Below are 69396 nucleotides of genomic sequence, written 5' to 3'. Positions count from 1 at the left end.
CCATTGTAAGCTCAGGGCTCAGGGTCGGGGGTCTCAGTGGACCTCCTTGATTTTCATGCACACCTGCTCTTGGGTGGCCAGGCTGGCAGCTCTCCTGCCCTAGACGGCCACTTTCCTGTGCCTAGTGCAGAGATCGTGGATGAGGTCCACGATGTCCGCACTAGCCCAGGAAGGTGCCCGCCTCTTGCGGTCCAGGGCAAGCTCCCGGGAGCCGCCTGCCTGGTCCCGGGAAGAGGGGGTGGGCTGGGGGACATCGGGTGGGTGGCTCTGTGCCGTGCCAGGTGCAGGGTCTGCTGGCTGGGTGCTGGCAGGCTTGTACCTGGCATGGGCACCGTAGCCAGCCCGTGCCCCTTTAAGGGGTCCGGGGCCGGGAGGGGGGCATAGAGTTTCCCTGGTGTTGGCCAGAGTGGCCACCAGGGAAACCTGGGGAGGGCTAGCCTCCCACTAGTTCGAACTAGGCTTAATCCTCGTAAAATGAGGTTTACCTAGTTCGAACTAAGCGCTCCGCTAGTTCGATTCAAATTCGAACTAGCGGAGCGCTAGTGTAGCGCCTATTAAAGTTAGTTCGAACTTACGTCTGTTAGTTCGAACTAACTTTGTAGTGTAGACATACCCTAGCTCTTTTTGAGCCTTGTTAAAAACCTGGTCTTCACAGCATCCTGTAGCAAGGAGTTCCACAGGTTGAGTGTGCACTGTGTGAAGAACTCCCATTGTGATGACCTTCTGCCCTCCTTCACACCCATCGCGCCCCACTGAAGGCAGAAAGGTGTCACTCCCGAAAGCACTGGGCAATTGGCGCATAAATAAGGGAATCCAGAAGGGAATCCAGCTGAGCTCTCTGGGCTGAGCTAGCATCAGGAGCAAAGCCCAGGGAAAGTCTGGCTGTTTTCACTGCAGCCAGAAGCTCTGACTCTCAGTGGGGTGGGTCTGCCAAGTAACACAAGGCACATTTCCTGAGTCACTTTGGAGAGAGGGCTTTCTGGGGAAGGAAGAGTCAGGAGCAGGGATAGCATGAGTGGTCATACTAAGGGCCATGGTAAGAAAGGAGATTTAGGGGCTGTAGTGGGGCCCTGGGCTGCAGCGCCTAATGCCCCGTGCTCCTGGCCAGCCCTTCCTGGCAGGGAGGGAGGAGGGGGCTCAACGCACTGACATTCCTCCACACACACTGGAGCTGCATTGCCATGAGCACTGGGAAACTCTGCCCTCACCTGGGGGCTCCGCCCCATAGCTCCCATTGGTCAGGAATCACAGCCAATGGGAGCTGCAGGGGGCGGTGCCTGCAGGCGAGCGCGGGGCAGCATGGAGCCACCTGATCCACCATCACCAAACGGGAGCTACACCATGTAAGTGTCCTACACCCTAAACCCCTGCCCCAGCCCTGCGCCCCCTCCCAAGCCCTAAGTCCCTAAGGCCACGTCTCCACTTACCCTCCGGCAATCGATCCTCTGGGGTTCAGTGTAGCGGGTCTAGTAAAGTCCTGCTAAATCAAATGCTGAGGGCATCCCCATCGACCACGGGACTCTTCACCACACGGGAGAGTTTCTCCCATCGGCCTCCCACTGTGGGGCCACCCAGAAAATCGATGCAAAGTACGTCTCAACTCCAGCTACACAGCTGGGGCCGAAGTGCCAGCTGCCAGGCGCCGGGAGCTGCATGGCCAATGACGTTCCCCCAAAGATCGGGCGACCTGCTAGTTAAAACCTGATATGAAGAGTGTGTGTGAAACTCCATCCTTCTGGAGCATCTTCTGCAAGGCCTCGCTGAGAACGCCCGGGGAGGCGGGCAGAGCAGGTGCCAGTTTATGCCTCAGGCTTCAGTGAGCCTCACAGCAGCCAGTGCAGCCCCCCACTACCGCTAGTGCAGCGAAAACAGAGAGCAGTGTTTGTAACAAGGGGATTCGTGCTTAGATTTTGTGGGATGCACCGTGAGTTAATCCTACTTCTGATAACTGTATCCTGCAGTGCAAAGTTCCATTCCCTGCCTGCACTGGAGCTCTCTGGAACCGTGTAGTTCACCACACAGGGAAAGACGCATTCATTAAGGTAAAGTGCTTGTCCTAAGAACATATGAACGGCCAGACTGGGTCAGACCAAAGGTCCCTCCAGCCCGGTGTCCTGTCTGCCCACACAATGGCCAATGTGGGAATGAACAAAACAGGGAATCATCAAGTGGCCTGCCACCCATTCCCAACCCTGACAACCTAGAAACCCCATCCCTGCCCATCCTACTAGTAGCCATTGATGGACCTGTCCTCCAGGAACGTATCCAGCTCTCTTTTTGAACCCTGTGAAAGTCTTAGCCTTCCCAACTGTGACGGACCGGGCCGTGTCTGGGCACCGCTGAGGGCGTCCGCTCAGGGCGAATTGCTCAAATCCGGGGCTCCTTACAGCCCCCGACTGGCGACCTCTCCACACAGGCCACAAACCAGTCCCACAGAGCGCTTCAGCTGCCTGCCTGAAGCCTCACGAGCAAAACCCCTCCGACACCCCAGCAATATCCGTGCCCCAGATGGCCCCGGGCCTATACACAGGTGGGGGGTCCTAACACCCAATCCCACCTACCCCGAACAAGTCCTGTCCGGTTCCAAGAAACCAGCCACAGATCCCTGGTCAATTTACCCTCTGGACCTTACCCACAAATCACGCTGGGCCAATCCTTTAGAATCTATATCTAAAGGTTTATTATCACAAGAAAGAAAAGCATGAGAGTAAGGTTATTAAAGTACAGTACGTTACATGCACCGAATCTCAGTACGTTACATTTCACGAGGCATACCTGTGCCGATCAAGAAAGGCTTCTTTGTCGACGCGGCGCGTCCAGACTGCCCTGATCTGCCGACAAACAGCTGATCGGCAGAGCGGGGCAGCCATTTAAATTTAAATGAAGCAGCGATTATTTTAATCGCGGCTTCATTTCCCTCTGCCGATCTGTCTAATCTACATGCCTCCGTCGACGGAGGCATGTAGTTTAGACGTACCCTAAATGTTAACACAATTCAACAGCTAAAATTAATGAAATTGTACTACATAGCTGAGCATAAACTGAACTAAGTAACTAGATTAAACCAACTAAAATTCAACTTGATAGAAAAGCTTTTAAACTTTTTTCATTCTCAATTGTTAAAGAACAATTGAGAATGAAACTAGGGAGGACAATCGAATTGAAATTAGTCCATTTAAAAAAGGGAGAGGAAAACCCCATTATTACTTTTCATTCATGGCTTCAGAAAATAGCATGCTGAAACTTAGCATGAGTCTGAATGCCACCTCATATGACATATTGCAGTCGTATGACCGCCATAGCTAAACGTAAGCAGCCCTAAGCGACACATGCCTTGCTGAAGTGTGTTACTATAACAACGTGGCAAGCAAATAGCAACATGTGCTGTGAGTGTGAAGGCAGCGTGAATAGGCTAAAGTTTGGGGATTGTGAAAGACAGCGACTGTTTAAGCAGATAATTTCTAAGATCACAGCTTGAATTCTAGGTAAGGTGAACAGTGTAGAAAAATTGAGTCAGATCTGGGGAAGTGCTTTTGTCTTCCAGCGAACTTGCAGAAGAGAATTTTTAGAGTTATCTGGTCCCAGACAAATACAGCTGTAGAAAGAATAACTCGAGCACAATTCCTATAACGGAGCACAATGCTCTTACTAACTGGAATAACAAAGCAAAGCGGTAATGATTTCAGTTGTCTCACACAATAAGGGAAGTGAGGCTGTTTTGTGGTCATAATAGATCATTCTGAAGCTAAAACACACCCTACAGAGTCAACATAAAGGTTTTCAGAAGTTAGCTTTTCTCGTGTGCACACATAATGTTACAAGGGAGGACTGTCTGGGGGCACGCCTTTCAAAGTCAGGTCATGCTCAAAATGTGGATTGACCCAAGTTGCTAGTTCTCAACAGCACTTAAAGTTAGGAACTGAGGGGCAACAAGACAGAAGAATAAAAATGATCCATCAAACAATGTTTCCACAAAGACAGGAGAATACCCTAAGGTACGTCTAGACTGGCAAGATTTTGCGCAAAAGCAAAAAACTTGCCAGCTGTCTACACTGGCTGCTTGAATTTGCACAAGAGCACTGACTTTGTAATGTACAAAATCAGTGCTTCTTGCGCAAATACTTTCACGCTCCCGCTCAGGGATAAGCCCTCTTGCGCAAGAATACTTGTGCAAGAGGGCCAGTGTAGACAGGCACCTTAATTTTTTGTGCAAGAAAGCCCGATGGCTAAAATGGCCATCGGAGCTTTCTTGCGCAAAAGCGCGTCTAGATTGGCACGGATGCTTTTGCACAAAAGCACTTTTTGCGCAAAAGCATCCTTGCCAATCTAGACGCTCTTTTGCAGAAATACTTTTAACGGAAAAACTTTTCCGTTAAAAGTATTTCCACAAAATCCTGCCAGTCTAGACGCAGTCTTGGTGTAACAGCCCACATCACAGCAAAGATTCAGTTATGTTCCATTTCTTTCCTACGTCTAGTATGAGTCTCCTGTTTCATAGAAGGTGTTTCTTTGGATTCAGGATTTCTTCAAAGCAGCTTTGGACACTAAGCTGATTAATTTGGAATTTCCAGTCAAGAGTTCAGAACATGGTCTGTGTTTCTGGAACATGAATCATAGAATCATAGAACCATAGAACTGGAAGAGACCTCAGGAGTCAAGTCCAGCCCCCTGCTCTAGGTAGGACCAATCCCAACTAAATCAACACAGCCAGGACTTTGTCAAGCTGAGACTTGAACACCTCTAGGGATAGAGACTCTACTACTTCCCTAAGGAACCCATCCCAGTTTTTCACCACCCTCCTAGTGAAATAGTTTTTCCTAATATCCAACCTGGATCTCTCCCACCACAACTTGAGCCCATTGCTCCTTGTTCTGCCATCTGTCACTACTGAGAACAGCCTCTCTCCAGCCTCTTTGGAACCTCCCTTCAGGAAGTTGCAGGCTGCTATCAAATCCCCCCTCACTCTTCGTTTCTGCAGACTAAACAGACCCAACTCCCTCAGCCTCTCCTCATAAGTCATATGCTCCAGCCCCCTAATCATTTTGGTTGCCTTCCACTGGACCCCCTCCAATGCGTCCACATCCTTTTTGTAGTGGGAGGCCCAGAACTGGACACAATACTCCAGATGTGGCCTCACCAAAGCCAAATAAAGGGGAATAATGACATCTCTGGATCTGCTGGCAATGCTCCTCTTAATGCATCCTAATATGCCATTAGCCTTCTTGGCTACAAGGGCCCCCTGTTGACTCATATCCAGCTTCTCATCCACTGTAACCCCCAGGTCCTTGTCTGCAGAACTACTACTTAACTGGTTGGTCCCCAACCTATAACAATGCTTGGGATTCTTCCATCCCAAGTGCAGGACTCTGCACTTGTCCTTGTTGAACCTCATCAGATTTCTTAGGGTACGTCTACACTAGCCCCCTAGTTTGAACTAGGGTGGCTAATGTAGGCATTCGAAGTTGCAAATTTATTTACATCTTCCCATCCGGGCACCATTTTAAAATCCCCCTAGTGCGAACTAACTGCCCGCGGCTACACGCGGCAGTCAAACGGTAACTCGAACTAAGTCCTTGGTTCGGATTAACTGTTACACCTCATTGCAGGAGGAGTAACAGTTAATCCGAACTAAGAATTTAGTTCGGATTAACTTCTGACTGCCACGTGTAGTCGCGGGCAGTGAGTTCGAACTAAGGGGATTTAAAAATGGCGCCCGCCCAGGAACATGCAAATGAAGCCCGGGATATTTAAATCCCAGGCTTCATTTGCAAGTTCAAATGCCGACATTAGCCACCCTAGTTCAAACTAGGGGGCTAGTGTAGACATACCCTCAGGAAGTTAGGGATGTAAGGACGGAGATTCCCTAGAGGTTTTGAAGTCCCGTCTTGACACAGCCCAATTGAGTTGGGTTGGTCCTGCTTTGGGCAGGGGGCTGGACTCGATGATTCCTGAGGGCTCTGCCAGCCCCGGGGTTCTAGGATTCTTCGCAGAATCCTGGGCTTGCTTCTTTGGCCTTGTTTACTAAAGTAAGTGCTCACAGAATTGCTTCACTCGGTTGGCTCAATTTCTGCTGTCATGTCCCTCGAGCTGTTTCACAAGACACAGGTTTCCTCAGGCTTTGTTGTTGTAACTCCATGACTAACTTCAAGAAGCTTTTTTTCTCCTTACTTATATCTTTAGTTGGAGGAGAGCGTTCCTCGTATTTCTCCTAAGAGTAGAAGCTTCTCCCTGCCAAATGAAGACGTTAACCCCAAACGGGTGGATATTCCGACACCGGTGAGAGGTGGTTTCTTTTCTTGGCCAGTGGCTGTGGATGGAGGGGGCAAGTTTTAAGCCTCACAGAGCTCTCCCTTGGGCCGGGGAAGTGCTCTGTGGGTACCAGAACTTCTCCCTTCCATCAGCAGACACTGATCCCCTCCTCCCTGGAGTCTCTGACATCCGGCTGGGACCGACTCAGCCACAACACTGCAAAGACTCTTCTAGGTTATTTTAAGCCTTTTCTTCCTCCTCCTTCCCATCAGATGTAGGGTCCGTCCTGAATCCTCTGCCTCTAACCCAGTGCTCACCAACCAGAAGGTCGGGATCTACTGGGAGATCTTGGAGCCTTTGACAGGTGATGCTGACAGGTTTGACCAGGAGGCTGTCAAATGCCGGCACTTCATCTGCCCCTCTCAGCACTGCCGTGTTCCCCCTGCCCTCTGCCTTGGAGCTGCCCCCAGCCCCGGGAGCCTCTTGCTTGCTGTGCAAGAGGGGTTGCTGATGTCAGGGTGCCCCTCCTTCCACCCTGCACCCCATCTCCACAGAGCGGGGGGGCGGGATGAAGAGAGTGTGATGGCTGCTTTTGGGAGTGGTGAGGGTCAGTGCAGGGGTGAGCCTGCATCACCCGGCAGCCACCTGTGGTAAGTGGTGCCCATCTGGAGCCCGCATTCCAACCCCATCCCAAGTACTGAACTCCTCTTACACCCCAACTCTCTGCCCTAGTCCTGAGTCCCCTGCACCCAAACTCCCTCCCAGAGCCAGCACCCTGAACCCCCTCCTGCACCTCAACTCCCTGCCCCAGGCTCAGCTCAGAACCCTGCCCACACTCCAAATCCCTTAGCCCAAGATCAGAGTCCACATCCCCCTCCCCTGCACCCTGGCTCTCTGGCCCCAGTCTGCTAAAAGTGAGTGAGGATGGAGTGAGCAGGGGAGGGCCCTCGGAGACAGGGCGGGAAGGAGGCGGATGAAGGGTGTTTGGGTTTGAACTAGACCCTGGATTGCATTTCAATTCAGAAAGGGTGTGTCTACACTAGCTCGTTAATTCGAGCTAGGTCGGCAAATGAGGCGACTGGAGTTGCAAACGAAGCCTGGGATTTCATGAGGAGTAATGGTAGTTCGAACTAGGAAGCCTAGTTCGAACTACCTAGTTCGTGCCCTGTGTACCCGCGCTGCACGGGGTTCGAACCAGCGGGGTTTTAAAAATGGCAGCTCCCCGCTTATGCAAATGAAGCTCGGGAAATTCAAATCCCGGGCTTCATTTGCAAGTGCGGTATGCCTACATTACCCTCCTAGTTCGAACTAGGAGGGTAGTATAGACATACCCTAAGTCCAGTAGCCTCAGAGCGGGGGCGTGAGTTAAGCACACACCTCAGTGGATCCAGAAGTGCGCAGCGAGGCGGCCGCAGAGACACTGCAACCGGCTGCTAAATGTGCCCTGCTACAATAAACGAGGGGCAAGCAGCAATGTCTCTGCATACAGACGTTCCGAGCTGCGCGCAGGCCCTGCGGGGCTGCAGACTTTTGGAAGAACGCCCCAACGTGTGGCTCAGAGGTATGAGCATTCCCGCACACGTCGGGCTGTAAGAAGAATGCCATTAAATGCGGTGTGGCCTTCAGGCTTCGTTGTTCCCTCCAACACCTTTCAAACATCGGGGCTGTGTCTAGATTGGCCAGTTTTTCCAGAAAATCAGCCGCTTTTCCGGAAAAACTTGCCAGCTGTCTACACTGGCCACTTGAATTTCCGCAAAAGCACTGACTTCCTACTGTAAGAAATCAGTGCTTCTTGCAGAAATACTATGCTGCTCCCGTACAGGCAAAAGTCCTTTTGCGCAAAACTTTTGCACAAAAGGGCCAGTGTAGACAGCTCAGATTTGTTTTGTGCAATAAAGCCCCGATCGCGAAAAAGCACGTTTAGATTGGCACGGATGCTTTTCCACAAAAAGTGCTTCTGCGGAAAAGCATCTGTGCCAATCTAGACGCTCTGTTCCGAAAATGCTTTTCACGGAAAACTTTTCCGTGAAAAGCATTTCCGGAAAATCCTGCCAATCTAGATGCAGCCCAGGTGTTTCTGTTTCTTCCTCTCTGAACTGGGCCGTTCTGTGAAGCTGAGCAGTCGGCGCGCTCGTGCGATTGCAATCGGAAGCACTGGCCTGTATTTTGAGGGACAAGGTGTGTAAGCTCAGATCTTTTATTGGACAGACCTCTGCTGGTGAAAGTCCAGTTTATGTAGGGCTGGGGAAGGTAGCTGGCCTGTGAGCACGGAAGGCGGAGTGAAGCGGCTCGCAAGGCATGGGGCGTGAGCGTGTGTGGCAAGCGGTGCAGCGGGAGCGGGTGTGGGGCAAAGGATGGCGAATGGGTCACAGATTGCTGGAATGTGCCAGGAATCCAGGGTCTTTGCTGAGTCCCTGATGCTCAGTGGCTGGTAGAGTTGTGCATCTGAGCTCCGAGGCTCAGCTTTTGAGAGTGCTGGGCAGGTTTCCTTTGAGGACAAGGAGGCCGGGTACGGAGTGATCTTGTGTGGGCAGTGCTCACTCAGGGGCAATGTGGTGCTTTGCCCTGCACAGCAGCTCTCTGCCTTCACCCACCCAGGAGGGAGGGGGCATTCAGTGCATTGGGTGAGGCTCACTGCATGTTGTGACACGCATGGGTAGGACCCGAGGATCTTTCAGACAAATACATTTTGAGACCCGATGGCGTGTTGCAGTTTATTTCTAACCTTATCGGTGCTTTAGTTTAATACAGGCCTGTTGCAAGTGTTGGGCGGGAATCCAGCGGGAGGGACGGGGGAAGGCAGGTCCGTCTTTTCGAGTCTGGAATGCGCAGAGAAATGAAAAGGTCCGGGGCGTTCCCTTCCCTTCCAGGCATATCGCTCTCACAAGACGACAAGAGAACGTTCACAGAGTTAGAACGGTCGCGTTCGCTCAGGACTCAGGGCAAAGGGGCAGGAAAACAATGCAAAGTATCTCAGGGTGCAATTATAGCATCCAGGCCCTTAACATCAGACCTTTTGGTGGGTATGAAGGTAAAAGAACATCAAAATTGCTCATACACGGGTCAAAACCAAACCCCTTAAGCACCAGACATGCAGAGCTACTGGGTGCCAGGAAGCAGGGCTGCAGGAAGGATCTAAGGAGCACAGACTGAAAAGGAGCCCAAAAGGTCATCTCGTCCTGTCCCCTGCACTCCAGGCAGGAGTACAACCGACCCTGACTGGTGTTTGTCCAACCAGCTCTTAAATGTCTCCAGTCACAGAGACGCCGCAGCTTCCCATTTATTCCAGTGCCTAACCACCCTGCCCAGGAGGAAGTTTTTCATAATGTTCAACCTCAGGCAACGTTGCTGCAACTTAAGCCCATTGCTTCTTGCCCTGTCCTGAGAGGTTCGGGAAATTAACTTTTCTCCCTCCTGCTACCAGCCTGTTATGTACTGGAAAGCTGCTCTCGTGTCCATTCTCAGCGTTCCTTCTCCAGACTAAACGTTTTAAAACTAAACAGTTTTTAAACTTCCCTCGTGGTTTCCAGACTTTATGATCAGTTTTGTTGCCCTTCTCTAGACGTTCTCCCGTTTGTCCACATCTCTCCTGAACTGGACGCAATATTCCAGCTGAGGCCGTATTGGCACCGAGCAGAGCAGGAGAATTACTTCTCATGTCTTGCTTACAACACTCTGCGAACACATCCGTGCTTTTCTTGCAACAGCGTTACACTATTGATGCATATCACCTGTTACGCATGTTTTCCTCTGCTCCGTTCTTTCACCACACGCCTGTCACTAGAGCTGGGTAAACAATAGCTGTTTTGGTTCAATGTCAATTCCAAAAAAACAAAAAACCCAACCCAAGGAAGTTGTTTTCAGGTCAAAGCTGACATGGATTTAATGGTTTTTTGAGTTTTTTTAATACAAAACTGGACTAAAATGTCAAGGGGGTCAAATTGAAACATTTCATTTCAGCCTGAAGCTGCTTTGTACTGAGTTGGGGCGTTTCGCCGAACGCAAGAGGACTGGATTCCTAGGCTGAGCGCAGGCCCTGCCTGCCGGTCCAGCGGGTCACACGCTCACCCTGCGGTGGGAAGGCAGGGTCAGGTCCCTTCTCTGGCTGAGGTGGAGAAAGCATTGGAACCTGACGTCTTCCAGGAGTAGAAGCAAGTGCCCTAGTCACTGGTCTGCAGGATAATCTCCCCTCGTCCCTCAAGCTCTGCGGCGGAAACTAACCGACTGTAGAGGCTACACAGTGATTGCAGAAGTGCCTGGAATCTCGCACAGTGCCGGGGAATGGCCCACCCAGTAAGCTACCGCCGGCCTTACTCCCAGGCCATGCCCCAGCGACCCTCCCTCCTCAGTCCCAGCAGCAATCTGCAGCCATTTGAGCAGCCTAGTGCCCTGGCAGATCTGGCTTGACAGTCCCTGAGGCCCGGCATCTGGCGCAGCGGGGCTCGGACCCCAGTGCACGCCTTGCAGTGCTGCTGGAATCCAAGAAATTAATGATCAGAAGGGACTCCAGAGGACTGGCCTCTCTCGGCCACCTCGCCTGCTCCTCGGGTCGCCGCTGCGGACCAGAGGGGCTCCAAGAAGCCTTTACTGCTCTTTATTTGGCCTGTGCAAGAGGCATCTGAACATAAGAACATCAGAGCGGCCGGCTGCGTCAGCCCAAAGGTCCATCCAGCCAGGTGGCCTATCTCCCCACAGCGGCCAATACCGGGTGCCCCAGAGGGAGGGAACAGAACAGGGAATTTTCAAGCGATTCCTCCCCCCCGTGACTCATTCCCAGCCTCTGACAGAAGCCAGGGACACCATTCCTGCCCATCCTGGCTATTAAGTATCGATGGACCTGTCCTTCATGAATGTATCGAGTTCTTTTTTGAACCCTGTTAAAGTCCTGGCCTTCACAACATCCTCTGGCAAGGAGTTCCACAGGTCGACTGCACCAAGTGAAAAAAAACATCCTTTTTGTTTGTTTTAAACCTGCTACTTATTAATTTTATTCTGTGACCCTTAGTTTTAAGGTGATAGGAACAAGTAAATAACTTTTCTTTATGTGCTTTCTCTGTACCGGTCATGATTTTATAGACCTCCATCATATCCCCCATTAGTCTCCTCTTTTCTAAGCTGAAAAGTTTCAGTTTTATTAATCTCTCCTCATATGGGACCCGTTCCAAATCCCTCCTCATTTTTGTTCCCCTTTCTGAACTTTCCCAATGCCAAGAGATCTTTATGAGATGAAATGGGCTTAAACTGCAGCAAGAGAGGCTTAGGTTGGACATTAGGAAAAAGTTCCTGCCTGTCAGGGTGGTTAAACACTGGAATAAATTGCCCAGGGAGGTTGTGGAATCTCCATCTCTGGAGACATTGAAGAGCAGGTTAGATAAATGTCTATCAGGGATGGTCTAGACAGCACTGGGTCCTGCCGTGGGGGCAGGGGACTGCACTCAATGACCTCTCGAGGTCCCTTCCAGTCCTAGTGTTCTATGATTCTATGATTCTGGGGCACCAGCTGCAGACTGGCTGACCAAGCTCCAGTGCAGATCCCTGGGGAGACAACGGCCAATAACTAGGCTGCTGGTGCCAAGCTGGAGGGCAAGATGCCGGAATGACACCTAGCTCTGAGGGGGACTTTCCGGGGCCAGCCATGCCACGAGCTGTCTTTTCGCTTGTGCACTGAGTGCAGTGACTCCGGCACCGGCCCGGGCCAGAACTGGGAGGGTATTTCGGCACCTAGCTCATTGCAATCCATCCAAATCTGCAGCTGGCCCCAGGACCAAACCGGGAAACCCGGACGCTAGTCTCCCAGATCCGATCAAAGCTGCAAACCACGATTTGTATTGCAAGTCACCTGGATGAAACTCCTTTGCCAGAGAGGCCCAAAGGTCAAACTCAGACAGACAAGTTGGTAGAGCTTCCCCAGACCCAGGGCCAGGGGCTCTCCATCCGGAGCAAACATCTATGCGCCAGATCATGCTGCAGCCCTGTATTACAGAAGTGCTCATTCCTCCTGCCCCAGCTGGGTGCCACACCCCAGCTCCACCTGCCGGCTGCTCTCTGCACACACCCCGGGCACCTCCGAGAGGCAACGCTTCCCCCCTCACAAGCACAGAGTCTGAGCGTAGAAAAGAAACTTTGAATGAAAGAGGGAGAGCAGTCACATGGCATTAGCTTGGGAAAATACCACAACCAGAGTTAGCAGCACAGGGAGTCACCTCCCACCGCTAACACCCCGAGCCAGGGCCTCAAAACCCACCCTGCTCACTTCACAAGCATGACACTTTTACAGCAGACCGGAGCCCCGTCTGCTCACATCTGGGCTTGCAGCCGGCTGGGGTTGCCCTGCTCACTTCTGCTCTGCAAGCAGGAGGGAGAAGCCTCCAACCCCTGAGAGACCCGTGGAAAAAAACCATGACTGAAAACTGACAAAACGTTTCCTGTGACTCCTCAGTTGTGGTCTGAGACATTTGCTGTGTCTGCATCCCCCTTTGTGGTCGGTCGGAAACCAGTCAGTGAATGCAAGTCCGGCAGGATTCCCCGAGGCAGCAGCACATTTGAAGCAGTTAGTGCTAGATCCCAAGTTTCCCCCTGCTGGTAGCTCTGTCTCTCTTAGGCACCCGTGTGGCTCCTTCACTGGGCTTCCAGGCTTGCCGCGTGTTAGCCTCCTCGCCGAGCCGCGCGCAGACCCCCGTTGCGCCTGCCTCGTGCCTGTCAGGAGCGCTCTGACCACTGGCTGCCCCCTACAGAAGGCCTCCCTGGCCAGTTATAGCCCAGAGCTAACAAGAGCCCCACTCCAGGCTGAGAGAGGCAGGCCGAGTCCCCCCAGCTGAGGAGGAAGCAGGAGGGGGAACAGAAGTGCTGCGCTATGGGACGCTCTGACACGGCCTCTCAAGGTCTCCTGTGGGGGTTAGAACATCAGAGCGGCCACACCAGGTCAGCCCAAAGGTCCGTCCCGCCCAGTGTCCTGGCTGCCCACAGTGACCAGTGCCAGGTGCCCCAGAGGGAGGGAACAGAGCAGGGAATCCTCATGTGATTCCTCCCCTGTCGCCCATTCCCCGCCTCTGACACACAGAGACCAGAGACCCCTCCCTGCCCGTCCTGGCTAATAAATGTAACCCTTCTGCCAGGTAGCGCCAGCAGCAGCCGGGGCCGGGTTCAATATCTAGGGGTTCCTTTTCATCCATCTCACACACAACCAGCTTGAGCCCCCACCCAGTAGCCTGAGAAATTCACACACCCCTGGGTGCCTCCGAGAGACAACGCTTCCCCCCTCGCAAGCACAGAGTCTGAGCGTAGAAAAGAAACTTTGAATGAAAGAGGGAGAGCAGTCACATGGCATTAGCTTGGGAAAATACCACAACCAGAGTTCATAACCCCCATGAGTAACCATCCCAGCTCAAATGGATTGAGCAATGTCCTTTGCCCCTCCGACTCACTAGTCCAACAATGTAATGGTCCCATTCACCTACCAAACTTTCCCTGTACCCCACTTCAAACGCCCCACTTACAGCTCTGTCCAGTCAGTGCGGATCCAGACACAGCACCCTGATGACTCCACTCATGGGCCTGAGACCATACCACCTTTGTGCTGCTCCTGTGGTCTGCTTGCTCCTGCCAGCCACCCTGCTGACCGCCCGCCAGTCACTCCCGTCAGCCGCCCACTCCTGCCAGCCACCCTGCTGGGTCTGGTTCCAGGCCAAACTAGTGACTTCAGCTCTTAGTGATTTCAGCTCTTAGCCACCATCTAGGCTGGCCTAAAGATTCCAGCTTTTACTGGGATAACAAAGAGACTCCTTATGGAGTCTGCTTTAGGTCTATCCTTAGAACGGGGGGAAAGGAAACAGGTTGAACTAGGCTTACAGCTCATGCCTGGCAAGCATGAAGCTGGCTGGCTCCAGCTCCTTCCCCCCAACTCAGTCCACTCCAATCTGGAAGGGGGAGGCTTGTTCATCTTAGACCCCTTACAATGACAGTGTCTCTCCTGCAAGCACTGGTGTCATATTTTACAGTTCCTACATTTAGGGGTAGCATGGTTTGTGACGGAAGGAAAAGCAGTGCAAGAGGCTGTCCAGTTTGTATACTTGGGGAGTGTTGTCAGCAAGAATGGGGGAACTGAAGAGGACATCAGTGTGGGAATATGAAAGATGCAACAAGCCTCTGTGACGTCGTGTCGGGGTTACCCCGACGCTGCAGCCCCGTAGCAGCAAGAACAGACTCTGCCAGCCAGTAGAATAGGGGGGTTTATTGCTTCTCCAGGGTACAGCACAGCCTAGACGTGACGTGGCTACAGGAGACAGGGCCAGGATGCTTCAGACCCCTTGGGTTAGAGGGTCCATCACCCCTAGCCCCTCAGCCCTCAGCTCAGGCTGTTCCCTTCATGTTTCCCAGCCAGCAACTGACCCTTCCCCCAACACTCACTTCTGTTGTTCCATCCCTTCCCTTAATCAGTAGAACCGGTTCGGTCACTGTCATGGGAGCCCTCCAGACGCCCCCTCGCTGGGCCGTGCTCACAGACAGAGGCCAGTAGGGGTCATCCACAGCCCACAGCCCGAGCACAGCAACCAGCTTGGTACTGACACTACATCCCACCTTTGCCATACTACAACCAGTCTGGGGTACAAGAGCCATTTCAATAAGAACCAAGCTACGCCTTTTCACTTCCAATGTGAAATCCATGTGGCTGTATGGCTCGGAGGCGTGGCGCATTGTCCAGAGCAACACTAAGAGAATTCAGGCGTTTGTCAATAAATGCCTTAGGGTACGTCTACACTGCATCCCTAGTGCGGACTAGGGATGCAAATGGAGACGACCGAAGTAGTTAATGAAGCAGGGATTTCAATATCCCGCGCTTCATTAACACGATCTCGCCGGCGCGCTAGTTCGAATCACAGCTGATTCGAACCAGGAAGTGCGCGCCGGGACGCGTTAGTTCAGACTAAACTAAGGGCTTTAGTCCAAACTAACATGGCCTGGTGCACACTTCCTGGTTCGAATCAGCTGGGATTCGAACTAGCGCGCCAGCGAGATCATGTTAATGAAGCGCGGGATATTGAAATCCCTGCTTCATTAACTACTTCGGTCGTCTCCATTTGCATTCCTAGTCCGCACTAGGGATGTAGTGTAGACGTACCCTAGGATATTCTCTGCCATATTCTCTGTTCCTTTGTTAATGACTCCTGTTTGCTCTTCTGACTGCCGGTGCGCACTGCGTGGCTGTTTCAGAGAACTCTCCACAATGACTCCAAGATCTCTCTCTTGAGCGGTAACAGCTATCTTAGCCCCTAAATTGTTTCCCTCCAGTTACGTAATTGAGCCCAACATGAGACTGACTCAGAGGTGAACTAGCGGGGCTCCAACGGCTGGGGGACCTAAGCCGTGGTTCTGAGGGACGCACCCGCACCCACCGTACTCTGTGGAGCCAGGCAGGTACCTAACTCCTTTTCCGAGGCCCCTGCGGCCAGGCCTCGGGGACTTCTCCCAGGTCACCCAGCCGGAGTGTGTCATGGACCTCGCTGTTCTCCTACCTCCAGGGCAAGCAACGGGGGGGAATGGAGACGAGCAAAGGGGCGGAGCCTTGGGGAGATGAGGTAGAGTATGGACGGGGCCTGTGGAGGAAGCAGACCACAGGCGGAGCAGAGCAGGGTAAGGGGCTGAGCTCTGGTGTGTCCCCCCCTCACACACTTGTAGGGAGCTTCCTGCAGCATACCCACTCTGCGGGGCAACAGTGCCAGGCAACCCAGGTCCCAGGGCAGCACAAAGCCACCGGACAGTCCCAGTCCAAACGTACCCGCCCCCGAACCCTGGGGGTGCTCTGGACTGAAATGTGGATGCTCTGCACCCTGCGCTGTCCAAGCCATTTACACCCAGCACCTGCTCCCCTTCCGGGGCTGCGCAGGGGCCAGGGACCAAAGCAGCCGATTGAAGGAGCTCGCGTCTTCCCGCCTTCTCGGTGAGCCGCAGTCCAAGAATCATGCGTCAAATAGTGACACAAGGGGGGGCCCATCTGTCCCATGACATTCTGGGTGTGTCTAGACTACACGGCCCTGTCGACGGAGCCATGTAGATGAGTTTACTAGACATAGCAAAATGAAGTGGAGATTTAAATAATCGCCGCTTCATTTACATCAAAATGGCCGCCGCGCTGTGCCGGTCAGCTGATTGTCGGCTCAGCGCGGCAGTCTAGACGGGGATCAGCCGACCCCAGCACCCTTTGTTGTCAGATCCCCATTTCACGAGGCATAAAGGATCTGACAACAAAGGGTGCTGGGGTCGGCTGATCCCCGTCTAGACTGCCGCCCTGTGCCGACAATCAGCTGACCGGCACAGCGCGGCGGCCATTTTGATGTAAATGAAGCGGCGATTATTTAAATCACCACTTCATTTTGCTATGTGTAGTAAACTCATCTACATGGCTCCGTCGACAGGGCCGTGTAGTCTAGACACACCTCCTGTGAGGGGAAATGAATTGCCTAGGGGATGGTGTCAATTCAGCAAGCTAGTCCTTATGCTCTGAGTGGCGCCGTCAGGATTTCAGCGGGACATTAGCGCCTGGGCTAAGTGTGATGCCGGAGAGGGATAGTGAGCAGTGTGTCATTCAAGCTAAGCAAGTGCACCAAGCGCTTTCTCCAGGCTCGGCTCAATTCTCTGTCCCTCAGCTCGCATCGCCCGATGGGGCATGAGGCATTAGCTGGCGCCTAGGTCTGGCGGAATGCAGGATATGCTGCCAGGGGGACTAGTCAGGTCACTGGACAAGGTATTCGTGGGATAAAGCCATTACAGAGCTGGAGGTGCTGCACAGGGCCATGGGCAGAGCATGTGTAATAGGCCACTGCACGGGCATTGGAATCACTTGTCTGTCTAACCGTCTGTGCAACGACCGGGATCTTGGGCAATTGGGCAGCTCAAAGGAGCCTTTTCTTTCCAACGTCCGGGAAGAGCAGGAAAGCTCCTGGCGCATGAAGGGAGGGATTTCTCATAAACAGTGTCCAGTGCCGCTCAGAAGGGACAATTGAGCCAATAAAAGCACCTAGGTTACATAGACATCCCTGCAAGAACACACGAGATGGGATTTCTGCAAATATTCTGTATTATGTATTAGTATTATTACCAATAGAATCCCAGCTTGCTATTTTGATCCTATTGGATACCCATAGGACTCAAAGCACTTTACAAAGCAAGTCAGCATCATTATCTCCATTGTAAGCTGGGGAAACTGAGGCACGGAGAGGGGCTCTAATTGCCCAAGGTCCCCCAGCAGCCTCAGACATGGCTCTCCAATTTTTATTTTTTTATAATTGTGGTTGGCAATAGCAGAGTTTTGTTTTGTCTTTTTAAAAAACAATTTAAAGGTTCGCAGGTGTGAAAAATGTGGGGAGGGAGAGCACAGACACTCGAGAAGTTACAGCTTAAGCCACAGTTAAAACACAAATTGTCAATGTCACGTGTCGAACCAGAGAAAAGCACCATCCTTAAATCAAATGCAGCATTTTCCTTCTTTTGCCTCCCTGTCAGTTTCAGTGATCAATGGAAACTGTCTCTGTCAGGGCGCAGTGAAATCGACACTGACTGACATTTGAATGACACACTCTTCCTCCCAAGCGCACCCTTTTACCCAGCTGCACAATGTGCTTTGTATTTGCTGCTTCCTCCAAGAATCCCGCCAGGCCGTTCATTCATTAAGATTTGCAGACAGCGACCGCAAAAGGGGGATGCAGACTCTGACAGAGCATGTGTTTAAAACCACAAAAGAGCCATGACAGGAACTGATTTCCCCTTGTGACAGGGCAGTAGCCTGGAAAAACCTGACGGACTGAAGTGTTGCTTTGGTATCCATTCTATTAAAAGCACAATGTGCGCATCATTGTGGGAGTGTATGTGACTTCTCCGAGGGGCAGGTGTGAGCGGTAGGAACCCTGGGAAGTGCTGGGTTTTAAACAATGTGCTGCACGAGAATTACTTTTGAGGACAAACTCCAGTGGGCTTCGTAAGAAATAGCTGGGGGGAGGATAGCTGGGGGCTGCAAAAATCCACCTCCAATTATGAAAGACCCAAACTTTTGCAGCTCTGCCCAGAGGAGAGAAGCACTGTCTGCATGTTACCCAGCCCCAGACTCTGCAGATCAGCCCCCCAGGCATATGAGGGGGAGGCCAAACTTATTCCCGGTTGTTCTGCACAAACACTGTTGTGGATGTGTAAGCAAGGAAAACGCCAGGGCTGACCCCTCCCAGGCCAGGCTGGACCTGTGTGGATCCCTGAGACCCTGGTTAGCACACATGCTGGCTACGTCTAGACTGGCATGATTTTCCACAAATGCTTTTAACGGAAAAGCTTTTCCGTTAAAAGCATTTGCGGAAAAGAGCATCTAGATTGGCACGGACGCTTTTCTGCAAAAGCACTTTTTGTGGAAAAGTGCCTGTGCCAATCTAGATGCTGTTTTGCGCAAGAAAGCCCCGATCGCCATTTTTGCCACTGGGGCTTTTTTGCGCAAAACAGTTTTTAGCTGTCTACACTGGCCCTCTTGTGCAAAAATATTTCCGGAAAAGGGCTTTTGCCCGAACGGGAACGTCAAAGCATTTGCACAAGAAGCACTGATTTCGGACAGTAGAACGTCAGTGCTCTTGTACAAAATCAAGCAGCCAGTGTAGACAGCTGGCGAGTTTTTGCGCAAAAGTGGCCAGTCTAGACGCAGCCGCTCTGTGCTGCAGAAACACCAGTTCGACACCTGGGTCTTCCCTGAGCAGCTCGCAGCATAAAACCCAGGAAGGGAGGGTCTGAGATCAGCGGAGTCTGGGGAACAGACACGCGGGTGGAGATTTGAGCACTTAGCAGTTCCCCGTGTAGGAGCTGTTTGCAGGAGCCTTTCCCGAGCGCCCCCTGCGGGCTGCTCTGGGCAGTAGCCAAGGTCTTTGTAAGAGTCCAACCAGTCCTGGAGCAGTAGCCGCTCTAGCTGGAGGGGCGACAGCTGGAGCGAACCTGCCACGCTCAGCCGGCCACATGGCCACGTGCGGCTAGTGGCTCACGCGTGGCCATGCCCCCAGCACGAGTCTGGCTTAAAAACAAACCGACAAAATGGGGGGGATGCACTTGCTGGTGTCGCAGTGTCCAGCTGCTCTCCACATCCTAGAGCATCAGGAACTCCCCAGAGAGAGAGAGAGGAACCCGGAGCTTTAAGAAAAAGCCCCCAGGAGACTTGTTACCACGGAGCTGGGGTGATGTCACAGCCCTGGGCGGTGGTGGCTGGGATCAGCGTGGGACCCGGGAGCGCAGTGCAGCAGACTGTCCTACAGGCGCTCAGGGGTGTCTCGGCCCAGGCTGTAGCACACGGGTCACCGACCAGGGGATCGGGATCTGCCAGTGGATCCCGGAGCCTCTGACAGGGGATCCTGACTGGCTTGGCCAAGAGGCTCTCAAGGACTGGCACTTTAGCGGCTCCCCCCACTGCTGCCCATCTCATAGAATCATGGGGTGTGTCGATGGAGCCATGTAAAGTCGTTTACTCAACATAGTCAAAGAAGCGGGGATTTAAATAATCCCCCTTCATTAAAATAACAATGGCCGCCGTGCTGTGCCAACAATTAGCTGATTGGCTGAAGGAGTTTATTTAAATCCCCGCTTCTTTGACTATGTCGAGTAAATTACTTTACATGGCTCCGTCGACAGAGCCCTGTCGTCTAGACGCACCCTCAGACTCATAGAGCTGGACGAGACCTCAGGAGTCATCCAGTCCAGCCCCCTGCCCAAGGCAGGACCAACCCAACTCAATCAGCCCAGCCAGGGCTTTGTCAAGCCGAGACTGAAACACCCCTAGGGTATGTCTACACTAGCTCATTAATTCAAGCTAGGTAGGCAAATCAGGCAATCAGAGTCGCAAATGAAGCCCAGGATTTAAATATCCCTGGCTTTATTTGTATGTTCCCGTCTGGCCACCATTTTTAAATCCCCCTTAGTTCGAATGAACTGCCCGCAGCTACACGCGGCAGTTTAAAGTTAATCCGAACTAAGTCCTTAGTTTGGATTAACTGTTACTCCTTGTGGAATGAGGTATAACCGTTAATCCAAACTAAGGATTTAGTTCAGATTAATTTTAAACTGCCGCGTGTAGCCGCGGGCAGTTCATTTGAACTACGGGGGATTTAAAAATGGTGGCCGGATGGGAACATGCAAATAAAGCCCAAGATATTTAAATCCTGGGCTTCATTTGCAACTCCGATTGCCTGATTTATTTGATTTATTTGCCTGAATTAATGAGCTAGTGCAGATATACCCCTATGGATGGAAATTCCACCCCTCCCTAGGGAACCCAGCCCAGAGCTTCCCCACCCACTTAGGGAAAGAGCTTTTCCTAATATCCAACCTAGACCTCCCCCACTGCAACTTGAGCCCATTGCTCCTTTTTCTGCCATCTGCAGCCACTGAGAACAGCCTCTCGCCAGCCTCTTTGGAACCTCCCTTCAGGAAGCTGAAGGCTGCTATCAAATCCCCCCTCACTCTTCTCTTCTGCAGACTAAACAGACCCAAATCCCTCAGTCTCTCCTCATAGGTCATATGCTCCAGCCCCCTAATTATTTTGGTTGCCCTCTGCTGGACCCTCTCCAACCTTTCTACATCCTTTCTATAGTGTGAGGTCGGACACAATACTCCAGGTGTGGCCTCCCCAGAGCTGAATAAAGGGGAATAATGATTTCTCTAGATCTGCTGGCAGTGCTCCTCCTAATGCAACCTAATATACCATTTTTGGCTACAAGGGCACACTGTTGACTCATATTCAACTTCTCATCCACTGTAACCCCCAGGTCCCTTTCTGCAGAACTGCTACTTAGCCAGTGGGTTCCCAGCCTGTAACAATGCTTGGGATTCTTCCCTCCCAAGGGCAGGACTCTGCACTTGTCCTTGTTGAACCTCATCAGATTTCTTTTGGCCCAATGCTCTAATCTGCCCAGGTCACTCTGGACCCCATCCCTGCCCCCCAGCGTATCTACCTCTCCCCCTAGCTTAGTGTCATCCACAAACTTGCTGCGGGTGCAATCCATCCCCTCAGCCAGGTCATTAATGAAAATGTTGAACAAAACCGGTCCTAGGACCGATCCTTGGGGCACTCCGGTAGAAACCGACGGCCAACCTGACACCGAGCCGTTCATCACTACCCACTGGGCCCGGCCTTCTAGCCATCTTACAGTCCATTTATCTCCTGTCCTTTGCCTTGGAGCCTCCTGCTTACTGTGCAGAGCAAGGGAGGGAGAGGAGGGTGTTACTATCAGGGTGCCCCCTCTCCCACCCTGTATCCTCTCTCCACAGAGCAGACAGGGGGCCCAACAGGACTTGGGAGGGAGTTTGCTGGCTGCTTTAGGGAGTGGGCCAGGGTCAGGTGAGGGGGGAGCCTGCCTTAGCCCCACTGCTCTAGCAACCAGGAGCCACCTGAGATAAGCAGTGTCCAGCTGGAGCCCACATCCCAAACCCCTACCCCAGTCATGTACCCCCTCCTGCACCCCCAGCTCCTGCCCTAGCCCCGAGCACCCCTGCATCCAAACGCCTGCCCAGAGCCTGCACCTAGAACCCCCTCTGGTACCCACCAGCTCAGCTCAGAGCCCCTCTCACACTCCAAATCCCTTAATCCAAGACCAGAGCCTGCACCCCAACCCTCTGCCCCTGCCTGGTGAAAGGGAGGGAGGATGAAGGAGGAAGGGAGGACGGACTGAGCAGGGGCAGGCCTTGGAGAAGGGGTACAAAGGAGGCGGGGCCAGAGTATCTGGGTCTGAGGTAGACTGCACTTCAATCCAAAAAGCGATCTCATGCTTAAAAAGGTTGCAGATCACAGCTGTAGCGGATCCATCAGTTGCTAGCCGTCTCCCTGCCCCTAGATGGAGATAGAGTCGCACGGCAAGAATGAAAGAAGCCTGCAGTCTAGACCTAGTCTCAGTGTGCAGCTGCAGTCTAAAGAGCAAACAGTGACTATTTTCTTCCACTATTTGATCTGAGGAAGTGGGTCTGGCCCACGAAAGCTCATCATCTAATAAACCATCTTGTTAGTCTTTAAAGTGCTACATTGTCCTGTATTTTGTTAAAGAGCAAACAGAATGTTAGGGGGGAAAGGACACAAAATACCTTATTGCCTCTGCATAAATCCATGGTGCGCCCACATCTTGAATGCAGCGTGCAGATGTGGTCTCCTTGTCTCAAAAGAGATATACTGGCATTAGAAAAAGATAAATGCAAAGCAATGCACATTGGAAAAAATAATCCCAACGATACCTACAATATGATGGGGCTAATTTAGCTCCAAGTACACTTACGTCCGCACTGCAATTGGGTTCTTTCGACAGAAAGTCAAAAGAACACAGGGGGTTTTTTAACAGCAGCAAATCTCTTTCCACGAGGAAGAAGCCTTTTTCTGAAAAAAGCATGAGTGGACGGGGAAGAGAGGTTTGTTTGGGTTTTTTTGAAGGAAGGGGCTTCCGGGAAAAAGCACAGGTTGCCTGGTGGCCACTCCATTCATAGTAATCACAACTGAAATGTGAGACAGCATCCAATCAATGTGGACGCTATCTTTCAAAAAAGCAGATTGCTTTTTCAATGTGCTTTTGCTGTCTGGATGCTCTCTTTCAAAAGAAGTTTTTCCAGGAGCTCTCTTCCAGGAAAGCTTCTTCCAAAAGAAGCCTGCAGTCTAGACACAGCCTCAGTGTGCAGCGGCAGTCAGAAAGGCAAACAGAATGTTAGGGGGGAAAGGGATAGAAAATAAGACAGAGAATCTCTTACTGCCTCGGTATAAATCCATAGTACGCCCACATCTTGAATCCTGCGAGCGGGTGTGGTCGCCTCATCGCAAAAAAGGTGTCTTGGCATTGGAAAAAGTTCAGAAAAGGGCAACACAAATGGTGAGGGGTTTGGAACAGGTCCCATGTGAAGAGGGATTAAAAAGATTTGGACTTTTTGTCTTAGAAAAGAGGAGACTGAGGGGGGATAGGCTAGAGAGCTATACCATCGTGACTGGTGCAGAGAAAGTGAATAAGGAAAAGTTACTGACTTGTTCCCATAACACAAGAACTAAGGGTCACCAAACGAAATGAATTAAACAGACGGAAGCTTTTGTTCATGCAACACAGTTGCCAGAGGATGTGGTGAAGACGAGAACTTTAACAAGGCTCAAAAAAGAGCTAGATACATTCATGGAGGTTCGGTCCATCAATGACTATTAGCCAGGCTGGGCAGGGATGGTGTCGCTCACCTCTGTTTATCAAAGGCTGGAAATGGGTGACAGGAGGGATTCCCTGCTCTGTTCACTCCCTCTGGGGCACCTGGCGCTGGCCTCTGTCGGCAGACAGGCCACTGGGCTAGATGGATGCACTCCAGTTCCTCACTATCTTTTCTACGTCATTGGTGACCAAAACTGGACTCAATTCTCTGGCTGAGGCCTAACCCACCGAGGAGAGTGGCACTTTCACCTCCACTGACTTGCACGCTCTGCCTCTGTTAACGCAACCAAAAATTGCATTTCCCTTTTTTGCAACAGCAGCACAGGGCCGGTGCTCTCCTGTGACATTCTGATCCGGAAGCTGGGGAAAGGCGGCTCCGCGGCGCTACCACTAAGTGGCCAACCACTGCAAACGCAGAGTCAGTGTCAATGGGATGCTGTCAGACGGGTCCCCCGCGGGGTGCCCAGGGATCTGTGCTGGGGGCGGTGGTGTGACACCTTTGCTAATGGATGTAGGACCGGAGAGCTGACAGGCAGAGCTTGCAAATGACTCAGGGCCGGGGGGCGGCCAGCACTGTGGACAACGGAGCTAAAGTTCCAAGTGGTCTGGATAAGGCGGCGGATGGGGCGAGAGGGCACATGAAATCCGCCGAAGCGCTGGCTGCGCAGACACAGGCTTGGCACCGCACGGTGGAGAAGGATCAGGGCATCATGGGCGATCCCAACCTCAGCATGAGTCAGCCTGGCGAGGCTGTTGCCAAAAAAGCAGGAGCAATTGTCGGGTGCATGAGCGGCAGCAGGGCACGCACAGCAGGGGAGAGCAGAGTGCAGCTACGTTTTAGTCATAGATCTCCTTAGCAAAAGCCATGGAGAGGTCATGGGAAGTAAACAAACACACACAGCCTGTCTGGGAGCTGCCTAAACCCGGGACTGCCACCCATGCTTGGGGGGATCACGGGTGCTGGGGGGCAGGGGGCTGGGGGCACCAGGAGGTCTGCACACGCTGGGGGCAGCCTGGGGGCACCATGGGTTGCAGATGCTGGGGGGAGCCAAGGGGGCAGCAGGAGTGCTGCGGGTGCTGCGGGGCCGGCCTGGAGCCCTGCTGGTGCTGGGAGAGGAGGGTTGGCGGAGTGGGCTGCTCAGAAGCAGTGACACGTCCTAGCTCTGCCCCTAGGCCCAGCCTGGGAACCGCGGCCAGTGGGAGCTGCGGACCGGTGCCTGCGGGTGGAGGCAGCGCTCCGGGCTAGGAACATCTTGTTACTCCCAGGCAGCCCCCTGAGGCGAGCGCTCCCCAGAGCCTCCCTCCTCCTGTCCCCCCACCCCAGCCTTGAGCCCTCCTCCCAAACCCCTCCTGCTGCTGTTGGGGCCCTGGTGCCTCGAGATCGCCCCAGTGCAACTGGCCCCAGGGCTGCCTGACTTGCCCAGACATTCCCAGAGCCAGCCGCACCAGCCGCTTGCCACAGGCCACAGAACCTATGCAAAGGCACAGCCTTTGTGACAGCCCTGCTCTGCCCGGTGTTGGCTTGGCCCTGCAGGATCACGGAGTCCAGTTTGGTCGCCAGCCTCTGGACGGGCGGGGGAGGGACTGGTCAGGCCCCAGAGGCAAGCGACAGAGAAGCTCCAAGGGGTCGGATGCAGCCACAGGAGAGAAAAGCTGGAGGGCCTGGGCTGTGCAATGTGGAGGGGGGACAAGAGAATCGTCTTCAAATACCTGGAGGCTGCTACCAAAGCGACGGGGCATGTCATGAACAGGAGGAGTGACAGCACCTGGTGACTCAGGTACCTAGAAATGGTATCGGCTGGGGGGGTCCGGGCATTCAGCCAATACCAATGCAGACAGGAATTTCAAACTGGACAAGAGGGTTTTCTCTCTCTCTTCTTTGTTTGAGATCAGAGCAGTTTCTCCCAGGGATTGAGGGAGATGGGAGACGCTTCTCTCTCCAGGAACGGACTTCTTCAAACGTGAACGTAGGGAAAAGTTCAGATAGTCCAACGGGTTTATTGTTTTCCTGGTTTGGGGGTCTGGAAATCATGTCTGAGCTGGCTAATAGTTACAAAACAGAAAAAGAAAGGATTACAGCCTAGGGACTTCCCCTGAGTCTATGTCACTTCATGGCTATTTATCACCTAGTCAATTTACTATGCTTGCAACAGTAGTTTTGTTTTGATAATAAAAGAGTTTTCTTTTCATTCTAACTAACCGGCATTGGTTGGCTGTTGTGTCCTTAGGACTCAGCGCCTAGTTACCAGGGCAGAGTCCATTGTTGTCTGTGGAGTCCCTCTGTTTTCCCAACTCCAAGGGAGGCTGGGCAGGGAAGAGCTTTACCTTGGGGAGGGGATTCCCAAGTGATCTCTTCCCTCATGATCTTGGAATCACTTGGGTGGTGGCAGCGAAGAACCAGTCTTGCTTCTTTCTTTCTTTTTGGATCTCAGAGGGACTGAGATTGAAGGTTTGTCTCTGGGAACCAGAGACAGGTTTGGCAGAGGTTATTCTGCTAGCCGGCCCCCAACTCTGCACACATCATGTCAGGTTGGGGGATTGAGCTGTGACAGGGCACCTCTGGGGGAAATTGGTGGGTGCTCAGTGGCACCGGCAGCCCCCCCCTTTCTCTCCCCCAAGCACCTCCTGGCTGATGGCAGCCTCACAGATCAGCGCTTCCACCTCTCACCGCCAGTCAGCTGTTCCCTGGTATTTGGGGGGCTGGGGATGGCAGGGGGAGGAGCGAGGACATGGCACAGTCAGGGGAGGGGGACAGAATGGGGAGAGAGGGGAGTGCTGGTGGGGAGAGGTGGGGGGGGTCAATGGGGCAGGAAGTGGGGTGGGGTGGGGCGAAGGCCCGGGACAGAGCTGCGGCTCAAGTACACAGACCCCAGCACTTTTGAAAGTCAGCACCTGTGTTTGGGTTCGTTCTGCTGGGATCCTTCTTGGACCCCAGTTTATCCAGTGAAACTTGAGCTCTGCTTATTGGCACCTTAACCAATTATTATAGGAACATTTTACTAACCAGTCCTAACCTATTGGAACAACCGGCTCTCCCCAGTCCCACCCCCTAATGTGCTGGGCTACACCTAGCGAAATAACCACTCCCAGACAGAAACAATCAGCGAGCCAGGCCCAGCCCAGACAGATAAACAACAGCAGAGAGGGGGCCATAAAGACAAAACAACCCCCCCACCCCCGCAGTCACGGCCCTTGGTCAGGACAGACCCAGAGTTCAGAGGGGGCTCCACAGAGGTCACCTCCCATCGCAAATCCTACCCGCCCCCCAAGCTGGAATAAATGGAAACACGAGAAGAGACACCTCGGAGCCTTTCTTTAGCTCTAGCATTGTGGGGAGGTCGGGGGAGAGCCAGGCCGGGCCAGCCTGACAGCTCACGCCTGGAGACCACGGAGTCCTGCCCGCCCCAGTTTCAGCTCACCCAGCTCTGGCAGTGCAGCCTCCGGCCCTCCATGTTTCTTGACACTGACAGTGTCTCTCTCCTTCGAGCCAGGCGAGGCGCAGACTTTCTCCTGTTGTATTCCCATGAGAATTACACACACGGCCAGTGGCGCTCACTCAGCTGGTGACCCAACACCAGCCAGGCTGGTTACAGGGAGCCAACACCATCCCCCAGCTGCCCTCTCACACAGCGAACAAGGCAGGGACAAGCTGCATTTACACAGGCCCGGGGCTCTCGCCCATTCCAGTGGGGCGGCAAAGGGAGCCTGCATTCAGCCCCTGCTTACAGACGGGGCGAGACTTCCACATCCACGGCCGCTGCTAAGTCGTTCCTCGCCGGACAGGGCGCCGCTGCACTCAGTTCTCTCCAGCCCCCGTTGGACTGTGGCGCTCTCTGCCGACGGGGTGCTGCAAGGCCAGCCTGGTGGCACTATTGTCATGCCAGCGAGATGTGACTTGCTGCCTCTTAGTTAAGGGCTGCGGCTCTTCAAATGCTGCTGCAGCCAAAGGCCTTAGGCCTCACAGTGGGGCCGCTGGAAAAGGACTTGTTCCTGCAGCAGGTGCCCTTTAATGGCCTTGTGGGGACATACTCAGCTTTCCACAGTCTCGCCCTCCCTTCCATGTGGATTTCAAAGTGCAAATGGAAACCTGGGCAGCGTCTTTGCTATGACGAGCGTTTATTGCCCCCTCCTTCCTGCCAGGGAATGGCCCCTTAGCCAGCCCACCGGCCCTGTTCGCCCTGGCCAAGGCATCAGCGTGCTCTCCGGAAAACATACGGTCACCATGTGCTCGGCTTCTGTGTCGAAGTTCCAGCGAGTGCCGCTCCGTGCGTGCTGCTCTGGTGCCACTGCTCAGTCTGGACTGATCTCTCACACGAGAGTATCCCAGCGTGCACAGGGCATTGTCATGAGGCGCACGCTGTGACACTTACACACTTGGCCAACAACAGCCCCCCGGATTTTCCAGTGCCTGAAGGACTGCCCACAGGCCGATAGCAATCCAGAGCTGCAGGCGTCTCCGGGTCAGTGCAGCGCCCCTGAATACACACCCAGGCCATGGACACCCCAGCCTCCCTGGGATGACAGCGGCAATTGCAACAGGTGCCCACCAGCTCCAAAGCCACGATGCAGGAAATCACAAGTTCCGGGGAGTCTCCTGCGCTCGCTGCCACTCTCCCATGGCCGCCAGCAGTCGAACACCTCCGGGTGCTGTCGCGTCCAGCTCCAACGGACACCACGAGCCCGCGGGTCCCCTCGTGTTCCTGGGCTGCGCCCGGAGAGACCTCCCCAGGACGGCCTCCCCAGCAGGCGAGGGAAGAGCTGGCAGCGTGCCATCCCACAGAGTCTGGTCACCCGTGGAACCGAGCCACGAGGAGGTGCTGGGATTTCTGGCGAGGCAGCGGCCGGGCAACGTCCTGGCCCCATGTGCTAGTGCCCGTCCCGGGGAGGAAGGCTGCAGGGTGTGCTGTGTTCAACACGTCACCAGCCAGCACCCGCACCCAGCTTCTCAGCCATGTCAGGAGACAGGTGCCCCAGAGACCTCATGGCAAGGCCTTCGCCCCTCCCGCCCTGGCCTGGGTTTGCACCAGGGAGCCGGAGGTGACTGAGTTCTCGGCCCTGGCTCACCCACTCCACTAGCCACTTGCCATTCCAAGGCAGGTCAGTTCCCCCAGCAGCAGCCGGCCACGCAGAACACAGCAGCTCCGCCCTCCCTGCCTCGGCTGCTTTCCAGGGCGCACGCTGGCCAGCACATGCAGCCAGCTTGGCCTTACTCCGCCTGTTTCTGGGAAGGCATTTGAATGTCTCAGTTCGGAAGAATTCGGGTCACTCCTTGCGTCTCTGGAATAAAAACCAAGCTTCCTTCTCCAGAAAGCCACCCCTTCCCTGCGGCTCCCCGTGCTGAGAGAGAGGGCGGGCTGAGGGGCAGAACCGGAGGAGGAAGGGTGTCCAGGAGATCCTTCAGCTCAGCCCTAGCTGACGGCAACATGAAGGTCTCCATGGCTGCCCTGGTCCTTCTCCTCAGCACCACCTGCGGCTCCCAGGTCTCCATCGATCCCCGGAGCTTTGCAAGTGAGTCGGGCAAGGAGAACGGTCGTAGCTGTGAGGCAGCTCTTCGTGCCAGCTCCTCCCAGCCTCAGGGACCCCGTCCCATGTCAGATCCAGAGCCACCAGCGTCTCGATGCTCCGGACAGGACGAGGGGGGAGGGCTGGGGGGGATGAAGCCTGCAGCCCAGCAAGGTGCCAAACAGCTGAGTAGTTCCTTCAAAGAGAGGAACCCTAGTTCTCCCTGCCTTTCCCTTCCTCCTTCTCCTGCCCCCGTCCTCGCACCCCACTGCTGGGGGCCTCTTCTCCCTACCCCCCAGCGCTCATCTTTGCCTGCATCACGCTCAGGGCACAGAACTGCACATCGGTTCCTTCCCTCTCTTCCAGAGAGCTCGGGGATTCCCACCGACTGCTGCTTCAGCTACATACGCCGGCGGATCCCGCGCAGCTTGCTCGTCGGTTATTTTCTCACCGGAGGCATGTGCTCCCAGCCAGGTGTAGTGTAAGTACAGACTTCCAAGCCGCAGGAAGAGAGCGGAGTGGGGGTGTGCTGGATGCTGTGTATATGTTGGGTGCACTGTGTGTGTGTGTGTGACCCACATTGAAACGTTTGGGTTCTTTCACTGGCCTGAGGTGTGTTGTTCTGAATCAGCACAATAAAACATTACACTGGATTTGCCTAGCAGAGCATTGCCTCATGGGACTTGTAGTCAGGCCTGCCGATGGGGGCTGGGAGAAAGGGCAATTGCTCCAGGGCTTGGTGACTACTGCAGCAGCGGCCGGAGCCGTGGGCCCTTTAAATCACTGCCAGGGTGCCAGGCAACACTCTCTGGGCAGGTCGGAAACTGGCTGCCTCCAGTCCCGCCCCTTCTGCCCAAGGCTCCGCCCCTTCTGGGAGCACCGAGGGCCCAGCATGTCTGTCAACTCCTCTGCTTGTAGTTCAAGCCCCCATTCTGTCTTGTGGGCTTTACCAAGTCATTCTTCCGCTCTGGTCAGTGCTGATTGGGCCTCAGATGGAGCATTGTGTCCAGTTCTGGGCACCGCATTTCAAGAAAGCTGTGGAGAAGTTGGAGAAGGTCCAGAGAAGAGCAACGAGAATGATTAAAGGGCTAGACCAGCGGTTCTCAAACTTTTTGGGCTCCGGAGCCCTTTACATGCGTAAAAATGTATGAGGAGCCCCAACGGTCCACTCATTGTATGTGCTGTACTTATCGATGTTTCCAGTTTGTCAGCCTCGCGGAGCCCCTGGAGATATCTCGCGGCGCCCTGGGGCTCTGCGGAGCACAGGTTGAGAAACACTGGTCTAGAGAACATGAGCGATGAAGGAAGGCTGAAGAAATGGGGCTTGTGTAGTTTGGAAAGGAGAAGACTGACAGGGGCCAGGAGAGCGGTTTTCAGGCATCTACAAGGGTGTTGTTGTGTCATTTGGAGTTTCAGAATAGGAAGAAATCAGTGGAAAGGCAGAAAGCTGGAGTAGTTGGAAGTGTCCATTTTATTGCATAGCACAGAACTAACTAGAACAAGCCCAAACCAGCTGGGCTGACCTCAGTGACAACTCAATTACTACAACAAGATCTACATCTACAACCCAATATACAACAGGTGTCACAGAGAGGGGGAGGGGAAATTGTTCTCCTTGGCCTCTGAGGACAGGACAAGAAGCAATTGGCTTCAACTGCAGCCAGGGAGGTTGAATAAAGCCACATCACTGGTCCAGCAGTGCGAGGCCAATTGTGTTATTTACGGGCAGGAGGAGTCAGGTGACCTGGGCCCGCTCCCATCACAAAGGTGAAGGTTATTTAATTAATGAGACCCTCTCATGCACCGTCCTCTCGCCCACGGGAGTCTTGCAGCAAACTCTGCAGGGGAAGAAGTCACTGTTCACCAGAACACACCGACACCAGCAGACCCAGCAGCTGGAGGCTGGAGCACATGGCTTGGGAGGAGAGGCTGAGGGAGCTGGGCTTGTCTAGTCTGCAGCAGAGAAGAGTGAGGGGGGATTTGAGAGCAGCCTGCAACTCCCTGAAGGAGGGCTCCCAAGAGGCTGGAGAGAGGCTGTTCGCAGTGGTGGCAGATGGCAGAACCAGGACATTAGGTAAAACTTCCTGCCTGTCAAGGTGGTTAAACACTGGAATAAGTTGCCCGGGGAGGTTGTGGAATCTCCATCTCTGGAGACTTTTAAGAGCAGGTTGGACAGACACCTGCCAGGGGTGGTCTCAGTGCTTGGTCCTGCCGGGAGGGCAGGGGACTGGACTTGATGACTCGCGAGGTCCCTTCCAGTCCTAGCGTTCTATGCTCTATAACCGGCAGAGGATGATCTCACCCATGATGCAATGTTGATTTCCCTCTGACCAAGTTCTCTATAGTGAAACCAGACTCTGGTTCCATGACAAAAAACGTGGTCCAGCCATGGACACTAGTCCACCGGGGAGCAATCGAGGGCACCAGATTCTTAACTACAACTGCCATGCGGCAACATGCCCCAATGAGAAACCAAAATCCGAAATCTTTAGGGTCATTCAAGGAACCAAAGTCAAACGCCGCGGATTCTCTTTCTTTCACTTGATGGGGGAACAAACCAGGGAGTTATTTGAAAATGGAGGTTTATTGGAATTTCTGCCCCATGAAAATGTTGCCATTCCAATGCTTTGTTCCGACTTGGGATGAAAATAAATGTTGCGATTTGACATGGGCTAGAAAGTCTCCGTTTCACTCTGACCCTAACCCAGCTTTTCTCGTCTGGAAGAGCTCCCGGGAGGGCAGAGGAGGTTAAGGAGGAAAATAAAACATGGCCCCCAAGCTCTGAGCAGAGAAACTGTTGCAAAAAGTATTACGTCTCAGAGGGGGAGCCGTGTTCGTCTGTAACAATGAGCCGTCTTGTGACACCTTAGGGTGTGTCTAGACTACAGGGTTTTGTCGACAGATACTGTCGACAAAGCTTCTGTCAACAAAGAGCGTCTAGACTACATCCAGTTCTGTCGACAAAGCAAGCCGCTTTGTTGACATAACAGTGTGGACGCAAAGGGCAGTGTAGATGCAATGATGCCTTCTATAGACAGAACTCTGTCAACAAAAGGCGTTATTCCTCGTAGAATGAGGTTTACATACGTCGACAAAACTGCTGAGTTATGTCGACGTTATGTCGACATAACTCAAAGGCAGTGTGGACGCAGGTCTAGTTTTGTCGACAAAAGTCCACTTTTGTCGACAAAGCCCTGTTGTCTAGACACACCCTTAGAGACTGACAAAAACATGGAGCATCGCAAGCTTTTGTGAGTAAAACCCACTTCATCAGATGGGTTGGAGTGGCTCATGCATTTGCCCATGGAAGCTGGTGACACTATGTATCGCTGTTCGTCTCTAAGGTGCTGTGGGACAAAAAGGACTAAGGGCCTAGCAGGGCTCCTATCGAGGGCTGTGAGGAGGGTCAGGAAGTGCGAGGACGGAAAGGCATCAGTACGTGGGGCCGGTGGGCTACAGAAGGTCGGCAGGAGGATCTGACAGAGAATCCTCCGGGGTGAAAGACCAGCAGGAAGGAAATCGGCTGGGCTCTGCGGGGGAATTGCTGAGGGTGCATTTGGGAGAGGGGGCGATTGGTTCTCCACAGAGCCCCACTTGCTGTGACATCTATTTCGCACTGCACAGGTTTACCACGAGGCAGGGACGCCTGATCTGCGCCAACCCCAGCGATGCCTGGGTTCGTGAGTACGTTACCAGCCTGTCGTGAGCACCACTCCTGGCGAGGGGCCTGGCAATGGGCCATTCCCGCCAGTGCCCCTGTGCTGTGCTGCAGGCACTGAACTGTCGGCAACAGCCATGGAATAAAGCCACATCCCTGGTACAGCAGCGCGAGGCCAATTGTGTTATTTACGGGCAGGAGGAGTCAGGTGACCTGGGCCCGCTCCCATCACATAGGTGAAGGTTATTTAATTAATGAGACCCTCTCATGCGCTGCCCTTGCTCCCAGGGCCAGAAGGGAGTCTTGCAGCAAACTCTGCAGGGGAAGGAGTCCCAGAGCACACTGACACCAGCAGGCCCAGCAGCTGGGGGCTGGAGCACATGGCTTGGGAGGAGAGACTGAGGGATTTGGGCTTGTGTAGTCTGCAGCAAAGAGCAAGGGGGGATTTGAGAGCAGCCTGCGACTCCCTGAAGGGGGGTCCAAAGGGGCTGGCGAGAGGCTGTTCTCGGGGGTGGGGAACAGCAGAACAAGGAGCGATGGGCTCAAGTTGCAGGGGGAGGTCTGGGTTGGAGATTAAGAAAAGCTGTTTCCCTAGGCGGGTGGGGAAGCGCTGGGCTGGGTTCCCTGGGGAGGGGTGGAATCTCCATCCCTGCTTGACAAAGCCCTGTCTGGGCTGATTTCGTTGGGGCTGGTCCTGCCGTGGGCAGGGGACTGGACTCGATGCCTCCTGACGTCTCTGCCCATCCTGGGGTTCTAGGATGCTGGCGCATCTATTGAGAGAGCCCCCAAGTGGTGATGATTGACACCCAGAGGAGCCAGCTCTGCACTCCTGTCAGGGGTGGGGCCTCAGAAAGAAGGGGCGGGGCTATGCCATCCAGGTGGCCTGTTTGCCCCTCCCCTCAGAGCCACCTGGCCCTCTGGTGGCCATTCTACAGACACTGTGGCAGCAGCGGCCGGCAGCCCTTTAGATTCGCTGGGCCCTGGGACATCTGCCCCTTTGCCCGCCCTTGTCGACAGGCTGTGGGTCCCTGAGCCCCACCGGACGCTGCTCCCACAGCTGGTCTATACACCGATCCAAAGGCAGCGCGTCTCTCCTGTCTGCCCTGTCTAACGGCAGCTCCAGCCACCGCACCTGGCTCGGCCATGGTCGCCGCGACTCGAGATGCAAATCCCTTCCCTCCACGTGGGCACTAAGCTCAGGTTCCCCCGCTCCCCGGGAGTGATGTGCCCAGAGGGGCGCATGGACGTGCAGTTTGGAACAGGACACGGGTTTGCAGTGGCGAGAGTCATTAGCCACTGAAACCATTTACCTGGGGGTGGGGCTCCACCACTGGCCACGTTGGAATCAGGACAGGCTGTTTGTCTAAAACATCTGCTCCCGCAATGACTGGGAGGAGGCGGGGCTGGGCGGCAGCCCTCTCTCCTCTGCCACAACGCTCTGAGAGGCCCTGGCCCAGGCGTTTTGCGCCGCGCCCGGCACTGGTGCAGCCCTGTAGGGACAGCGGCCTGCGCTCCCAGCACAGCTGAGCGGAAGGGGGCCAAAGTCACAGAGGGGCACTGAGAGCCACGGAACCAAACTGAACCCTGGGTATCCGGGAGCCCACGTCTAGCACCCCTGGGCCCTGAGTTCCTGCACCGGGAGCTGAGGCTGGGTGCGGAGCTTTGGGAGGGAAGGAGCCGTTCGGAGGCAGGGAGGACGAGGTGGGGTCTCAGCTTTCCTTACGCAAGACCCGCGCCTTGGAAGAATGCTAGGACATTGCTGAACGCCACCTGGATCGTGCCGCAGGCACCCTGGCTTCCCCGGGCCCCTGCCTCCCGCAGTGCCCAGGGATGGGGCTCCAAGTGAGCTCAAGCTGAGGGTAAATAGTGTCAACCCCCCTGGAGTGTGTGTGGGGGGCAGGACAGGCTATGGGAGAGCTACCGGTGCACTCACCGAGCTGCTAGTCCATGGGCCCCTCTGCGCTGGTTGCTCAGTTCGGGGCCCAGGCTGTGCGGACTCTGCTCTACACACGGTTCATTTCCTCATGGGGCTTTCCCCGACCGTCCTCACTGCAGAGCGATCCCCAGGGAACTTCCCTTCCAAGTCCTCCTGCCAGGCCGGGGCTCTGGTCCCTGAGCTTTGCCTCTGCCGACTGGAGGTCACCGCTGTCCGCACACCACACCTGGGCCCGGCATCACAGTCTGGGAGCTGAGGGTACGTCTAGACTACAGGCTTTTGTTGATAGAAGCTTGGTCAACAGACACTGCTGACAGAGCTTCTGTTGACAAAGAGCGTCTAGACAGGCAGTTCTGTCGACAAAGCCGCTTTGCCGACATGACAGTGTAGACGCAAGGACAGTGTAGATGCAATAGCGCCCTCTGTCCACAGAACGCTGTCGACACAAGGCGCTATTCCTCATAGAATGAGGTTTACCACCGTCGACAAAGCTGCCGCCTTCTGTCGACGTTATGGTGACAGAACTCGGCGGTAGTGCAGAGGCAGGTCTAGTTTTGTCGACAAAACCCTGTTGTCTAGACATACCCTGAGGGTCAGACAGGCCCATCGGCTCCTCAGCTGACTTCCCGTCCCGCGGGCAAAGCATCCCGTGGCCCACAGTTCCCCCCCACCCCAGAAACTGCTGGGCCTGCTCAGAATGCCTGCACACCGGGCCGCTGCATCCCCCGGAGCAGAGCAGGGCTCAGTGGTCCGGGCTGGCCCAGGCTGCCCCTGCGTGGCCCCCCGCAGACAGGGCCTAGGGAAGGGGGTTCCATTGCGGGGCGTAAGAAATGGACGGGGTCAGGTCTCTGAGAATCAGGGAAACAGGGAGACACCGGGGAAAGGGCCAAGTGGGCTGGACCCAGGGTCCCTCCAGCCCATCGCTGCCTGCGGCCGGAGCCAGGCCCTGGGGAAGGAGTCAGACCCTGAGGCAGCTGACGTGGGATGCTCCGTCAGGCCCAGGGCTCATTCTGCCCCGGCAGTTCGAGGTTGGTTTAAACCCGGTGCCAGGCACTTTGGAGCGCAAGGAGAGAGAGGCAGCACTTCACGGAGAGGAGAACATTTTTATTCCTTGAAACCAGCAAGTGGCAGTATGTCAAACAGAAAGCTGAGGGTGGCTGGTCCATAGCCTCCCCCCCCCCCGGCCCCCAATAAATATCAGGCCAATAATCTTACTGCATGAGCTGAGTTGTATCTGTCGTCCTAACGCGCTTCTCAGACGTGCAGACAGTGTCACGCAGGTGCAAGCCGGGGCTACTTCCCCCCTTCCTGGAATGCGACCGCCTCTGGGTAACGTCTCTGGGTGACCGCCACCTGCTCCCAAGCTGCACAGAGCTTAGAGCAGCAAGGGCAGGGGAAGCCCCGTAACCATTTGAGACCACAGAGGGAAGTCAGGGAAATAACTGAAATGGCATTTAGCCAGGCGAGGAAGAATAACACCAAACTTTTCAACTGCACTTCCCATCAGACCTCTTCACCAGAGAGGTCAGACTCATTAGCTATTTCACAACTGGGGAAACTGAGGCACCAAGCAGGGCAGTGACTTGCCTATAAAGCCCGGTATCCTGAGTCCCAATCCAGTGCTCTAACTGCTAGGTAAGACTGCCTCACAGGCAGTTACATCTATGGGCCATAGGATTTTTAAAGCCCATACGTGCTCAGGGCCTTGTTTGTGCCAGAAAGGAGGAACATCGAGAGCAGCAGCGAGTCTTTCACATTATAAACACAATAGCTGAGAAGGTCTCTAAAGTGCCAGCTAGCCGTGGAAGCGCAGCGGCGGCGTGGGAGTTCCTTGGACCGCGCAAGAGCCCCTGGCGTGGGCAATGCTCCAGGACGTGCGCCAGGTCTCCAGCAGCCCCTCACTTCATTTCCAAGTAATTCACGTAATCCTTGACCCATTTGGTGTCCGGGTTGGCGCAGACTTGTTGGTTCTTTCTGGTGACAAATCTGTGCAGAACGAGAGAGACGGGGGGTGAGAACACTCCTGGGGGTGGAATTTGCTGTGGAGTAAGCCGGGCCCGGGGAGTTGGATGCCCCCTTTGTCCATGGCCATGGCTCCCTGTTCAGGACTCCTCAAGGGCTTCAGCCCAGACCCCAAGCCCATGAATCCCAGGCCTCATGGTACCTGACTGCCCCGTGGCCTATTAAACCACGCCAGGGCTGGGAGCCCCCTAAAGGTCTATTCAGAAAAACACCCCAACGCCAGCTGCTCACAGATCCAGTCCCCCTGGGGGGGGAGACTGGAAATTGTGGCCTGTCTCAGGTCAGCCTGGTTCTCTGCTTATTGCACCCCTGGGAGAAGAGCCTGCAGCCTGACCCAGCAGCGTTTGGCTGCAGGAGGGGGGTCACACCCTGCTCTCCCCCTTGGGCTCTGGCTGAACCGGGGAAATGCTGTGTCAGGGCAGCGGATCTGATCCCCGGGTTCAGTGCAAATCCAAGCACCTGGCATGACAGCTACATGCAGAGCAGTAAGCGGTGGGGGCCAACCCTCTGGCCAGGCGCGTTTACACAGGAAGTGAGTCCCGTGTGGACGCTAATTCCAGTTCAGTTTAAGGCCACGTCTAGACTCACAGGGTGTGTCTAGACTACAGGGTTTTGTCGACAAAAGTGGACTTTTATCGACAAAACTAGACCTGTGTCTACACTACCGCTGCGTTCTGTCGATAGTAAGTCGACAGAAGGCGGCAGTTTTGTCGACGGCGGTAAACCTCATTCTACGAGGAATAACACCTTGTGTCGACAGAGTTCTGTGGACAGAGGGCGTTATTGCATCCACATGCTGCTTTTTCGAAAGAGAGCATCTCGACTCTCTCGAAAAAGTGGTTTGCTTTGTCGACAGAACTGGCTGTCGTCTAGACGCTCTTTGTCCACAGAGGCTTTGTCAACAGTATCTGTCGACGAAGCCTGTAGTGTAGACGGACCCCCAGTGCTGGGGGGAATGCAGAGAGCTCTCCTGTCGGCACAATGAAACCACCTCCGCCCGCAGCAGAAGCTCCGTGGGCAGGAGCAGCCCTCGCACCACACGTGCTTATGTCAGTGTAAGTTGACTCACTCGGGGGCGGACTATTCATAGACTCATAGAACCCCCGGGCTGCAGAGACCTCAGGAGGCATCAAGTCCAGCCCCTGCCCAAGGCAGGACCAACCCAACGCAAACTATTTACACCCCTGAGCCTCATACATTTTGCCAACCCAGACTGTGGTTTGCCAACACAGCCTCACTCCACGTCAAAGCAACATAAGGGCCCCCAGAAACTGCCGCCATTGAACACACTCACCTTTGTCTGCACTAGGTGTGAAATGGCGCTTACAGCACAGTTAACACCCTCGCTAGCTTCCCCAGGGCTTGTCTACAGGGGAGGTTTCACCTGGAGAGTTCTCCCTCCCCAAGGGGATACCCTATCCCCCTCAGAGCCGCCTTTTCCCAGCTTCCCTCACGCCCCTCCCCAGGCCACATCGCCTCCCTGGGAAAAGCCTCTTGCCCCGGAATCAGAGCGGCCCCGCAGGGAGCTAGAGGGTGGTCCCAGGGGTAAAGGGCACTGGCAGGCCGGCGAGGCCCCGGTACTTACACCACAGCGGGCTGGGAGCACTTGCCGCTGGTGTAGAAATAGTCCTTCAGGTGGCCCTGGGGGGGCTTCCGGGAGGCGTAGCCGAAGCAGCACACGGACGTGTCGGACCCCACTGAAAGAGATTGACCGTCTGGAGGTGAGGGGCGCAGAACAGGCGTCCCCGCACAACCGGGGTGGCTTGTCCCTCCCGCAACAGCGGGGCGGCCCCGTTTCCACACGACACACCGAGCCAGGCTCTCAGGAAGGGGAGCCCAGCCAGAGCCGTTAGCCTCCCCTGAACTCCAGCACCTACTCCACACGAGACAGATTCGACGCCCACCCCATCCCCCTCCCAGCCCCCATCTCCAGGTCCTCCAGTAAACCTGGCAAGAGCCAACTGATAATCCCAACAGCCCTGTGAGGAGACACTGAACCCAGCCTGCCGGGGGCTCCCCTCCATCCCAGAGGCAGCGAAAAGGCCACCACGCCCAGCGGCATTCAGGCTTGACAGGGGCGCTCGACCTGGGCAGAGAGGCGGGACTCACGTGGGGCGGCGGAGGCCAGGGAGCAGAAGGCCGCGACGAGGAGGATGGTGAGGGCAGCCACGGAGACCTTCATGCTGCTTTGGGGTGAGCCGCAGGAGCAGAACCAGGGCAAGGAGTCCTGCTAGACGATGATACTGGCCTGCCGGGCAAGGCCCTGGTTTTATAGGGGAGCAGCGAGGGTCCCAGCCTGCCCCATGACGTCAGCTCCCCGGCCACGATGCGCTGTGGGGAGCAGGGGCGTGAAAGCTGCTGCACCTCACCTCAGGAAATACAAGAATAGTCTTTGCAACCGGCTGAGGTCAGTTTCAACATCGCGGGGGGAAGGGAGGGAGGGGACACGGGCGGGGAGAGCTCCCCAAGGCAGGATATGAAGCAATCACTGCCTGTGTCACTGCAGGCCCAGCATCGAGCGCACCCTCGGGCAGAAGGGCTGCTCCTCCAGAGCACCATGTCCACCCTGGGGCCGCCCAATGGCCCATCTCGCCCAGGGCCGGCCGGTGTCCATGCCCCAGAGGGAGGGAACAGAACAAGGAATCACCAAGTGACCCAGCCCCTGTCCCCCGTTCCCAGCCTCCGACAGGCTCGGGACCCATCCCTGCCCAGCAGGCTGGCCCGTTATAGTCTGGGCCTTTCCAGCGCCCTCTCGCCGGTTGGGGAGGGGGGAACCCAAAGCACCACGCTCCTTTACAGGCAAATAGACAGAGCCCTAGAGAACGGGAGGGGATAGAGGACTGGCCTGATCAGGCGTCTGTGACAGCCTCCCCCCTTTCTCTAGGCAAGAACTGTGGGCCGCCTGCAGTTCTAAGGCTACATCTACATTGCATCCCTCTTGCGTAAAAACCTATGCAAATGAAGTGCGGATTAACATACTTCCATGCTTCATTTGCATGATTAATTAGGGGCCATTTTTGCACATAAGCCTATTGTGTAAAAAGGCCCCCTAATTAATTATGCAAATGAAGCACAGCAATATGCTAATCTGCGCTTCATTTGCATAGGCTTTTGCGCAAGAGGATTGCAATGTAGACGGAGCCGAAATGGACAAGCCGGTCATGGCGACCTACCCTGGAACCAGGGGCAGCCTGTCAATACAGGCGAACGAGACGGTCGCCAAGGGCGCCAAGATAAACAGCCGTTGAGGGCTTTGGAGGCGGGGGCTCCAATCGCTTGTTCCGCCTAGGGTGCCAATTGCCGGCAGCTCGTCTGGGGCCACGCCTGCCTGGAACACTCCCTCCACCTTCCTTGCCACGCCACCAAGGGCGTCTCGCCCTCCCCCAGGTCTCTGTACTGCCAGCCTCTAATTCCGCTCCTGTCTCGGGGCTGCTGGCCTGGGCGAAGCGGCGTTCAAAGCATTTCCTCCCCTACTTCTTCGGACACCTTGACCCTGGGGTCGTGTATCTGCATGGGGGGCACGCCCTGAACACCGCCCCCACCTCATCTCCCTAGTAGGTCGCCCCGAGACAGGCCCCATCTGTGCTGGGCGTCACCCGGGCCTGACTGGAAACTTGGGCCCGTCCGTGTACAGCCCAGACCTTGAATCTGGTGTGGAAGCTGCAGCCACAGTCTAGTCACAGTCCCCAAGACTTTCCGGGCTGATTAGTGACGGGAGGGGGCCTCAGTTGGGGGGCTCAGCGCGCCTCTCTTCAAAGGCAGCCGGGGTTTCAAAGGGCGGGAGCTGAAAAAAGCCCCCGTAAGGTGTCTGAGGCGGGGAACCCGCGTGTCGACACAGCCAGCAGAGTCACAGAAAATTCACAGGGGGCCAAACCGCAGGGTGGAAAAAAACTCCAAAAATTGGCTGTCTAAAGAGAAGTCTTGAGTAAGTGCTAGGAAGCCACAAGGTGCACAGAGAGACAGCGCAGTCTAGTGGGCTGAACGCAGGGTGCTGGGGACCTGGTCCTGCTCGGTCACTGGCTTGCTGGGGCATGTCCGTGCCTCAGTTTCCTCCTTCTCTGCTTGGCTGTTCCAAGGGCCAGGAAGGGCGGGAGCGTGTCTCTCAGGGAGGCTGCTGCGGTAAGGCACAGTGACGACCCTCCTGTGGAAGGAACGCTTCACTCCTCCCGCGTCACGCCAGCGCTGTGGGCGCAGCCGTGAGCAGGGGGAAGTGCTGAACCTTCCGCCTGCGGTTCCCCACTGCTAGTCAGATGCTGAAAATAGGAGAGCTGGAGGGGAGCAGAGGCCGGGGTGGGAGGGCGTGAACCCAACCGGCTGTTTATAGCCTCCTCCTCGGAGCTGCCAGGCCCTGCCCCAGCAAGCGAGGAACCTCCAGGCGGAGGTGAACGGACTGAGAAAGGGATGGAAAAGAGGAGCCATGACGGCGGTTTGGCCTGGCCCCAAAAACTTCCTTCGGAGGAAGGTGATCTGCCTGCCGGGGCGAGGGGCTGGTGTGCCCGGGCCAGGCCGTGCACCTAGCATAAGGGGAGCATAAGCCGGCTCCTGCTGGCCTGGGACCGTCCCAGCCACAAGCTCCCCCAGGACACCAGCTACGGGTCTGGGGGGACCGAAGCCCCTGAAATTCGTAGCGGGCCACTGCTTGCTCTTCCCCTCCCCTACACCTTCAGCCCCCTGCCCCCAAGGCCCTGCCTGGGGAGGGGCGGGGCCGAGGAGTGAGTGACCCTCTCAGACAGTGATGAAAGAGAAGAGCAAACAGCATCTTGGGGGGGGCTTCAGCCCCTTGCCCTCCCTCAATAATGCCCTTGCCCCCCCATGCAAACCCCTTACACACACCTATCCCAGCCCCCTGCTTGGGCCCCTCCTCACACCCCCACCCCTGACTCCTGCACCCCCCCCCCACACCTAGCCCTCTTCTCTAAGCCCTCCCCACAGCCCCAGCCTTGACTCCTGCAGCCCCCTACACCTCCAGCCTCCTGCCCTGAGCCCCTCCTCACACCCCCAGTCCTGACTCCTGCACCCCCCCACCACAGTGCCCAGCACTGATCCCCCCCCCCCCAATGCACGCTCACATTTCTTACGGGAGCTGTCGTATCACATGCACACGCACACACACCCGCCCTGAGGGGGGGCGGTGATAGGACAGCACCTGTAAGAAAAGGAAGTTACTTCCCCCTCTGGTGCCGAGAGACCCCAGCCCCCCACTAAGAGTACGTCTACACCAGCCCCCTGGTTCGAACTAGGGAGGCTAATGGAGGCATTGGAAGTTGCAAATCAAGCCTGGGATTGACATGTTTGAAATGTACCAGTCCGGACTAACGGCCCCCGTCTACACGCGGCAGGGACCCGGTAGTTCGAACTGAAGCCCTAGTTCGAAGTAGTTAAACCTCATTCCAGGAGGAATAACGGGTAGTTCGAACTCGGGGGCTAGTGTAGACGTACCCTAACGGTCCACAAAGAGCTTGAACAGACCCAGCCATCCTGCCCCCCAGCCCCTGGCCTCTTCCCCAGCCTGCTGTCCCTTTCCTGGGCCTGGGCTGGGTGCTCTGCTGGGGGACCCCCTCTCCTGCTCTGCTGGGGGAGCCAGTGCCAAACCCTGCACCTCACCAGCTGCTTGGCTCCCTTCCCCCGCCTGGGGTTTGCCCCTCACCATTTCCCGCCTCTCTCCTCACGCTGGGGGGCTCCCAGCCCCTCCCTCACCGCCTTGCCTGGAAAGCATTTCTGCCTCGCCCTCTTCCCTATGGCTCCCTCCTTGCTCCCAGCTTTGGCCTGGCTCCCCCCGGGCCTGCAGGGGCCATCTTACCCCTGGCTGCAGAGGGGAGTGCGCTGAGCAAGGGGAACTCAGGGAGCTGCGAGGGAAAGGCCCAGAGCAGATGCTGGCTCCTCCCCGCCACACAAGCATGACCCTGGCATGAGGAGGAACCTCCCAGAAATTGAAAGTCAGTGGCTGAGTGTCTAGCTCAGGGCTGGCTGGGCGCCAGCACCCGGCCAAGGGGGAAGCGCTGTGGGCCAGGAGCTAGCGAGGAGCAGAAGGTAAGGGGCTGACGGGGGGCTCTGCCCTGGAACGCAGACCAGACTCCACAGAACGCAGCAGGCACAGAGAGTTACACCCCACGGCAGCTCCGGGGACGTTACTCCTGATTTACACCAGCGCTAGCCGGGAAGAGTGTGAACCAAAACCAGCCCCTCCAGCACGCCCCTGGGAGCCCTGGAGGGGAGAGGGGAGACAGAGCCAGCTGGAACTGGCTCCAAGTCCTGGGCCATCACACTCTCCAAAGCCACCAGCTGGAGGAACCGGAGTGGAGATCAGTGCTGCACGGGTCCGGGCCGACAGCGGGAAGGGGTCAGCTGTGGGTGTGGGGGGAAGACACAGGCAGCATGTCCGCTCTCCTCTGCACAGGTCTGGGCCGACAGCGGGAAGGTATCAGCCGTGGCGTGGGTGTGGGGGGAAGACACAGGCGGCATGTCCGCTCTCCTCTGCACAGGTCTGGGCCGACAGCGGGAAGGTATCAGCCGTGGCGTGGGTGTGGGGGGAAGACACAGGCGGCATGTCCGCTCTCCTCTGCACGGGTCTGGGCCGACAGCGGGAAGGTATCAGCCGTGGCGTGGGTGTGGGGGGAAGACACAGGCGGCATGTCCGCTCTCCTCTGCACAGGTCTGGGCCGACAGCGGGAAGGGATCAGCCGTGGCGTGGGGGTGGGGGGAAGACACAGGCGGCATGTCCGCTCTCCTCTGCACGGGTCTGGCCTCTGCTGCAGCCTGGGTCCATTTCCGGTGCAGGCTGAACCTCTCCAGTCCAGCACCCTTCTGCTCCCAGGCCCCTAGAAGAAGGGGAGAGTCCCAGGGATCCAGCAGCGACGGCAAAGGGTCTGAAGAGGTCCCAGCTCTGGTTCTGGGGCTACCGCTCATCCCCCCCGAGAGGAACATGGAGGTCTCCGTGGCTGCCCTTGTCCTGCTCATCGCAGCCTGCTGCTCCCAGGCCTCCGCCGCCCCCAGTGAGTCCCGGGGCTGCCTAGGTCTCAGAGCCCCTTTGGATGTGTAGGGAAGGGAGAAGCACCAGTCTGGTGCTGTCACACTACGGGCCGAACCTCCCTAGTCCAGCACCCTCGGGACCCAACCGGTGCTGAACCAGAGAGTTTGCCGGACCACGGGCAGTCAGTGTTGTCTAGCAGCATCAGCAGCACTTCCCCTGCTTGTGGGCTCTTGGCAATCACTGAGGGGTGTAGAGCTAAAGAACAGCCCAGCACCCTGAGAGCCAGGACTGGGGGCTGCAAACAAACTTTATGGGACTGCAGGAAACTTGGCCATGCCCAAGAGGACACCCAGCGAGCTCACATCAAGCCGGACCATGGGTGGTGCCGGGCTAGAGAGGTTCAGCCTGTAACCTACTTCAGGGGAGATGTGAACGAATCCAGGAACGCAGCCAACACGACGTTTCTAAAGGTCAGCGCTGCTCCAACGGGGCATGATCAGCCTAGCGAGGAGCAGGCGCAGGGGGAGGCTGCTCAGGGCTGTTCTGCGGAGGGTGCTGATCCCCGAGAGGCCCCTATACTGTCGGGTGCAGTGAGGTGACGATACAGGGCGGGGCATGTCCCTGGGAAATCCGGATCCCAGGTCCACACAAAGCGACAGGGAAGCTGGGCTCACTCCTCAGGGCTGCCCCCCCACGCGTGGCGCCATCTCCCCCGTGGCTCCGATGCAGAATCGGGGCCACGGAGGGACTGGAGTCGAGCAGGGGAAAGCCCTGGTGGGCGTAGCAGCCTGTGGGCTGGAGACAGTGAGCATCAGCGGAAGGGTGACAGCTCACACGGCTGTTTCTAGAGATGTCAGTGCAGGGTGGATGGAAACAGCCCACGAGGGAAACCACCGAGCTCCCCCCAGAGTGTGAAACAGGACGTCAGTCGAGAGCTCTCAGGGCTTTTCTGAGACCTCGCACAGAGACCTGGCCTGGCCCCGCCTGAGCCTTCCCTCCCGGCTTTCCTCACTCCCCTTGGGGCAGCGGGTCCGCAGGGCTCTGAAGCGGGGGCAGGTGTTACCTGCCAGCCCCTGGCCCACGGGACATTGAATTCCAGTGCACTTTAAAATCCCTGCTGTTTGTTATTTATAAGGGGAGGGGGGTCGCACTCAGCGGCTTGCGATGCCAAAGGGGATCCCAGACCCATTTCCCAAAGGGCCTCCTAGCATCTTCCGCCCACAGACCTGCCAGCCCCGGCAGGCGCCCGCCCCAAAGACGGGCCAGCCAGGCATCGGCCAGAGCAGCACGGGGCGAGGTGGCATGACGGCTGGCCTGGAGCCCCGCCTGCCAGCTCACACAGGAGGAGGCCAGGCAGTCTGATGGCTTGGGGATCGGGCAGGAATGGCCCTTTGATTTACAGCACTTGGATTTTCGATCATTTAGAGCCCAGCTCTTCAGTCCTGTGTCTGTCTGACCCGCCCGCAGCACAGGGGCTCTAGGAGCTACCTAATTTCAAACCATAAACGGCCTCGTTACTCAGATTGGAAACCGAGGCACAAAGAGGCCAAGGAAGGTGCTAGAGAGCAGCAGCAGAAGCATGAGTGCAGCCTGGAGCCTCGCAGGGCAGGTGCTATCAAGGGCATAATGACCATGTGCACCAGTCTGTGGGTCTAGCCGCAGTCCCCAGCCATGCACTGAGGTGCACCCGTTCGAAGTGTGTATCTAACTAGCTAACCTGAGGCCTGCGCCTGTAGTTCTCGGAGGGCAATGCAATGTCCCTTTAGTTCAGTGCTCAGGAAATACACGTGGAGCTCCTTCCCGGGAAGCCTTCCCTGGTTTGTTTTCATGTTTCTCTTCATGTTAAATCCAATTCATTCAGGCTTTTCGCATTTGGGGGAAGCAAGCAAATCCGCACAGCGTCAGCACGGCCAGAATTTCTGACTTTCCAGTAAGTGTTGTCCATAAGAACAGCTGTCAGGAAGCTGGCTGGAAAACTGGGTGTGTGTGGAAAAATTGTGTCAGCTCTTGGTCTTTAAAGGAACAGCTGACAGGCTGTGGAAGGCAGACCCTTTCTGCAGAACAGCTAGTTTACTCAAAGGCCCATTTTTCATCTGAAATCAGTTTGGACGGAACACGTCAGCCCTGCCTTGGCGACCAGGGGGAACGACGTGTTGTGTTGGCAGATTTTTCTAAGAATGAACTTTTCATAATTTCCTTCTGTGCTTACCATTGGTTGACAGGTTAGCGTCACTGTCCTGGGGTTTCTCACTGAGACCTCTGGTGGAAGGAGAGCAGGCAAAACCCGCGCCCAGAGCTGGTTGCTCTACGGTGGGTTATGGAAGAGGATGTCAAAAAGGTTTTATAACAAGAATCTGGATGCTGTGGCATGGCCATCAGGTTCTCTGTCTTCCCAGGGTGATGAACACCTGAGAAAGTGTCACTGGAACCAGTCAGAAATGATTTGTGGATGAAAAATTGGGTTTTCAACCAAATATAATTTTTTGAGGAAAATTTCAACTTTTTATTTAAAAAAAGAAAACCTGAAAAGTGTTTGGCTAAAACACCCCAAACTGTCAAGGGTTGTCAAAAAAGGTTTTGAGTTTTGGGTCTTCAACAGGAAATTGGAATTGTCCCCAGGAAAAACCCATCTCCCCATTCTCCAGGCAGCCGCACTGGCTACAAATAAGCCATAAAAAGGAGGGCCCCTGGTCTTGCAGAAATACCCCCAGCGCGTCCGGGCCAGCCCCCCGCCGGATGAGCTGTTGTGCTCCCAGGACACGGCAGGCGGAGGGTGTGACGGCGAGTCGGGGTTCCCTGGCCCTGCACCCCCATCGCAGCAAGAACAGACTCCGCCAGCCGGTAGAACAGGGGGGTTATTGCTCCTCCAGGACACAGCCCAGCACAGACGTGACGTGGCTACAGGAGTCAGGACCAGGATGCCTCAGCCCCCTGAGATGGGTCCCAGGGCAGGGTTTGGGAGCGAGGAGACTTGGGCTGGAACCATGAAGGAAACAGACTAAGGAGGGGCTGGAATCTAGGAGCCCTGAGGAAAGAGCCTCGTTATCAGGTGTCTGGGCTAATACCGATGTGGGTGAGTCAGTGGGAATCTCCCATCACAGTGCAGGGGAACCCCGGGTGACAGAGCAGACAGCCCCCCACACACACACTGCGTCCCAGAGGGTTCGCCCGAACGGCCCAGCTCCTCGGGCTGTGCCAGGCGGGTGTCCCTGGGCCAGGAGGTGGGTTTTAGGAGCAGGGTAGCTCCTACTCTGTTCTGGCAGCAGCCGATCAATCTGTCCCTGTGCTGGCCCAGCAGAAACACACAAGAATGAGAGGGTTGCCTGAACCCGTAGGAGGTTCCTGCCTCTCCTTCCCCCCCAAAGTCCCCAGGAACCACCCCCTATGAGGGTGACCCCCAGCATCAAGGCTGTGTGAGGGTGGGATGGCACAACCCCCCCCCCGGGGGACAGGCCTTGCCTCCACCCCCACTCTCCCCCACTCCTCCTCCCCTTTCCCAAGAGTCCCCCTTTTCCAGCCCTCCACCCCCCGAGAGGGAGTGTATCCCGAGAGTGCCTTACCTCCATAAAGACAACCCCAATGGTGGATTTGCCCACGCCAAGCTGGTGTCCCACTGAGCAGTAGCTGTCAGGGGTGGCGGGCTTCACAGGACAATGGCGACCCGCTTCTCCAGGGGGTGGCGGGCTGCAGGTGGGTGCTCTGTCATCGGAGGGCAGGGGCAAGCCAGGCACACAGCCCCAGGCAGGTGGTCCCGCCAGTCAGAACTGATGGTCAGCTTGGAAAATCGCCTCTGGGCCATGGGGCACGGGGCAAGGGCCTTGCTCCCGCATCCAGGCAGAGGTTCTCAATGCTGAGCTCGGATTGCAGCTGGGGCAGGACCGTGACGCTGTGCTGAAAGTGCTGCAGAAGCTGCAGCAGGGCGGAGGGGGCCCGTCGCCTGCCCAGGGGCAGCTCTGGCTCCATGGCAAAAAGAGACAAAAATACTGTGGGGGCCAACAAAGCTGGGCAACCAGAGCACACCCTGCAGAGCTTTGCTGTCCCTCGCAGGGGTGGCAGCCCGCAGTAGAACGGCCTTCAAACGCGCCTCTCAGAACGCCTCAGCCAGCAGCACCCGGATGTAACGGCTGCCCTCGTGCCCAGCCAGAAGTGGTGCCGGGTGGCCTGTCACGCGAGGGAGCGTCCAGTGAGCGTGGGCACTCGTCCGAAGGAAGCCTGCCGTCTAGACGTCCCCTCAGTCACACGCCCATTCACCTGGGCTCCCGCAGCCGCCGGGCTGGGCGACCCTCTCCGAGCGCGCGAGGCCACAGAGAGCTTGACCGGTCTGAAAAACAAAAATAGCAGCAAAAATTATGGGGAGAGGGTTGACGGAGAGAGGGGGGGTGGATCACCTCGCACCCCCCCAGAATTTCTTCATGCCCCCCCAGTTTGGGAACCCATGAGGGAACCCCCCAATTGTGGCAGGCACACTGCGAGTGTGGGCTGCAGCCAAGGCCTTGCCGCTGGCAGTGGTAAGCCCTAGGTTAGCAGCTCATTGACTTTAGCCAGTGGACATGCTCCGCTGCCTCAGGCTGCATGGCTAGGCTCGGCCACCCGGCGTGATTCCGTAGCGATAGAACCCACTTCCCCCCTTGGCTGAGTCCTGCTCCCCTCGCCGTCCTCGGCGCGCTTTGGATCCCCCCTCTCCAGTGCAGCCGCCCTTTCTCGGGGGGCCCCTCCTCTCCAGCGGTGAGACAGCCCCTTCTCGGGGGGCCCCTCCACTCCAGCGGTGAGACAGCCCCTTCTCGGGGGTCCCCTCCTCTCCAGCGGTGGTGAGACAGCCCCTTCTCGGGGGCCCCCTCCACTCCAGCGGCAGTGAGACAGCCCCTTCTCGGGGGTCCCCTCCTCTCCAGCGGCGGTGAGACAGCCCCTTCTCGGGGGACCCCTCCACTCCAGCGGCAGACAGCCCCTTCTCGGGGGGCCCCCTCCTCTCCAGCGGCAGTGAGACAGCCCCTTCTCGGGGGTCCCCTCCTCTCCAGCGGCGGTGAGACAGCCCCTTCTCGGGGGCCCCCTCCACTCCAGCGGCAGTGAGACAGCCCCTTCTCGGGGGTCTCCTCCTCTCCAGCGGCGGTGAGACAGCCCCTTCTCGGGGGACCCCTCCACTCCAGCGGCAGTGAGACAGCCCCTTCTCGGGGGCCCCCTCCACTCCAGCGGCAGTGAGACAGCCCCTTCTCGGGGGTCCCCTCCTCTCCAGCGGCGGTGAGACAGCCCCTTCTCGGGGGACCCCTCCACTCCAGCGGCAGTGAGACAGCCCCTTCTCGGGGGTCTCCTCCTCTCCAGCGACAGTGAGACAGCCCCTTCTCGGGGGGCCCCCTCCTCTCCAGCGACAGTGAGACAGCCCCTTCTCGGGGGGCCCCCTCCTCTCCAGCGACAGTGAGACAGCCCCTTCTCGGGGGCCCCCTCCACTCCAGCGGCAGTGAGACAGCCCCTTCTCGGGGGTCTCCTCCTCTCCAGCGACAGTGAGACAGCCCCTTCTCGGGGGTCTCCTCCTCTCCAGCGACAGTGAGACAGCCCCTTCTCGGGGGGCCCCCTCCTCTCCAGCGGCAGTGAGACAGCCCCTTCTCGGAGGTCCCCTCCTCTCCAGCGGCGGTGAGACAGCCCCTTCTCGGGGGACCCCTCCACTCCAGCGGCAGTGAGACAGCCCCTTCTCGGGGGGCCCCCTCCTCTCCAGCGACAGTGAGACAGCCCCTTCTCGGGGGTCCCCTCCTCTCCAGCGGTGGTGAGACAGCCCCTTCTCGGGGGACCCCCTCCTCTCCAGCGGCAGTGAGACAGCCCCTTCTCGGGGGGCCCCTCCACTCCAGCGGCAGGGAGACAACCCTGTGCGTACCATTCGCAGGTGGGTGGGGAGACGGCCGGGCGTCATGTCACGCCTGGGATTTTAAAACTGAAAACTGCCACACTGCCGCCGCCACCGCGCACAGTTCGCAGACCGGCCCCGCAGAAGTTAGGGGAGCAGGGGCAGGGGCAGGGGCTTGGATGGGCTGGGAGAGGAAGGGGCTTGTGCGGAGGGGGAGGGAGAAGAAAGGGGAAGGCCCCAAGAGGCAGGGTGGAGGAGAGACACATGCCAGGGGGCCAAGTACAGACAATGAGGGAAAGGGCAGGGGGGAGGTGTCAGTAGGAGGGGGACAGGGTGATGTGGGGAGACGAGAGGGGAAGGGCATTGGGGGCTGGAGGGGAAGGTGCTGGGAGAAGGCTTGGAAGAAGGGGTGGGCATGAGGAAGGTGGAGATGGAGCAAGACCTGTGAGGGCATAGAGGGGCGGGGGGGGAATAGGGGCAAAGGGTGGTGAGGGGTGGGCATCAGGGAAAAAGAGGGCAAAGGGCGCAGGGGCAGCAGGCACCAGGGGAGATGATGGAGCAAGGGGAGGAGACATGGCAGCAGAGAGAAAAGGGAAAGGTTTATAAAATATTTATTAATAACTTGGTCTGCTGCCCACGGCCAGTTTGTTTGCGCCACGCGGTGCAGTTTGGGTTTATGTGGGGATAGACACGTGGCCAGCGAGTGGGAGCCAAAACAAAAGTAGCCAGTGTAACGATCTTCTGTTTTAGTAGTTAAATTCTTGGACTGTCATTGCTCATGAAAAGTGCTGTCACATGGGTAGAAATGGGGTAAATGTTGCATTTTATTAATATCAGCAGAACTGACTTAAATGGGGCCTGTGTGTTGTGTGTCTTGCCTTAATCTTTGTATTCATGCCTGTCAGTGTGAGAGAAGCTATTTGTATATATTTGCTTGCATATGCAACCACACTTACGTTGAGGCCCTCAGCATGTTCTGTAAGTATCAGTGTGGCCCCCGGGGCTTCCAAAGTTGAGTTGCCCTAGCTCATCCCTGACAGTGTCTGTCTAACCTGGTCTTACATATCTGCAATCTAAGCCCATTGCTTCTCATCCTAACCTCAGAGGCCAAGCAGAACAATTTTTCTTCCTCCTCCTTATGATACTTATAGATACTTGAAAGCTGCGCTCATGTCCCTTTTTGGTCTTCTCTTTTCCAAGGTAAACAAGGCCAATTTCTTCAGCCTTGCCTCATATCTCATGCTCTCTAGACCTTTCATCATTTGTGTCGATCTTCTCTGTACTTTCTCCAGTTTCTCCACGTTTCCTGAAATGTGGCGCCCAGAACTGGACATGATACTCCAGCTGGGGCCTAATGTAGATGGCTCATTCCCTGCCTAGGGGATGTGAGACTGGGCGGGTTAATTTCCAATCCTCCTGTTTATTCTTTTCCTAAGTCAGGAGGGCACAGTAGTTCTGATGGGGGTTGGAGAGGGGACGGAACCAAATCCAAGATGAATGAGCCCTGGGAAGTGGGCCCATTGAAAGGAGATGGAACCTGTGGATGCCTTGGGGGCAGCAGCAATGGCCTGCTTTGGGAAGCCCCGTCTTTGAAGGTGAATGTGGCAGCACTGAGACACCACCCAGAAGCAGGCGCCACAGACACTAACTGCAGATTCATGGGACGGCTCTCACAGATCTTGCACATGCATAAGATGATAGATCTGCGGGGCATTGGTGTAGTGAGGGGGCCGGAGAGGTCAGTTGCCTCCAGGAGAAAAATAATATAAAATTTAATTAAAAATAGATGTCACACGTTTTTAAAAGGAATACCATATCTCCTGCCTTTTGTCTATTTTTGTCTCTTTAGGCCCCCAGTTAAAATTTTCAAAAGCACTTGAGTAACTAAAGTCATTTTTGAAAATTGAACTTGGAAATCTAAGCTCAGATTTTCAAAGGTAATTAAGCTCCTAAAGAGACAGTTGTCAATTCGGATCCTTAAAGATATCTATGGGCATGTCTACACTACAGCACTAATTCGAACTAACTTAGTTCGAATTAGTTAATTCGAACTAAGCAAATTCAAACTAACGCATCCAGACTAAAAAACTAGTTCGAATTAGCATTAGTTCGAATTAACTTTGATAGGTGCTACACAGGCAAACTGCTAGTTCGAACTTAATTCGAACTAGCGGAGCACTTAATTCGAACTAGGTAAATCTCATTGCACGAGGACTAACGCCTAGTTAGAATTAAGCAGTTTGAATTAAGGGCTGTGTAGCCACTTAATTCGAACTAGTGGGAGGCTAGCCCTTCCCAGCTTTCCCTGGTGGCCACTCTGGGCACCACCAGGGAAACTCGTCTGCCCCCCTCCCGGCCCCGGAGCCCTTAAAGGGCCACGATCTGGCTACAGTGCCCGTGCCAGGTGCAAGCCTGCCAGCACCCAGACAGCAGACCCTGCACCTGGCACGGCACGAACCAGCTACCCGCTGCCACCCAGCCCTCCGCCTCTTCCCAGGACCAGGCTGGCAGCTCCCGGGAGCCTGCCCAGGTCCGCAAGAGGCGGGCGCCCGCCTGGTCTAGTGCGGAGATCGTGGACCTCATCCACGACGTCCACACTAAGCACAGGAAAGTGGCCGTCTAGGGCAGGAGAGCTGCCAGCCTGGCCACCCAGGAGCAGGTTTGCATGAAAATCAGGGTGGTCCAGTGAGACCCCCGACCCTGAGCCCTGAGCTTACAATGGCCATACTGGGTCAGATCAAAGATCCATCTAGCCCAGTAGCCTGTCTGCCGACAGCGGCCAACACTAGGGACCCTGAAGGGGATGGACCGAAGACAATGACCAAGCCATTTGTCTCGTGCCATCCATCTCCAGCCTTCCACTAACAGAGGCCAGGGACACCATTTCTACCCCCTGGCTAATACCACTCCATGGACCCAACCTTCATGACTTTATCTAACTTCTCTTTAAACTCTGTTCTAGTTCTAGCCTTCACAGCCTCCTGCAGCAAGGAGTTCCACAGGTTGACTATTTGCTTTGTGAAGAAGAACTTTCTGTTATTAGTTTGAAGCCTGCTACCCATTCATTTCATTTGGTGTCCTCTAGTCCTTCTATTATGGGAACTAATGAAGAACTTTTCTTTATGCACCCTTTCCACACCACTCATGCTTTTATAGACCTCTATCCTATCCCCCCTCAGTCTCCTCTTTTCTAAGCTGAAAAGTCCCAGTCTCTTGAGCCTCTCTTCATATGGGACCTGTTCCAAACCCCTGATCATTTTAGTTGCCCTCCCCTCTCCCACCCTCTCTCTTCCCCTCTCCCACCTCCTTTTCCCAGTCTCCCCGAGTTTTGTTCAATAAAGAGAGTTTCAATAAAGAGCACCTATCAAAGTTAATTCGAACTAATGTCTGTTAGTTCGAATTAACTTTGTATTGTAGACATACCCTGAGGGAGTAAGGGAATTGCAGGAGGAGTTGGTGGTGGTTCAGCGGGGCAAGGCTGCTGCAGAGCCAGAGAAGGGTGAACTGCTGCTTAAGGAAGCTCATAGGGAGGAGAGTCCTGGCAGTGCTTGTAGCAAGCAGTTCGCTGTGACTGAGGGAGGTGACAATGCCTGGCTTGGAGAAGGCATTCAGGAGAAAGCTCTGCCTGTAAAGGGCAGCAGCTTGGTGTGTAAGGCACTTGTTTCAGTGCCTGCTGGACAGAATTTGTTTGTTAACAGTGACTCCACTGACTTGGGTTTAGAGAAACCCAGTGTGGATGGTGCGGGAGAGGTCTCAGAGGGACTGAGGCAGGGACAGCCAGAGAATTGGAGCAGGCTGATAACCCAGTGACTGTGTGACCAGCTTGCTGGGGAGTCAGTGTGTATGGAACAGGATTATTCCCAGGTGAATAAGGAGAGTGGGAAGTTAGTGTCTCAGATTCAGGAGAAGGACTGTGTAGCTAAGTCTGCAGAGCAGAACAGCTGTGTGGTCACTCTCCCTAGGATGCAGGAGATGGCGATTAAGCTCCCATCTCTGGACACGGTGGACGCTCATAATCAATCAGGGAAGTTGACATCTGGTTCCATGTGGAGACAGAGGTTGGAGGTGGACAGAGGAGAGACTTGGGAGTCTACAGCTTACTGCTGTTACCCCACTGAGTGGGGGAAGGGGGAGAATTCCAGGGCCATTGTGAGCCAGGGAGTCACGCCCAGCCAGCCCTTTGTCTTGGTCAGGCCAGAGGTTTCAGGCCTGGAGCCCAGAGGACAAGGGGGAGGGGCAGGACTTGCTTTGACAAAGAAGATTTGCAGTCTGAACCTGAAGGGCCAAAACTGCAATGGTGTGGGGCCAGAGAAGGGGCATGATGGAGAATTTCAGTATACACCTGAGATAGAATTGTTCTTGTTACTGATGTTAATTCTTGTAACCAATGTATTATTGTTGCAGACAAATGTAAATGTATACAGTGTGCATGATCTTATGGAAATACCACGTAATCTGTCTGGAGATGTACCAAACGACAGACAGAAATGTAAATGTACACGTAATGTAAAGGGACATTGTGATCTTGCTATTTCATGGTTAACACTTGTAAATGGTCTTGGAACTTCTTACAGGACAAGAAGGGTTCCAGCCAGAAGGTCCTGTGTGAGAAGGGAAACTGAGGCACGCCACCATTTTTGTTTTTGTGGCTAAATGCAAAAATGCCTACATGATTTGGGGTGAGAATACCTGCATTCACACAGTGTTAATTGTTGTTCAGAGAGTTGCCAGAGCTGGCCTGGATAAATTCACTATTTTCTTCAGCTCAGGGCAAAATCACCTGACACACTTATGGATCATGCCGTAGAAGCAGACCCAAGTAGCTGTGGTTTTTACCAAGTTCTACCTTGGGTTGGTGAGACAGTGCAAGGACATGGTTGTCAAAAGGGCAGACCTTGCAATAATGAAGCCTGTTTTAGGCACACTGGGTTCTCATACTCTCATTCAGCTCTGTACTGTTGTTTCTGCCATTGTGTTAGAACACAGAGCCAAAGCATGGGGAGGCCTGTGATGCCCTCAGTGATGTTACTGGCATCACTTCCTGCATCAATTTTGCGATGGGGGTGTCACGTTACTGGATTTTGAGGGGAGCAGCCAGATTGCTGCTACATCCATAGGTGGGGGTGTTGGCCCCAGAAAATGGTATAAAAGGGGCCATGTGGGGTGTTGAATAGAAGCTCACTGTCTGCTAATCCTATGGACGCTGTTTATGTGTTTGTATAATATCTATGTGTGCAATTGTAAGCATGTACTTGTGTGGATACTGAATATTTCCCTGCATATGGTTGAGCATTGGGCAGGGCCCGGCCTATGGACATGCTAATCAGCAAGGCCCTGTGGGAGAATGGCACTCAATGGGCCAAGGTGTGATGTAGTTGGGGTACCTGGCTGGTTTCTATGCTGCTGGCTCTGGGGTAACCCCCACTGGCTGCTGTGGGTACCACGACCCAGCAAAACAGGATGAGTCACTATGCAAACGAGTATGGCCAGCCACCCCCCATGGAGAGGAACAAAGGAAGGTGGAATGCTCCCCTGGCTGAGGGGCAGGGCTGGAAGAGGGTGAGTTAGTTGGTGTCTGGGAGCATGGAGGAGACAGCCTAGGGAAGGGGCTGGAGTTTAGGGGCCCCCATCTGAAGGGGGCCTGAGGCATCCTAGCCCAGCTCTGTGACCAGCTTACATCTGTGCTGTGCTGTATCCTGGAGAGGCAATAAACTTCCTCTATTCCACCGGCTGGTGCAGTCTGTTTGTGCCATTTCAGGGTGCAGGAGACGGGGGACCCCCAACGCGCCGTCACACAAGGACACACCTAAAGAATGAGTGGTGACTCATACCTAAGGGATACCAGCAGGGAACACAGGGATTGGCCATGGGCCAGGTGACCTGCTGTAGCCAAGAAGAGACCAGGAAGGAGGGATAAATAGGCCATGTGGTGGACTCCATCTTGGTCTTCAGCTCAGCACTTCATCCCAGAGGCAGCAATGCAGGGATCCCAGAGCCAGAAAGACCTGTGAACCCATCCTGATGCTAGGATGCGCAACAAGCACTCTTAAATCAGCAGCTGTAACATCTCTGCTAGAGCCTGCATCGAGAACTGGGAGATTCGGTGCATGTAACATACTATCCTTTAACAACCTTACTCTCATGCTTTTCTTTCTTGTAATAATAAACCTTTAGCTGTTAGATGCTAACGGATTGGCCCAGCGTGATATGTGGGTAAGGTCCAGAGGGCAAATTGACCAGGGATCTGTGGCTGGTTTCTTGGAACCGGACAGGACTTGTTCGGGGTAGGTGGAATTGGGTGCTAGGACCCCCCACCTGTGTATGAGGCCCAGGGCCATCTGAGGCACGGATTTTGCTGGGGTGTCGGAGGGGTTTTGCTCGTGAGGCTTCAGGCAGGCAGCTAAAGTGCTCTGTGGGACTGGTTTGTGGCCTGTTCGGAGAGGTCACCATTCTGGGGGCTGTAAGGAGCCCCGGATTTGAGCAATTCGCCCTGAGCAGATGCCCTCAGCTGTACCCAGACACGGCCCGGTCCGTCACACCAGTCTCCCCGGGTTTTGTTCAATAAAGAGAGTTTCTATTTTTGAACAAACGTGTCCTTTATTTTGTACATCAGGAAGGAGGGCTAGGGAGGGGTAAGTGGAAGGAGGTGAGGGAGGAATGGGGTACGAGCCCCAGATGGGGAGGACTGGGCTGGCTCTGCGGGCTCCTCGGGGTGGAAGCTCTCCTGCAGCCCCCCGATTGACCCCCCCCTCCCGGATGGCAGCCTGTGGCAAGTGCAGCCGGGCTGATGGCCGAGTGCTGTGATGTGCCAAGTGTGGGCACTCAGGGAACTCCAAGCCAGGACTGCTTTGCAAGCGGGGAACCCCTGAGAACTGTCTGTCCGGGGTGGGGGTCGGATCCCTTTAAGCACAGCCCTCGGCTAGCCTGAGACAGCAGCTCCACGCTCTAAGTCCTAATCTGATACCCTGCCAGCACTGCTTCTGGCCAGCCTTAACCTCAGTTCAGGGTCCACTCAGTGTGGACATACTAGTTCAAATTAGCAAAACGCTAATTCAAACTAGCTTTTAAGTCTAGATGCGCTAATTCAAATTAGCTTAGTTCGAATTAGTGCTGTAGTGTAGACATACCCATAGAGACAATGGAGAATGGGGTGAGTCCGTGACTATGGTTAATGACTGGTCAGGGTGACTGACTATTATCAGCCAGTGGTCTGAATGAGCTATCTACTGCCACCTGTTAATCAACTGTAGGAAAAGGCTTCATGAGCAGACCTTATTTATATAGACAACCTACTTTGCCACAATTAAAAAACATAGCAAGAGACCTAAAAAAGAGTCACCGTGGCTTAACCACCATGTAAAAGAAGCAGTGAGGGACAAAAAGGTATCTTTTAAGAAGTGGAAGTCCAATCCTAGTGAGAAAAATAGAAAGGAACATAAACACTGTCAAATCAAGTGTAAAAATGTAATAAGAAAAGCAAAAAAAGATTTTGAGGAACAGCTAGCCAAAAACTCAAAAAGAAATAACAAAAGGTTTTTTAAGTACATTAGAAGCAGGAAGCCTGCTAAAAAGCCTGTGGGTCCCCTAGATGATCGAGCTATAAAAGGAACAATCAAGGACGATAAAGCCATTGCGGAGAAACTAAATGATTTCTTTGCTTCAGTCTTCACGGCTGAGGACGTTGGGGAGATTCCTGAATCTGCACCGTCCTTTGTGGGTGATGAATCTGAGAAACTGTCCCGGATTGAAGTGTCATTAGAGGAGGTTTTGGAACAAATAGAAAAACTTAATGTTAACAAATCTCCGGGACCGGATGGCATTCATCCAAGGGTTCTAAAAGAACTTAAATGGGAAATTGCTGAGCTATTATCTATGGTTTGTAACCTATCCTTTAAATCGGCTTCCGTACCTAATGACTGGAAGGTAGCCAACGTGACACCAATATTTAAAAAGGGCTCTAGAGGCGATCCTGGCAATTACAGACCGGTAAGTCTAACTTCAGTACCAGGCAAATTAGTCAAAACAATAGTAAAGAATAAAATTGTGAACCATGTAGAAGAACATAATTTGTTGGACAAAAGTCAACATGGTTTCTGTAAAGGGAAATCCTGTTTTACTAATCTGTTAGAGTTCTTTGAAGGGGTTAACAAACATGCGGATGTGACGGACCGGGCCGTGTCTGGGCACAGCTGAGGGCATCCGCTCAGGGCGAATTACTCGAATCCGGGGCTCCTTACAGCCCCCAGACTGGTGGCCTCTCCAAACAGGCCACAAACCAGTCCCACAGAGCGCTTCAGCAGCCTGCCTGAAGCCTCCTGAGCAAAACCCCTCCGACACCCCAGCAATATCCGTGCCCCAGATGGCCCCGGGCCTATACACAGGTGGGGGGGTCCTAGCACCCAATCCCACCTACCCCGAACAAGTGCTGTCCGGTTCCAAGGAACCAGCCACAGATCCCTGGTCAATTTACCCTCTGGATCTTACCCACAAATCACGCTGGGCCAATCCTTTAGAATATATATCTAAAGGTTTATTATTACAATAAAGAAAAGCATGAGAGTAAGGTTGTTAAAGAATAGTATGTTACATGCACCGAGTCTCCCAGTCCTCGATGCAGGCTCTAGCAGAGATGTTACAGCTGCTGGTTTAAAAGTTCTTGTTGCACATCCTAGGATCAGGATGGGTTCACAGGTCTTCCGGCTCTTCGATTCCTGCAATGCTGCCTCTGGGATGAAGTGCTGAGCTGAGAACAAAATGGCATCGACCGCATGAACTCTTTATACCTCCTTCCTGGCCTCTTCTTGTATGCAGCAAGTCACCTGGTCAGAGGCCAATCTCTATGTTGCCTGCTGGCTGCTCTCAGGTGACAGCCCCCATTCTTTGGGTGTGTCTTTGGCCCATCAAGTGCCATTGTCCTACAGGGCCTGGCTAATTAGCCTATTCATAGCAATGCTTAACCACATTCGGAGAAATATTCAGCTTCCACACAGATTACAGATTCCTACCTACACACATAGACATTATATACTCACATAAATAGCGTACATAAGATCAACAAACAATAAGCTCCCATTCAATACCCCACATGGCTCCCTTTTATACCAATTTCTGGGGCCAACACCCCCACCTAGGGGTGCAGCAGCGATCTGGCTGCTTCCCTCCAATTCGGTAATGTGACAGCAGACAAGGGGGATCCAGTAGATATAGTATACTTGTATTTTCAGAAAGCCTTTGACAAGGTCCCTCTCCAAAGGCTCTTGTGTAAATTACATGGCCATGGGATAAGAGGGAAGGTCCTTTCTTGGATTGAGAACTGGTTAAAAGACAGGAAACAAAGGGTAGGAATAAATGGTAAATTTTCAGATTGGAGAGGGGTAACTAGTGGTGTACCCCAATGGTCAGTCCTGGGACCAATCCTATTCAACTTATTGATAAATGATCTGGAGAAAGGGGTAAGCAGTGAGGTAGTAAAGTTTGCAGATGATACCAAACTGTTTAGGATAGTCAAGACAGAAGCAGACTGTGAGGGACTCCAAGAAGATCTCACCAAACTGAGTGATTGGGCAACAAAATGGCAAATGAAATTTAATGTGGATAAGTGTAAAGTAATGCACATCGGGAAAAATAACCCCAACTATACGTACAGTATGATGGGGGCTAATTTGGCTATGACAAATCAGAAAAGAGATCTTGGAGTTATCGTGGATAGTTCTCTGAAAACTTCCACACAGTGTGCAGCGGCGGTCAAAAAAGCAAATAGGATGCTAGGAATTATTAGGAAAGGGATAGAAAATAAGACCCAGAATATCTTACTGCCCCTGTATAAAACTATGGTACGCCCACATCTTGAATACTGTGTACTGATGTGGTCTCCTCACCTCAAAAAAGATATTTTGGCCTTGGAAAGGGTTCAGAAAAGGGCAACTAAAATGATTAGGGGTTTGGAACGGGTCCCATATGAGGAGAGGTTAAAGCTACTGGGACTTTTCAGTTTAGAAAAGAGGAGACCGAGGGGGGATATGATAGAGGTCTATAAAATCATGAGTGGTGTGGAGAGGGCTGATAAAGAAAAGTTATTGATTAGTTCCCATAATAGAAGAACTAGAGGACACCAAATGAAATTAATGGGTAGCAGGTTTAAAACTAATAAAAGGAAGTTCTTCTTCACACAGCGTGTTGTCAACCTGTGGAACTCCTTGCCAGAGGAGGCGGTGAAGGCTAGGACTATAATAGAGTTTAAAGAGAAGCTGGATAAATTCATGGAGGTTAGGTCCATAAAAGGCTATTAGCCAGGGGATAGAATGGTGTCCTTGGCCTCTGTTTGTCAGAGGCTGGAGACGGATGGCAGGAGACAAATCGCTTGATCATTGTCTTCGGTCCACCCTCTCTGGGGCACCTGGTGCTGGCCACTGTCGGTAGACAGGATACTGGGCTAGATGGACCTTTGGTCTGACCCAGTACGGCCGTTCTTATGTTCTTACAAAGATCAGTAGACACACTTGCTGTGTCAAGGTGATCAATTTTGGCTCTTTTGGGTTGAAATTCACCTAAGACTTGGAGCTGGGAGAATGAAATGTTGTTATCCATATTGTATGATTAAAAGACCTGAACTTAATATGACCTGGCTTAGGGTCTACCATAACTTGAACACTAAGCAGAAGATGGTGAGTCACATCTAACTGAAAGTCACAGAAGATGGAAACAGGTTTTATTTCTGGTGGTGTAGTGTCTGTTTGGGAGTCCTCAATGATATCTGACACTTTACATCCAGGCTGTGTCTACATTGGCATCCCTTTCCGGAAAAGGGATGCTAATGAGACACCGTGGATTTGCAATTCCGAAGGGGATTTAAATATCCCCCGCGGCATTTGCATTTACATGGCTGCCGCTTTTTTCCGGCTTGGGGTTTTTGCCAGAGAAAAGCACCAGTGTAGACGCGATTTTCCGGAAAATAAGCTCTTTTCTAGGAGATCCCTTATTTCTACTTTCAAGTAGGATCTCCCGGAAAAGGGCTTATTTTCCGGAAAATCGCGTCTACACTGGCGCTTTTCTCCAGCAAAAACCCAGGGGGTATGTCTACACTACAAAGTTAGTTCGAACTAAGGGTATGTCTACACTACCCTCCTAGTTCGAACTAGGAGGGTAATGTATGCATACCGCACTTGCTAATGAAGCCCGGGATTTGAATTTCCCGGGCTTCATTAGCATAAGCGGGGAGCCGCCATTTTTAAATCCCCGCTGCTTCGAACCCCGTGTAGCGCGGCTACACGGGGCTCGAACTAGGTAGTTCGGACTAGGGTCCTATTCCGAACTACCGTTACTCCTCGTGAAACGAGGTGTACCGGTAGTTCGGAATAGGCACCCTAGTCCGAACTACCTAGTTCGAGCCCCGTGTAGCCGCGCTACACGGGGTTCGAAGCAGCGGGGATTTAAAAATGGCGGCTCCCCGCTTATGCTAATGAAGCCCGGGAAATTCAAATCCCGGGCTTCATTAGCAAGTGCGGTATGCATACATTACCCCGCTAGTTCGAACTAGCGGGGTAGTGTAGACATACCCTAACTTAGTTCGAATTAGTTAATTCGAACTAAGCTAGTTCGAACTAACGCATCTAGAACTAAAAACTAGTTCGAACTAGCGTTTTGCTAGTTCGAACTAGTAAGTCCACATTGAGTGGACTCTGAACAGGGCTTAAGGATGGCCGGAAGCAGTGCCGGCAGGGCATAAAAGGAGGACTTAGAGCATGGAGATGCTGTCTCAGGCTAGCCGAGGGCTGCGCTTAAAGGGTCCCGACCCCCACCCCGGACACACAGTTCTAAGGGGTGCCCCGCTTGCAAAGAAGTTCTGGCTTGGAGTGCCCTGAGTGCCCACACTGGGCACATCACAGCACTCGGCCATCAGCCCGGCTGCACTTGCCGCAGGCTGCCATCTGGGGAGAGGGAGTAATTGGGGGGCTGCAGGAGAGCTTCCACCCCCAGAAGCCCGCAGAGCCAGCCCAGTCCTCCCCATCGGGGGCTCGTACCCCATTCCTCCCTCACCTCCTTCCACTTACCCTTCCCTAGCCCCCCTTCTTATTGATGTACAAAATAAAGATAACGTTTCTTCCAACATTGACTCTGTCTTTATTGAAAAAAACTGGGGGAGACTGGGAAAAGGAGGTGGGAGAGGGGAAGAGAAAGGCTGGGAGAGGGGAGGGCAACTAACATGATCAGGGGTTGGGAACAGGTCCCAGATGAAGAAAGGCTACAGAGACTGGGACTGTTCAGCTTAGAAAAGAGGAGACGGAGGGGGGACAGGATAGAGGTCTCTAAAAGCAGGGGTTGGGTGGAGAGGGTGCATTCAGAAAAGTTCTTCCTGAGTTCCCATCAAGAAGGACTAGAGGACACCAAAGGAAAGGAATGGGTAGCAGGCTTGAAACTAGTAAGAGAAAGTTGTTCTTGCCAAAGCAAATAGTTAACCTGTGGAACTCCTTGCTGCAGGAGGCTGTGAAGGCTACAACTAGAACAGAGTTCAAAGGGAAGTGAGATCAAGTCATGGAGGTTGGGTCAATGGAGTCCTATTAGCCAGAGGGTAGGAGTGGTGTCCCTGCCCAAAGTTTGTGGAAGGCTGGAGAGGGATGGCACGAGACAAATGGCTTGGTCATTGTCTTCGGTCCATCCCCTCCAGGGTCCCTAGGGTTGGCCGCTGTCGGCAGACAGGCTACTGGGCTAGATGGACCTTTGGTCTGACCCAGTACGGCCATTGTAAGCTCAGGGCTCAGTGTCGGGGGTCTCAGTGGACCCCCTTGATTTTCATGCACACCTGCTCCTGGGTGGCCAGGCTGGCAGCTCTCCTGCCCTAGACGGCCACTTTCCTGTGCCTAGTGCGGAGATCGTGGACGAGGTCCACGATGTCCGCACTAGCCCAGGAAGGTGCCCGCCTCTTGCGGTCCAGGGCAAGCTCCCGGGAGCCGCCAGCCTGGTCCCGGCAAGAGGGGGTGGGCTGGGGGGCATCGGGTGGGTGGCTCTGTGCCGTGCCAGGTGCAGGGTCTGCTAGCTGGGTGCTGGCAGGCTTGCACCTGGCACGGGCACCGTAGCCAGCCCGTGCCCCTTTAAGGGATCCGGGGCTGGGAGGGGGGCATAGAGTTTCCCTGGTGTTGGCCAGAGTGGCCACCAGGGAAACCTGGGGAGGGCTAGCCTCCCACTAGTTCGAACTAAAGGGCTACACAGCCCTTAGTTCGAACTAGCTAGTTCGAACTAGGCGTTAGTCCTCGTAAAATGAGGTTTACCTAGTTCGAACTAAGCGCTCCGCTAGTTCGATTCAAATTCGAACTAGCGGAGCGCTAGTGTAGCACCTATTAAAGTTAGTTCGAACTAACGTCCGTTAGTTCGAACTAACTTTGTAGTGTAGACATACCCTGAGCCGGAAAAAAGCGGCAGCCATGTAAATGCAAATGCCGCGGGGATATTTAAATCCCCCGCGGATTTGCAATTCCAAAGTGTCTCATTAGCATCCCTTTTCTGGAAAGGGATGCCAATGTAGACACAGCCCTTGTCTTGTCTCAGTGATGGCTTGAGCAAAACTCATTGATAAAATCTTGTGTAGACTGACCTTGGACTCAACATGCAGGCAATATGTGTTGAAGGGCAGTGCAAAGGAGGCAATGGTGGTGAGGTACCATATTACCTAGTGAAATCATTAGTGCTGAAATCACTAAGGACTGGAATCTGACCCCAGAACTGACACTCTTAACCAAGACTCCATTTTTGCTATTTAAAAAGTAAATCAATGTAACAGAAAACTGCAACGCTCTCTGGTAAGTTTTTAAAAATCAAACTTTAAACTTCATAGAAAAGATTGGATAGTTTGACCTACACTTAAGGCAACTGATTTAATTTTGTGTACAATTTTGCATAATAAAGGATGGCATTTTTTTAAAATGTTCAATTATATAGATATACATTTTGATCAGATCTACTTGATGTGATAGTTGCGTGTGGCTGTGGTTTGTTGTGGGGTTTGTTTGGTTGGTTTTTTTTGCCCAATAAAAAATCCTGGGGGGGAAGGCGGGGGGGGGGGGCCCACCAAAACAGTTCGAATTGGGCCCCGCACTTCCGAAAGCCGGCCCTGGTAGTGAGGGATGGCAGAACAAGGAGCAATGGGCTCAAGTTACAGTGGGGGAGGTCTAGGTTGGAGATTAGGAAAATCTATTTCCCTGGGCGGGTGGTGAAGCGCTGGGCTGGGTTCCCTAGGGAGGGGTGGAATCTCCATCCCTAGAGGTGTTTAAGTCTTGACTTGACAAAGCCCTGGCTGGGTTGATTGAGTTGGGGTTGGTCCTGCCTTGGGCAGGGGGCTGGACTCGATGACTCCTGAGGTCTCTTCCAGCCCTGGGATTCTGTGATTCGATGACCACGCCCTGCCTTTTCCTGCCAGGCTGCAGCCTCCTCTCCGGTCAGGAATGCTTCTCTTTGTTGGTACTTGTGCATCGTGACCACATCATTCCTTAGCCTTCTGCGGAATAAACTGAATAGCCCGAGCTGCTCTGATTTCGAGCCATTCCTGGAGCTCTGCCTGAAGCCCAAGCAGTCACCTCTATGAAGCAGGGCGGCCATTTTGGGGCTGACCACAGCCTCTTTTTGCAAGGTGGCCTCCCAGAGACTAAGGCTGGGTGAGGGACATGTGAGTGCCTCATGCAAAACACCGGGTGCTGATGATGTTCTGCCTCTGCTGCATGCATGGAGAGCGAGCACCCCAGTCCCAGCATGCCCTGCGGCTGGCTGTCCCCGTGACGCACCATTGCACGTGGGGAAGCCATGAGCAGAGGTGACGATGGCCTTATACAAGGTGCTGAGCACGTGTCAAGCCCCTTTGTCTCCCATGGCAGGGAATGGCACTTGGAGGCATTTCCAGAACTGGGCCATTGTCACCGTGGGGCAGCTAGCGTGCACCTCACGGCTGCTCGAGAGACGACCAGGGATGACGGATCCAGAGGGCAGGCGTATTTTATAAGAAGCGAGTGTCAATAATGGATTGGACCCAGTCCAGGCTGAAAATAAACATTTCACTTCTCTGCCGCCAACATCCCATTTTTCAATCAGTTTCCTTCCATTTTACAAAACCCAGAGCCAAACCGCGTTTCTCCTTCCCGCAGCCCCGCTGCCCGGCCAGGCTTTCCTGCTTTCCAGCTTTGCGCAACCCACAAGGAGGCAGCGCGGTTTGCACTTCCAGAAACGCCGATGATGCAGCCTCTCTCGGAAACGATTGGGGAGTAAGAGGACGAGGCCTGGGCCCGTCTGCGCTTCACACAAACTATTCTGGGACTTCCTCCATCCCGGCTACTGCTTGGCTCTTCTGCAGAAATAGCCTAATTGCCCCATGCCGTCACCTCCGGAGTACACTGGAATTTCCACAGCTGGGGGCTCCGCCCCCCCACCCCCCGCTTCCAGGCCCCTATAAGAAGGGGGAGAGTCCCAGGCATTCGGCAGCGACAGCAAAGGGTCTGAAGAGGTCCCAGCTCTGGTTCTGGGGCTACCACTCATCCCCCCCCAAGAGGAACATGGAGGTCTCCGTGGCTGCCCTCGCCGTCCTGCTCATCGCAGCCTGCTGCTCCCAGGTCTCCGCCGCCCCAAGTGAGTCCCAGGGCTGCCTAGGTCTCAGAGCCCCTTTGGATGTGTAGGGAAGGGAGAAGCACCAGTCTGGTGCTGTCACACTACGGGCCGAACCTCCCTAGTCCGGCACCCTCGGGACCCGACCGGTGCCGAACCAGAGAGTTTATCAGACCATGGGAGGTCAGTGAGAGGTGGTTAAGGAACTGGTTAAAGGGAAGACTACAGCAGGTCATATTGAAAGGTGGACTGTCGGGCTGGAGAGAAGCTACTAGCGGAGTTCCTCAGGGATGAGTTCTGGGACCATTGTTATTTAATCTTTTTATTACTAACCTCGGCACTAAAAGGGGGAGTGTGCTAATAAAGTTTGTGGATGACACAAAGTTGGGAGGTATTGCCAGTTCAGAAAATGATCAGGATATCGTACAGGAAGATCTGGATGATCTTGTAAATTGGAGTAATAGTAATAGGATGAAATTTAATAGCGAGAAGTGTAAGGTTATGCACTTAGGGATTAATAACAAGAATTTTAGTTATAAGCTGAGGACACATCAGTTGGAAGTAACGGAGGAGGAGAAGGACCTCGGAGTCCTGGTTGATCACAGGATGACTATGAGCCGCCAATGTGACAATGTGAAAAAGGCTATATAGCCTTGGGATGTATTAGGCGAGGTATTTCCAGTAGGGATAAGGAGGTGTTAGTGCCATTATACAAGGCATTGGTGAGACCCCATTTGGAATACTGTGTGCAGTTCTGCTCTCCCATGTTTAAGAAGGACGAATTCAAACTGGAACAGGTACAAAGAAGGGCCACTAGGATGACCCGAGGAATGGAAAACCTGTCGTATGAAAGGAGACTCAAGGAGCTTGGCTTGTTTACCTTAACCAAAAGAAGGCTGAGGGGGGACATGATTGCTCTCTTTAAATATATTAGAGGGATAAATACCAGGGAGGGAGAAGAATTATTTAAGCTCAATACCAATGTGGACACAAGAACAAATGGATATAAGCTGGCTAGTAGGAAGTTTAGACTTGAAATTAGACAAAGGTTTCTAACCATTAGAGGAGTGAAGTTCTGGAACAGCCTTCCAAGGGAAGTAGTGGGAGCAAAAGACCTATCTGGTTTCAAGATAAAGCTAGATGGGTTTATGATTGGGATGGTTTGATGAGGTAACATGATCTTGGCAATTAATTGACCTTTCACTATCAGTGGGAAATAGGCCAACGGCGGGAAGATCGGAGTTATTATAGAGAACTTTTTTCTGGGTGTCTAGTTGGTGAGTCTTGCCCACATGCTCAGGGTTCAGCTGATCACCATATTTGGGGTCAGGAAGGAGTTTTTCTCCAGGGTAGATTGGCAGAGGCCCCTGCAGCATGGGGTACGGGTCACTAGCGGGAGGATTCTCTGCATCTTGGGGTCTTTGAACCATTGTTTCAAGGACTTCAATATCTGAGTTATAGGTGAGAGAATTATTCTAGCAGTGGGGGGTGCAATTCTGTGGCCTGTACTGTGCAGGGGGTCAGACTAGATGATCATAATGGTCCCTTCTGACCTTAAAGTCTATGAGTCTATGAGTGTTGTCTAGCAGCATCAGCAGCACTTCCCCCACTTGTGGGCCCGTAGCAATCACTGGGGGGTGAGTTAGAGCTAAACCCTGAGAGCCAGGACTGGGGGATGCAAACAAACTTCACGGGACTGCGGGAAACTTGGCCACCCCCCTGCCAAGCAGCCGCCCGGCGAACTCACATCATGCCAGACCACGGGTGGTGCCAGAGCAGGGTGCCGGGCTAGAGCGGTTCAGCCTGTGCTGAGCTTTTTGGGGGTGTTTTGGAGTCAGGCAGGGGAGTTCTCTCTCTGGGAAAGGTGGGAGCAGAGCGCTGATGCAGGAGAGGGCCCGGTCGTCTCTTCCACTCCTAGGTCCCCAGTTCAAAGCCTCCTCTGGGGATGTGCCCCAAAGCCCGGCCCATCAGGTGGCCGTCTGGTGACCAGGTGAACTGGGCCTGCGGGCTCACTCCTTAGAAACGTGGAGGCCGCATCCCCGAAGCTCTCCTGGTGCTGGGCGTGAGTGGGCCCCGACGGACGAGCTCAGCCGAGAGGCAGGCCGTGGCTATTCCGCTCCCAGGGGGCTGTCCAGGGCTCTGCGGCGCCTGGCTTGTGAACACACCGGGTCTACGGGCCTGGTCCTGCCAGATGCAAGGCCCATACTGACTTCTGCCGGGCGGGCTCAGAGAGCCCTCAGTCCCCGGCCAGGCTGGTAGAGGAGCAGGCGGGGGGTTAGCCTCCAGCCTGGGCTGCACAGGTCCCCCCGCTGTCCCTGCTGAAGCGTGCCTGGAGAACACGAATGGCGGCATAACCGTCCTCAGGTGCCAGCACCACTGCAGCCACGCAGTGCTGCCCTCGGGCGGGGCTCCCTGGCACCGCCTGGACTCAGCCTCACCCAGCTCCTTTCGTCTCTTGCAGTTGGCTCCGACCTGCCGACGGCTTGCTGCTTCTCCTACACGGCCCGGCAGATGCCCCGCAGCTTCCTGAGGGACTATTACAGCACGAGCAGCTTGTGCTCCCAGCCGGGCGTGGTGTAAGTGCCCAGGACAGCACCCTGGGGTCCAGGCACCCTCCCGGTGTAGGGCCCTGACCGGGTGGAGGCGACAGTCTGGGGCTGCTGCTTCCGTTTCCCAGCGGGAGGAAGGGCATTCAGAGACTAGCCAGGCGCCAGCTGCACCCGCACAGCCAGAGCGCCAAGCCGGGCCGGGCCGTCCTGGGGGGAGGGGCTGGCCATGGGTCCCAAGCCCACGGAAGGTGGAATAGGACCTGCCCACCCCCACAGGGCTCAAGTTCAGGAAACAGCATCACACCGGCAAGGAGCTCCCGGGCGCCCCTTTGAGAGCGAGAAGCCCTGAGCCCACGGCGCCCCACCACAGGGCTGACGTCCCTAGGCCCCCTCCTAGCAGCCGACACCCAAGCTGCCTCTGGACAGAAGCCACCAGTCCCCCTCCCCCACCACCAGCCTTGGCCCCCCCACACACACTCTGGGCCCTGGAGTTTTTATAGCCCGTTTGGAGGAGGAAGTGGGGGTCTGTGGGAATTTGCCAATGAGCATTTAGGCCCACGGAGATGCCGGGGGGGGGGGGGGGGCACTGGAGAGAAATGCCCCCACCTTTCCTCTGACTCCACCCTTCCTGTCCCGTTCCCAGACTCATCACGAAGAAGGGCCGGGAAATCTGCGCCAACCCCAGCGAGTCCTGGGTTCAAGAGTATGTCAGCGACTTGGAGCTGAACTGAGCCGGGCCGGGCACCAAGCTGCCTCCTGCGGGCGTGTAAACCCTGCACGGGCACCATGCCCTCCCCCAAGCCTGGACCCGTGTAACTGCCATGTAAGGCCAGCTATTTATCTAGTGCCTGGAGCGAGCGGGGTGCCGCGGGGCCGACGCCCTGCACAGCGCGGGCGGGCAGACCGGTTAATGTATTTGCGCTTTCGCCCGGCTGAGCCGTGGCCGGGGCGGCGGGGACAGAAAACACGATGCTGCTTTTCTCAAATAAATATTTTCATACGAGCTCTGGGTTCTGTGGGACGGGGAATTCTGGCACGGTCCTGGGCCAGCGCTCACCTCACAGCCGCCACAGCCTAGGGGCCAGCCATCCCCGCATGCAGAGGCTCATGGGACTGCCCTAAAGCCAGTGAACCTACCCCAACATCACCCGGGGGGGGTTCCCCAGAACCAATAACAGGGAGGGTTTGAATCCAGGTCACACTTCATCTATGAAACACCCCTTCCCCCCCAGCACCCTCCTCTTCTGCAGGGTTTTGTCCCCAGGCAGGGGGCTGGGCTGCCAGGTCACTAGGAGGGCGGGAGGCCTTGCGGGGTAGATTTGTGGTGCACAGCCAGAGGAACCGTCCCATCATCGGGGGCAGCCCCGGTCCAGATGCCACGTCTGCCTGCTGAGGTGCCAGGAGGAGGACCAGGCAAGGGGGGCAGCACTCAGACCCGGTGGGCAGAGGGACCAACGGGGGAATGTGGAGAGGGTCTCGTTTTAGCCATGACCCGGCTCTCTTCATGCTCAGAAGCTCAAAGCAGAAACGTGGGGTTTTGCAAAACACAGATTGTAAATCACAAAGCTGTGTGGGCAGGGGAGATCCTGGCCCTGCTTTGACACTTTCGCCCCATAGCTAGCTGCTCTCGGCATCTGCCCCCAGCCAGCAGGGCCGCAACGTGCCTGGATACCACCCACAGGGAGCCCCAAGCAGAATGGGGGGAGGGTGGGGAGCGAACATTTGAACAGCCAGGCTGGGTCAGTCCAAAGATCCATCCTGCCCCATGTCCAGTCTGCTCACAGTGGCCAACACCAGATGCCTCAGAGGGAGTGAACAGAACAGGTAACGTGATCCCTCCTCTCATCCATTCCCAGCCCCTGACAAACAAAGGCCAGGGACACCATTCCTACCCATCCTGGCCATTGATGGACTGAAC

At 54.7% G+C, this 69396-nt stretch overlaps 3 protein-coding genes across 3 annotated transcripts; 2 read left to right on the top strand and 1 right to left on the bottom strand.

Annotated features, from left to right (window-relative positions):
* The first annotated feature begins 28723 nt into the window (after positions 1-28723).
* LOC102463449 (C-C motif chemokine 3-like) lies at positions 28724-32753 on the top strand. The gene is made up of 3 exons (XM_006115865.4): positions 28724-28934; positions 29295-29409; positions 32553-32753. Exons 1-3 carry the CDS (start codon positions 28850-28852, stop codon positions 32632-32634), a joined length of 282 nt encoding a protein of 93 aa, XP_006115927.1. The 5' UTR covers positions 28724-28849; the 3' UTR covers positions 32635-32753.
* A 2589-nt stretch (positions 32754-35342) lies between these two features.
* LOC102463713 (C-C motif chemokine 5-like) lies at positions 35343-38912 on the bottom strand. Its single transcript, XM_006115866.4, has 3 exons — positions 38654-38912; positions 38130-38241; positions 35343-36508 (listed from the first exon to the last, which is right to left on the bottom strand). The coding sequence occupies exons 1-3, from the start codon at positions 38724-38726 to the stop codon at positions 36421-36423; spliced, it is 273 nt and encodes a 90-aa protein (XP_006115928.2). The 5' UTR covers positions 38727-38912; the 3' UTR covers positions 35343-36420.
* Positions 38913-64699: 25787 nt separating this feature from the next.
* LOC102463959 (C-C motif chemokine 3-like) lies at positions 64700-68585 on the top strand. Its single transcript, XM_075904421.1, is given in 4 exon segments — positions 64700-64753; positions 64755-64953; positions 67391-67505; positions 68122-68585. Coding segments are annotated over 4 exon segments (456 nt in total). The 3' UTR covers positions 68210-68585.
* Positions 68586-69396: the final 811 nt, after the last annotated feature.

Source organism: Pelodiscus sinensis, chromosome 21 (genome assembly GCF_049634645.1).
Source record: "Pelodiscus sinensis isolate JC-2024 chromosome 21, ASM4963464v1, whole genome shotgun sequence".
NCBI lineage: Eukaryota > Metazoa > Chordata > Testudines > Trionychidae > Pelodiscus > Pelodiscus sinensis.
This window is presented reverse-complemented; position numbering and strand designations above follow the sequence as displayed.

Excerpts from the sequence above, each read along its gene's own strand:
- LOC102463449 (XM_006115865.4), top strand. The coding sequence starts at position 28,850 with ATGAAGGTCTCCATGGCTGCCCTGGTCCTTCTCCTCAGCACCACCTGC. Across the intron at positions 28,935-29,294 it reads CGATCCCCGGAGCTTTGCAA|AGAGCTCGGGGATTCCCACC; the intron begins GTGAGTCGGGCA and ends CCTCTCTTCCAG. Across the intron at positions 29,410-32,552 it reads TGCTCCCAGCCAGGTGTAGT|GTTTACCACGAGGCAGGGAC; the intron begins GTAAGTACAGAC and ends CGCACTGCACAG.
- LOC102463713 (XM_006115866.4), bottom strand. The coding sequence starts at position 38,726 with ATGAAGGTCTCCGTGGCTGCCCTCACCATCCTCCTCGTCGCGGCCTTC. Across the intron at positions 38,242-38,653 it reads CCTGGCCTCCGCCGCCCCAC|TGGGGTCCGACACGTCCGTG; the intron begins GTGAGTCCCGCC and ends AATCTCTTTCAG. Across the intron at positions 36,509-38,129 it reads TGCTCCCAGCCCGCTGTGGT|ATTTGTCACCAGAAAGAACC; the intron begins GTAAGTACCGGG and ends CGTTCTGCACAG.